The sequence below is a fragment of the Salmo salar genome, chromosome ssa10 (assembly GCF_905237065.1).
Source record: "Salmo salar chromosome ssa10, Ssal_v3.1, whole genome shotgun sequence".
Classification (NCBI taxonomy): Eukaryota; Metazoa; Chordata; class Actinopteri; order Salmoniformes; family Salmonidae; genus Salmo; species Salmo salar.
This window is the reverse complement of record NC_059451.1, coordinates 6893804-6965892: the sequence shown is the minus strand read 5'-3', so window position 1 is coordinate 6965892 and position 72089 is coordinate 6893804.

Genomic DNA, 72089 nt, shown 5'->3' with positions numbered 1-72089 from the left:
GCAGGCCAAAGATAGACCAGAAGGGTGTGTGCCTCTTAAGCTCTTCACTCGCTTGCAGTCCAGCGTCCAGAGTGGGAATGCAGCCTGGACACAGAGGAACGCAAGGCCTTGCAGAAAGACTGGAAATCAAATCTCTTGAGCAGCACATACACAATTATTAAGGACACTGGCCACTGGAAAGCTTAGATTATTCTCTTCAATGCATGTTCATAGCAACATTTAAAAAAAGATGTTCCGGCTGGTGAAATAATATATGGGTACACCCAAACAAGGGCACTGCGTTCATCCACCTCTGGCCTGCTCGCCTCCGTACCTCTGAGGAAGCACAGTTCCCGCTCAGCCCAGTCAAAACTGTTCGCTGCTCTGGCACCCCAATGGTGGAACAAGCTCCCTCACGACGCCAGGACAGCAGAGTCAATCACCACCTTCCGGAGACACCTGAAACCCCACCTCTTTAAGGAATACCTAGGATAGGATAAAGTAATCCTTCTAACCCCCCCCTTAAAAGATTTAGATGCACTATTGTAAAGTGGTTGTTCCACTGGATATCATAAGGTGAATGCACCAATTTGTAAGTCGCTCTGGATAAGAGCGTCTGCTAAATGACTTAAATGTAAATGTAATGGGTAAACGTCAGAGGAGGCTGGTGGGAGGAGCTATAGGAGGACGGGCTCATTGTAATGGCTGCAATAAAATAAATGGAACGGTATTAAACATATAGAAACCATGTTTGACTCTGTTCCATTTATACCATTCCAGCCATTACAATGAGACCGCCCCACCAGCCTCCACTGGTCAACGTCAGCCCGGCCTAGCAGTGTACATGCTTAGAAACTCATCATTAAGCTTGAGGCCCTGGGCTCAACCCGCCCTGTGCAATTGGGTCCTGGTCTTCCTGACGGGCTGCCCCCAGGTGGTGAGGGTAGGACATTTGGCTTGTCACCTAAAACACTCACAAACGTTTACAGATGCACAATTGAGAGCATCCTGTCGGGCTGTATCCCCGCCTGGTATGGAAACTGCACCGCCCACAACCACAAGGCTCTCCAGAGGGTGGTGCGGTCTGCACAACGCATCACCGGGGGCAAACTACCTGCCCTCCAGGACACCTACAGCACCCGATGTCACAGGAAGGCCAGAAAGATAACATCCAGAAGGCGACGTCATTACAGGTGCATCAAAGCTGGGACCGAGAGAGTGGAAAACAGCTTCTATCTCAAGACCATCAGACTGTTAAAACAGCCATCACTAACACAGAGAGGCTGCTGCCTACATACGGACTTGAAATCATTGGCCACTTTAATAAATGGATCACTAGTCACTTTAATAATGCCACTTTAATTATGTTTATATATCTTGCGTTACTCATCTCATATGTATATGCTGTATTTTATACCATCTATTGCATCTTGCCTATGCCTCTGTCATTGCTCATCCATATATTTATATGTATATATTCTTATTCCATTCCTTTACTTAGATGTTTGTGTATTAGGTAGTTGTGGAATTGTTAGATTTCATGTTAGATACTGCTGCACTGTCTGAACTCGAAGCACTAGCATTTCGCTACACTCACAATAACATCTGCTAACCATGTGTATGTGACCAATAACATTTGATTTGATGATTTATAAATCACTTCAAAAAGTAGGCTACCTGTGCGTGTTCGTCCACTCCAACATTCCATCATCCAAACTGCTTGTATAGCCAGCCTACTCACGCCATTTGAAGAATGGAAATAGACATCTCTTACAAAACACCAAAAAGTGTGCCCAATGACATTCAGCCATTGATTAGGCCTACATTAATTGATGTCTTGCAGACAAATTGATGTCTTTTGTAGCCTGGAAAGTCCATAATTCATGAGTTAATGCTTAGTCTTCACATATCGTGACATAAAACACTACCTTTCTTCCCTTACATTTATCACAGTGTTATGTCATTATTAAGCTTTTAACAATTTACTTGAACTTTGAAATAAACATACTTAAACCCTGTACGAATCATGGATCTTGGAGATCCGGGAAAATGCACTATGTAACAGTGTAACTATGCCTGCGTAATAGAGGTCGACCGGTTAATCGGAATGGCCGATTTAATTAGGGGCGATTTCAAGTTTCCATAACAATCGGTAATCTGCATTTTTGGACACCGATTATGTCCGATTGCATTGCACTCCATGAGGAGACTGCGTGGCAGGCTGACTACCTGTTATGCGAGTGTAGCAAGGAGCCATGGTAAGGTGCTAGCTAGCTAGCTAGCATTAAACTTATCATATAAAAACAATGAATCTTAACATAATCGCTAGTTAACTACACATGGTTGATATTACTAGTTTATCTAGCTTGTCCTGCGTTGCATATAATCGATGCGGTGCCTGTTAATTTGTCCTTGAATCATAGCCTACTTCGCCAAACGGGTGATTTAACAAGCTGTCGTTGCACCAATGTACCTAACCATAAACATCAATGCCTTTCTTAAAATCAATACACAAGTATATATTTTTAAACCTGCATATTTAGTTAATATTGCCTGCTAACATTAATTTCTTTTAACTCGGGATATTGTGTCACTTTTCTTGCGTTCTGTGCAAGCAGAGTCAGGGTATATGCAGCAGTTTGGGCCGCCTGGCTCGTTGCGAACTATGTGAAGACCATTTCTTCCTAACAAAGACCGTAATTAATTTGCCAGAATTTTACATAATTATGACATAATGTTGAAGGTTGTGTAATGTAACAGCAATATTTAGACTCATGGATGCCACCCGTTAGATAAAATACGTAATGGTTCCGTATTTCACTGAAAGAATAAACGTTTTGTTTCCGGATTTGACCATATTAATGACCTAAGGCTCGTATTTCTGTGTGTTATTATAATTAAGTCTATGATTTGATAGAGCAGTCTGACTGAGCGGTGGTAGGCAGCAGCAGGCTCATAAGCATTCATTCAAACAGCACTTTCGTGCATTTGCCAGCAGCTCTTCGCTGTGCTTCAAGCATTGCGCTGTTTATGACTTCAAGCCTATCAACTCCCGAGATTAGGCTGGCAATACTAAAGTACCTATTAGAACATCCAATAGTCAAAGGTATATGAAATACAAGTGGTATAGAGAGAAATAGTCCTATAATAACTACAACCTAAAACTTCTTACCTGGTAATATTGAAGACTCATAGTTAAAAGGAACCACCAGCTTTCATATGTTCTCATGTTCTGAGCAAGGAACTTAAACATCAGCTTTTTTACATGGCACATATTGCACTTTTACTTTCTTCTCCAACACTGTTTTTTCATTATTTAAACCAAATTCAACATGTTTCATTATTTATTTGATACTAAATTGATTTTATTGATGTATTATATTAAGTTAAAATTTGTTCATTCAGTATTGTTGTAAGTGTGTGTGTGTGTGTATATGTATATATATATATATATATGTATATATATGTATATATGTGTGTGTATATATGTGTATATATATGTATATATATATATGTGTATATATATGTATATGTATATATGTGTATATATGTGTATATATATATGTGTATATATATGTATATGTATATATGTGTATATATGTGTATATATATGTATATATATATATGTGTATATATATGTATATGTATATATGTGTATATATATGTATATGTATATATGTGTATATATATGTATATGTATATATGTGTATATATATGTATATGTATATATGTGTATATATATGTATATATGTGTATATATGTGTATATATATATGTATGTATATGTATATATGTGTATATATGTGTATATATGTGTATATATATGTATGTATATATATATGTATATATATGTATATATATGTATATATGTATATATATGTATATATATATATATATATATATATATATATATATATATGTATATGTATATGTATATGTATATATATATATATATATATATATATATATATATATATATATATTTGGTCCTCCAATAATCGGTATAGGCGCTGAAAAATCAGAATCGGTCGACCTCTACTGCGTAACATTTCATTATGTTTCAGCGTGAAAAGTTCTCAAGGGCACACAAATCCAAAATAATGTAGGCCTATGCCATTGCAAAATCGAATGCTTCTAACTGAATTTTAACCTCATCTGAGAGTCACGTTATAGGCCTACTGTCCTTAACGTATACTTGTTGGATGGATTGGCTGTGCATTAGTGTCTAATGGTAGGCTAGCTGTCTAGTGTCCCGTGTGGCTCAGTTGGTAGAGCATGGTGTTTGCAACGCCAGGGTTGTGGGCCAGTACGGGTGGAAAAATAATTTACAATTTTTTTAATGAAATGTATGCATTCACTACTGTAAGTCGCTCTGGATAAGAGCGTCTGCTAAATGACTAAAATGTAATGTAAATGTAATGATTTGATTTGAACCTATGAGACTGGCTAACTAGGCTACATGCCAGCTGAAGATGAAAGTTAGATTCACTCAACATTACCTAGTCAAACATTTCTTAAAGTACAGTTCTCTATGCCAATCAATACCAGTTGTAACATTAACTTACATATGTATCCATCTTTGCATGCATGCCGGATAATGTTCTGCTTGTGGCCTCAGATAGGACACCTCAGAATTCTTGAGCAGGCCTATCTTCTGGAGGTATTTGATAACCTTCTTTGTTTTTCTGTTGGTTTTTTTGCCGACAATATATTACTTAGCACACAAGCCACGATCAATTCAAAATCTTTGGGTCTGGTAAAAACAGTATTGGATTTGGATGCGCACTTTAAAGGTTTAAATTTGTATCCAACTGGAAATTGAAGAAATTCTGTGAAATACCCACGTACAGGAAATTGTAGTAACGTTAATGTTACTCAGCAACAACAACAAAAAGACGTTCACTTCTTCTCATGTTGTTGAACGTCATCGAGGACAAAAGCGCAGTGACAGTCAACATTGACCAAGGACAACCAATGTAAATAAATAGTAAGATATTAATGTAGTTAACATTTTGAATTGAATTTGTCTTGATAATCAGTGGATTTCCTGTGACATCACAGTGCAAATGAGTCGCCTTTTGTGGGACCATCTCGTTCTCGGTCCCAGCCTGTCATTAGCAACATAGCTAGCTAACGTTAGCTAAGGACTAAGTGACACACCTGTAATTTAGCTGGTTTACACGAACAGTAGCTAGCTAGTTGTATTTTGCGAATGATTGTTTATTCACTTGGTTTGTAATCTATCTAACAATGTAACAGATGCAAAAGGAATGTTAATCGTTGCCATAGCAGGATTAGACAGTTTGCTGACAGTGGTTGTTTGTCTAGCCAGTTTACATCGGTAATCGAACTGTCAGCTAACTTTTTGATGGCTAGCTAACTACAGTAGGTAGCTAGCTAATAACATTATAATAGCATTAGGTAGGAGCCTGGCCATAGTTTGGCCATGTATGGCCATTTGCCATGTTCTGCCTTGCTATAGCTTGGCCGTGTGTAGCCGAATAGAAGCCCACTCAAATAGTCCACATCTAATTTAGCTAGCAAAGGATAGCTTAGCAAAATCCTTTAGACAAGCTGGCTGCTTTAGCTTGCTAGCTACTTGTATGCCATCGCTCTTGCCAGCTCATTAGAAGTTGTTGCCAACATTGTAGTTACTTAATAAAACCTCTTACATCTAGACGTTCCGCTAGCGGAACACCTGCTCCAATATCCAATGATAGGCGTGGCGCGAAATACAAACTCCTCGAAAATCCGAAAACGTCCATTTTTCAAACATATGACTATTTTACACCATTTTAAAGACAAGACTCCTTTATCTAACCACACTGTCTGATTTCAAAAAAGCTTTACAGCGAAAACAAAACATTAGATTATGTCAGCAGAGTACCCAGACAGAAATAATCAGACACCCATTTTTCAAGCTAGCATATAATGTCACAAAAACCCAGAAGACAGCTAAATGCAGCACTAACCTTTGATGATCTTCATCAGATGACACACCTAGGACATTATGTTATACAATACATGCATGTTTTGTTCAATCAAGTTATTATATTTATATCAAAAACCAGCTTTTCACATTAGCATGTGACGTTCAGAACTAGCATTCCCACCGAAGACTTCCGGTGAATTTACTAAATTACTCACGATAAACGTTCACAAAAAACATAACAATTATTTTAAGAATTATAGATACAGAACTCCTTTATGCAATCGCGGTGTCCGATTTTAAAATAGCTTTTCGGTGAAAGCACATTTTGCAATATTCTGAGTAGATAGCCCGGCCATCATGGCTAGCTATTTTGACACCCACCAAGTTTGGTACTCACCAAACTCAGATTTACTATAAGAAAAATTGGATTACCTTTGCTGTTCTTCGTCAGAATGCACTCCCAGGACTTCTACTTCAATAACAAATGTTGGTTTGGTTCCAAATAATCCATAATTATATCCAAATAGCGGCGTTTTGTTGTGCGCGGAACGAGAGAGAAAGTCAAAATATTCCATTACCGTACTTAGAAGCATGTCAAACGCTGTTTAAAATCAATCTTTATGGTATTTTTAACGTAAAATTGCGATAATATTCCAACCGGACAATAGCGTATTCATTCAAGAAGAAAAAGAAGGAGGGGCGCCTTGCGGGACCGAGCATATCCAATCCCTTTGTTGCCAGGCAGTCCACTCAGAAGCTGAGCTCCTATAATCTGCCCAGTGACAGGAGAAGGCTCAAACCACTTTCTGAAGGCTTTAGACAGCCAATGGAAGCCTTAGGAAGTGCAACGTCCCCCACAGACACTGTAGCTTCGATAGAGAATCAAAAGAAGAACTACAATTCTCAGACTTTCCACTTCCTGCTTAGATTTTTCTCAGGTTTTTGCCTGCCATATGAGTTCTGTTATACTCACAGACACCATTCAAACAGTTTTAGAAACTTCAGAGTGTTTTCTATCCAAATCTAATAATATGCATATTCTAGTTTCTGGGCCAGAGTAGTAACCTGTTTAAATTGGGAACGTTTTTCATCCGGCCGTGAAAATACTGCCCCCTAGCCCAGACAGGTTAAAGGGAGTGCTTCTAACCGCAGCTTGTTACCTGTAAAAAAGACACATGTCCACAGAAGCAATCAATTAGATTCCAAACTCTCCACCATGGCCAAGACCAAAGAGCTCTCCAATGATGTCAGGGACAAGATTGTAGACCTACACAAGGCTGGGATGGTCTACAAGACCATCGCCAAGCAGCTTGGTGAGAAGGTGACAACATTTGGTGCGATTATTCACAAATGGAAGAAACACAAAAGAACTGTCAATATCCCTCGGCCTGGGGCTCCCTGCAAGATCTCACCTCGTGGGGTTGCGACGATCATGAGAACGGTGAGGAATCAGCCCAGTACTACACGGGAGGATCTTGTCAATGATCTCAAGGCAGCTGGGACCATTGTCACCAAGAAAACAATTGGTAACACACTACACTGTGAAGGACTGAAATCCTGCAGCGCCCGCAAGGTCCCCCTGCTCAAGAATACATATACATGCCCGTCTGAAGTTTGCCAATGAACATCTGAATGATTCAGAGGACAACTGGTGAAAGTGTTGTGGTTAGATGAGACCAAAATGGAGCACTTTGGCATCAACTCAAAATCCCTCCTGAGATGTGTGTAAACCTGGTGGCCAACTACAAGAAACGTCGGACCTCTGTGATTGCCAACAAGGGTTTTGCCACCAAGTACTAAGTCATGTTTTGTCACAAAAGGCGCTCGCGCATCACCCTTCGGATACTGACCTGAACGCACGAACAAAACAGAGCTATTTCAATATAACTATGGATTATTTTGAACCAAAACAACATTTGTTGTTGAAGTAGAAGTCCTGGGAGTGCATTCTGACGAAGAACAGCAAAGGTAATCCAATATTTCTTATAGTAAATCTGAGTTTGGTGAGGGCCAAACTTGGTGGGTGTCTAATTAGCTAGCCGTGATGGCCGGGCTATCTACTCAGAATATTGCAAAATGTGCTTTCGCCGAAAAGCTATTTTAAAATCTGACACCGCGATTGCATAAAGGAGTTCTGTATCTATAATTCTTAAAATAATTGTTGTGTATTTTGTGAACGTTAATCGTGAGTAATTTAGTAAATTCACCGGAAGTTTGCGGTGGGTATGCTAGTTCTGAACATCACATGATTATGTAAAAAGCTGTTTTTTTATATACATATGAACTTGATTGAACAAAACATGCATGTATTGTATAACATAGTGTCCTAGGAGTGCCATCTGATGAAGATCATCAAAGTTTAGTGCTGCATTTAGCTGTGGTTTTGGTTTTTGTGACATATATGCTTGCTTTGAAAATGGCTGTGTGAATATTTTTGGCAGGGTACTCTCCTGACATAATCTAATGTTTTGCTTTCGCTGTAAAGCCTTTTTGAAATCGGACAATGTGGTTAGATTAATGAGTGTCTTGTCTTTAAAATGATGTAAAATAGTAATATGTTTGAGAAATTGAGGTTATAGCATTTTTGAGGTATTTGTATTTCGCGCCACGCGATTCCACTGGCTGTTGAATAGAGTGGGACGCAAACATCCCACCTTGCCCAGGGAGGTTAAAGAATATGATGTCAGATCAGTTGTTGTCTGGGACAATACAATTTATGATAGGACGACATAAATTGTATCTTGGAAAGTCTAGTTATCAGATTCACATGGAATTGTTGTGCAATTTAAATGTTTAAATATGAAACTATTTGTGAAAATATTAAATATAATTTTAGCCTGCTAAATGTGGAAGGACCACCAGAGGGCAGGCTGGGCTCACGGATGGTAGCACAACAAGGCATGTGCGACAAGGTAACCAGAGGCAATTAAGCACAGCTGACGGTACTAATTAGAGGTCGACCGATTAATCGGAATGGCCGATTAATTAGGGCCAGTTTAAAGTTTTCATAACAATCGGTAATCGGTATTTTTGGCCACCGATTTACCGATTAAAAAACTAATAATTTGACACCTTTATTTAACTAGGCAAGTCAGATTAAGAACACATTCTTATTTTCAATGACGGCCTAGGAACGGGGATTAACTGCCTTGTTCAGGGGGGATTCGGGGATTCGTTTTTGCAACCTTCTGGTTACTAGTCCAACGCTCTAACCACCTGCCTTGCACTCCCCGAGGAGCCTGTATGGCAGGCTGACAATCTGTTTTGCGAGGGCAGCAAGAAGCCAAGGTAAGTTGCTACCTAGCATTAAACTTATCTTATAAAAAACGATCAATCTTAACATAATCACTTGTTAACTACACATGGTTGATGATATTACTAGTTTATCTAACGTGTCCTGCGTTGCATATAATCGATGCGTTGCCTGTTAATTTCTCATCGAATCACAGCCTACTTTGACAAACGGGTGATGATTTAACAAGCGCATTTGCGAAAAAAGCCCTGTCGTTGCACCAATGTACCTAACCATAAACATCAATGCCTTTCTTTAAAATCAATACACAAGTATATACACTGCTCAAAAAAATAAAGGGAACACTTAAACAACACAATGTAACTCCAAGTCAATCACACTTCTGTGAAATCAAACTGTCCACTTAGGAAGCAACACTGATTGACAATACATTTCACATGCTGTTGTGCAAATGGAATAGACAACAGGTGGAAATTATAGGCAATTAGCAAGACACCCCCAATAAAGGAGTGGTTCTGCAGGTGGGGACCACAGACCACTTCTCAGTTCCTATGCTTCCTGGCTGATGTTTTGGTCACTTTTGAATGCTGGCGGTGCTTTCACTCTAGTGGTAGCATGAAACAGAGTCTACAACCCACACAAGTGGCTCAGGTAGTGCAGCTCATCCAGGATGGCACATCAATGCGAGCTGTGGCAAGAAGGTATGCTGTGTCTGTCAGCGTAGTGTCCAGAGCATGGAGGCGCTACCAGGAGACAGGCAAGTACATCAGGAGACGTGGAGGAGGCTGTAGGAGGGCAACAACCCAGCAGCAGGACCGCTACCTCCGCCTTTGTGCAAGGAGGAGCAGGAGGAGCACTGCCAAGCCCTGCAAAATGACCTCCAGCAGGCCACAAATGTGCATGTGTCTGCTCAAACGGTCAGAAACAGACTCCATGAGGGTGGTATGAGGGCCCGACGTCCACAGGTGGGGGTTGTGCTTACAGCCCAACACCGTGCAGGACGTTTGGCATTTGCCAGAGAACACCAAGATTGGCAAATTCGCCACTGGCGCCCTGTGCACTTCACTGATGAAAGCAGGTTCACACTGGGCACGTGACAGACATGACAGAGTCTGGAGATGCCGTGGAGAACGTTCTGCTGCCTGCAACATCCTCCAGCATGACCGGTTTGGCGGTGGGTCAGTTATGGTGTGGGGTGGCATTTCTTTGGGGGGCCGCACAGCCCTCCATGTGCTCGCCAGAGGTAGCCTGACTGCCATTAGGTACCGAGATGAGATCCTCAGACCCCTTGTGAGACCATATGCTGGTGCGGTTGGCCCTGGGTTCCTCCTAATGCAAGACAATGCTAGAACTCATGTGGCTGGAGTGTGTCAGCAGTTCCTGCAAGAGGAAGGCATTGATGCTATGGACTGTCCCGCCCGTTCCCCAGACCTGAATCCAATTGAGCACATCGGGGACATCATGTCTCACTCCATCCACCAACACCACGTTGCACCACAGACTGTCCAGGAGTTGGCGGATGCTTTATTCCAGGTCTGGGAGGAGATCCCTCAGGAGACCATCCGCCACCTCATCAGGAGCATGCCCAGGCGTTGTAGGGAGGTCATATAGGCACGTGGAGGCCACACACACTACTGAGCCTCATTTTGACTTGTTTTAATTACATTACATCAAAGTTGGATCAGGCTGTAGTGTGGTTTTCCACTTTAATTTTGAGTGTGACTCCAAATCCAGACCTCCATGGATTGATAAATTGGATTTCCATTGATTATTTTTGTGTGATTTTGTTGTCAGAACATTCAACTATGTAAAGAAAAAAGTATTTAATAAGATTATTTCTTTCATTCAGATCTAGGATGTGTTGTTTAAGTGTTCCCTTTATTTTTTTGAGCAGTATATTTTTTAAACCTGCATATTTAGTTAACATTGCCTGCTAACATGAAATTGTGTCACTGCTCTTGCGTTCATTGCCTGGCTCGTTGCAAACTAATTTGCCAGAATTTTACATAATTATGACATACCATTGAAGGTTGTGCAATGTAACAGGAATATGTAGACTTAGGGATGCCACCCGTTAGATAAAATACAGAACAGTTCCTTATTTCACTGAAAAAAATAAATGTTTTGTTTTCGAGATGATAGTTTCCGGATTCGACCATATTAATGACCTAAGGCTCGTATTTCTGTGTGTTTATTTTATTATAGTTAAGTCTATGATTTGATAGAGCAGTCTGACTGAGCGGTGGTAGGCACCAGCAGGCTCGTAAGCATTCATTCAAACAGCACTTTCGTGCGTTTTGCCAGCACCTCTTCGCAATGCATTGCGCAGTTTATGACTTCAAGCCTGTCAACTCCCAAGATTAGGCTGGTGTAACTGATGTGAAATGGCTAGCTAGTTAGCGGGTGTGCGCTAACAGCGTTTCAAACGTCACTCGCTCTGAGACTTGGAGTAGTTGTTCCCCTTGCTCTACATTGGTAACGCTGCTTCAAGGGTGGCTGTTGTCGATGTGTTCCTGGTTCGAGCCCAGGTAGGAGCGAGGAGAGGGACAGAAGCTATACTGTTTCACTGGCAATACTAAAGTGCCTATAAGAACATCCAATAGTCAAAGGTATGTGAAATACAAATCGTAGAGAGAGAAATAGTCCTATAATTCCTATAATAACTACAACCTAAAATTTCTTACCTGGGAATATTGAAGACTCATGTTAAAAGGAACCACCAGCTTTCATATGTTCCCATGTTCTGAGTAAGGCACTTAAACATTAGCTTTCTTACATGGCACATATTGCACTTTTACTTTCTTCTCCAACACTTTGTTTTTGCATTATTTATACCAAATTGAACATGTTTCATTATTTATTTGAGGCTAAATTGATTTTATTTATGTATTATATTAAGTTAAAATAAGTGTTCATTAAGTATTGTTGTAATTGTCATTATTACAAATAAATAATGAATAAAAAAAACAACGGCTGATTAATCGGTATCGGCTTTTTTGGTCCTCCAATAATCGGTATCGGTATCGACGTTGAAAAAAATCATAATCTGTCAACCTCAAGTACTAATGACATATTCTCTTTCCCCTATAAGAGAGAGGAGGGAACCAGCAGGGAGGAAGAAGATAAACTATTTCTGTAGAATGGCTACCAAGAGAGGGGAGCTATCCAAGAAGATCCATTAAGACGGTGACAAATCTGTGCTTGTTGTTATAGTTTAAAGATAATCGTCTTGTGTTCCTGTGTCATCTAAAGAAGAAGATGTATGTTGTTCCTTGGGAGATTCTCATTGATTGTGTTGGAGTGTTTGTATTGTGAGAAATCGCTCAATAGAGAACTGTGTTCAATCAAGAAAACCTACTCCTGACTCGTTCATTCCACCTTTCCGCTTTAGAGTGACACCAAATGACTTGTTCCGCTCACATAAATAAGAGAATTGTTTTATAGTAAAACATAGGCCTAGTCAGTGGCCACACCCAAGTGAACAGACATTGGTTGAGAACTATGAAACACGTCCTTCTCTCCCCCAGTACAAAAGCCCGTTGACGGAAGTCAACCTCAGTTCCCGATGACGCGAGGACTGGTATCCGTACGTTTAAAAGGGCTAATTTCAACATGGAGGTGACGATCACCACGCTGGAATGGTGCATTTCGACCAATTTTAAATGTATTTTATTTCACCTTTATTTAACCAGGTAGGCCAGTTGAGAACAAGTAATCACAACTGTGACCTGACCAAGATAAAGTAAAGCAGTGCGACAAAAACAACAACTCAGTTACACATAAACAAACATAGAGTCAATAACACAATAGAAAAATCTATGAACGGTGTGTGCAAATGTAGAAGAATAGGGAGGTAAGACAATAAATAGACCATAGAGGCGAAATATTTATAATTTAGCATTTACACTGGAGTGATAGATGAGCAGATGATGATGTGCAAGTAGAGATACTGGGGTGCAAAAGAGCAAGAGGATAAAGAACAATATAGGATGAGGTAGTTGGGTGTGCTATTTACAGATGGGCTGTGTACAGGTGCAGTGATCGGAAAGCTGCTCTGACAGCTGATGCTTAAAGTTAGAGGGGGAGATATTAGACTCCAGCTTCAGTGATTTTTGCAATTCGTTCCAGTCATTGGCAGCAGAGAACTGGAAGGAAAGGCGGCCAAAGTAAGTGTTGGCTTTGGGGATGACCAGTGAAATATACTTGCTGGAGGGCGTGCTAGTGGTGGTGTTGCTATGGTGACCAGTGAGCTGAGATAAGGCGGGGCTTTACCTAGCAAAGACTTATAGATGACCTGGAGCCAGTGGGTTTGTGACGAAAATCTAGCGAGGGCCAGTCAACGAGAGCATACAGGTCACAGTGGTGGGTAGTATATGGGGCTTTGGTGAGAAAACGGATGGCACTGTGATAGATTACATCTAATTTGCTGAGTAGTGGTGGAGGCTATTTTGTAAATGACATCACTGAAGTCAAGGATCTGTAGGATAGTCAGTTTTACGAGGGTATGTTTAGCAGCATGAGTGAAGGAGGCTTTGTTGCGAAATAGGAAGCCAATTCTAGATTTAATTTTGGATTGGAGATGCTTAATGTGAGTCTGGAAGGTATTTGTAGTTTCTAGTCCACATTTCTAGTCCACATATTCTAGGTCAGAACCATCCAGAGTAGTGATGCTAGTCGGGTGGGAAGGTGCGGGCAGCAATCGGTTGAAGAGCATGCACTTAGTTTTACTAGCATTTAAAAGCAGTTGATGGCCACGGAATGAGTGTTGTATGGCGTTGAAGCTCGTTTGGAGGTTTGTTAGCACGGTATCCAAAGAAGGGCCAGATGTATACAGAATGGTGTCGTCTGCGTTGAGGTGGATCGGAGAATCACCAGCAGCAAGAGCGACATCATTGAAAAATACAGAGAAAAGAGTCAGCCCGAGAATTGAACCCTGTGGCACCCCTATAGAGACCTGCCAGAGGTCCGGACAACAGGCCCTCCGATCTTCTCTATCTGAGAAGTAGTTGGTGAACTAGGCGAGGCAGTCATTTGAGAAACCAAGGCTGTTGAGTCTGCCGATAAGAATCCGGTGATTGACAGAGTCGAAAGCCTTGGCCAGGTCGATGAAGACGTCTTTGAATTGCTGTCAGCTATTTCAATAAAAGCATAGTATAGTCTGCATACATGTCAATACATACCGTACCTACTGTTTATGTCAACACTGTTAATTTACTAAAATCAGTTTGAAGTGCAGCTAGCTCACTCCCGCACAAGCCAGCCGGCAAAGAGGTGTTAGATGGTAAACTTTAAGCTAGCATTTACATTTACATTTCCGTCATTTAGCAGACGCTCTTATCCAGAGCGACTTACAAATTGGTGAATTCACCTTATGATATCCAGTGGAACAACCACTTTACAATACATCTATATCTTTTTTTTTTTTGGGGGGGTTGAAGTATAACTTCATCCTATCCCAGGTATTCCTTAAAGAGGTGGGGTTTCAGGTGTCTCCGGAAGGTGGTGATTGACTCCGCTGTCCTGGCGTCGTGAGGGAGCTTGTTCCACCATTGGGGTGCTAGAGCAGCGAACAGTTTTGACTGGGCTGAGCGGGAACTGTGCTTCCACAGAGGTAGGGAGGCCAGCAGGCCAGAGGTGGATGAATGCAGTGCCCTTCTTTGGGTGTAGGGACTGATCAGAGCCTGAAGGTACGTAGGTGCCGTTCCCCTCACAGCTCCGTAGGCAAGCACCATGGTCTTGTAGCAGATGCGAGCTTCACCTGGAAGCCAGTGGAGTGTGCGGAGGAGCGGGGTGACGTGCGAGAACTTGGGAAGGTTGAACACCAGACGAGCTGCGGCGTTCTGGATGAGTTGTAGGGGTTTAATGGCACAGGCAGGGAGTCCCGCCAGCAGTGAGTTGCAGTAATCCAGGCGGGAGATGACAAGTGCCTGGATTAGGACCTGCGCCGCTTCCTGTTTAAGGCAGGGTCGTACTCTGCGAATGTTGTAGAGCATGAATCTACAGGATCGGGTCACCGCCTTGATGTTAGCTGAGAACGACAGGGTGTTGTCCAGGATCATGCCAAGGCTCTTAGCACTCTGGGAGGAGGACACAATGGAGTTGTCAACCGTGATGGCGAGATCATGGAACGGGCAGTCCTTCCCCGTGAGGAAGAGCAGCTCCGTCTTGCCGAGGTTCAGCTTGAGGTGGTGATCCGTCATCCACACTGATATGTCTGCCAGACATGCAGAGATGCGATTCGCCACCTGGTTATCCGAAGGGGGAAAGGAGAAGATTAATTGTGTGTTGTCTGCGTAGCAATGATAGGAAAGACCATGTGAGGATATGACAGAGCCAAGTGACTTGGTGTATAGCGAGAATAGGAGAGGGCCTAGAACTGAGCCCTGGGGGACACCAGTGGTGAGAGCACGTGGTACAGAGACGGATTCTCGCCACGCCACGTGGTAGGAGCGACCTGTCAGGTAGGACGCAATCCAAGAGTGAGCCGCGCCGGAGATGCCCAACTCGGAGAGGGTGGAGTGGAGGATCTGATGGTTCACAGTATCAAAGGCAGCAGATAGGTCTAGAAGGATGAGAGCAGAGGAGAGAGAGTTAGCTTTAGCTGTGCGGAGAGCCTCCGTGACACAGAGAAGAGCAGTCTCAGTTGAATGGCCAGTCTTGAAACCTGACTGATTTGGATCAAGAAGGTCATTCTGAGAGAGATAGCAAGAGAGCTGGCCAAGGACGGCACGCTCAAGAGATTTGGAGATAAAAGAAAGAAGGGATACTGGTCTGTAGTTGTTGACATCGGAGGGATCGAGTGTAGGTTTTTTGAGAAGGGGTGCAACTCTCGCTCTCTTGAAGACGGAAGGGACGTAGCCAGCGGTCAAGGATGAGTTGATGAGCGAGGTGAGGTAAGGGAGAAGGTCTCCGGAAATGGTCTGGAGAAGAGAGGAGGGGATAGGGTCAAGCGGGCAGGTTGTTGGGCGGCCGGCCGTCACAAGACGCAAGATTTCATCTGAAGAGAGAGGGGAGAAAGAGGTCAAAGCATAGGGTAGGGCAATGTGAGCAGGACCAGCGGTGTCGTATGACTTAACAAACGAGGATCGAATGTCGTCAACCTTCTTTTGAAAATGGTTGACGAAGTCATCCGCAGAGAGGGAGGAGGGGGGGGGGGGGGAGGAGGATTCAGGAGGGAGGAGAAGGTGGCAAAGAGCTTCCGAGGGTTAGAGGCAGATCCTTGGAATTTAGACTGGTAGAAAGTGGCTTTAGCAGCAGAAACAGAGGAAGAAAATGTAGAGAGGAGGGAGTGAAAATATGCCAGGTCCGCAGGGAGGCTAGTTAGCATGAGTTAGCCTTGTTCTTTTATTGCTTGGATTACCCTCCAGTCATAAAATAGTGCATTATGGGTAGAGTTCTGAAACAAGGTCCAGATGCAGTAGAAATATGAGGGAAAATCTCAATTTTACCTTTAAAACACTAAAATACATTTTTACTTTTAGGAAATTTCAACTGCTTAGGGGTTCTGTAAGCGATCTGCATTGTTACTTTGGTTGATATTTTAGCGTGGAACCTTGTCTTTAAGGGCAAGTTTTAGTTGTTATGCACATGGGCAGATGTCACTAATGCTAAAACACACCGGACGGTTGGCTGACTGCTCCACACCCCGCATAGGGTACAGCAGACCAGAGTTAACCACAAAATCATTATATAAACACTGTGTTCACACAGCCCCAACGTTGAGTTATCACATTATTTAAACAGCTTGTTATGCGCCTGCTCACGAGTGGAGCCAGCTGGCAATTTACATTACTTCTACCACTCCGTTTTCCAACACCTTAATTGAGGTGACTACACACCTAAAAGCCCCCTGGCAAAAGCAACATGGCATATTTGATATAGCTTAAAGTATAAAATGAACAAATTACCTGAGTAGTAATAGTAACTACATAGTATTAGTTACTAGATAGTGATACTTTTATTAACAACATTGTAGTTTTATTGGAATCGACACTATGTAATTACATGGTAATATTGTTTAGAGCCATATGTTATTACACAGGTGTAACAAGGTATGGAGAGGGAGGACTCAGGGGGCGGCGTCCTGTAATAATTTGTGTCACTAAACTGTATTTACATTGCAATTACTATTTACATACATTCTTGTTACTAAGAGCATTGCTATGTAGTTACTATATAACATCAACTTAACGATAAGCGTTATCATGTTTTCTAATTAAACATCCTCAAGCATTCTGTACATGCTGAAGTTGGTTTGGTTTTCTAGCTTAAGCTTTATTTGACTTATAGCAGAACGAAATATATAAATATGTATGTTTAGAATAAATGGTATTGTGTTCAGATTTCAGCAAGCACATTAATCAATTGCTTTATGTTTTACATATTGACAGACAAAACCCTGGACGACATAGCAGAAAGGTACAAGAAGTTCCTACAAAAAGGTGGGAATCTTGTCTGCTGCTTTCCACAGCATGGGTGTGGATTGCAACACTGTGGCAATGAGTGCCCCTCTGGCAGAGATCAGGTTAGTTGCGCCGGAGTTCCTTCGTTCACAGCCAGCGTTTGACAGCTCTAAAGAGACGCTCAACCAATATGCAAGAAGAATCACCAAAAATGCAACAGCAGAGGTGAGCAACGTTATAAAAGAGAAGAAGCGTAATGAACTGCTCCCTATCACTAATAAGCTCAAATAAACACTCAATATACACACTCATTTGCACACACACACACACACTGGGTCGAGATAATGTAAGAGAAAGTAAGAGTATGATTCACTGCAAAAAATGGAAAAAATGTTTGTTTTCTAAGATGAGGCACAAGGAACTGCTCCATATGCTTTATAAAAACCATTTTGCATACATTTACGTTTAACTGTTAGGATACAGCATGTTCTGGCTGTAAATTCTAAATGAAAATATACAAAATATTGTTTTCATATGGTTTCTGAGATTAGGTGAACTGCAAAAGGAACCGGTCCTTGCTCCATTTCATAATGTTGATGTGGAACCGCTAACCTCCCTGGGCAAGGTCAACAGCCAGTGGAATCGCGTGGCGCGAAATACAAATACCTTATAAATGCTATAACTTCAATTACCCAAACATATGACTATTTTACACCATTTTAAAGACAAGACTCTCGTTAATCTAACCACATTGTCCGATTTCAAAAAGGCTTTACAGCGAAAGCAAAACATTAGATTATGTCAGGAGAGTACGCTGCCAAAAATATTCACACAGCCATTTTCAAAGCAAGCATATATGTCACAAAAACCAAAACCACAGCTAAATGCAGCACTAACCTTTGATGATCTTCATCAGATGACACTCCTAGGACATTATGTTATACAATACATGCATGTTTTGTTCAATCAAGTTCATATTTATATCAAAAAACAGCTTTTTACATTAGCATGTGATGTTCAGAACTAGCATACCCACCGCAAACTTCCGGTGAATTTACTAAATTACTCACGATTAATGTTCACAAAATACATAATTATTTTAAGAATTATAGATACAGAACTCCTTTATGCAATTGCGGTGTCAGATTTTTAAATAGCTTTTCGGCGAAAGCACATTTGCAATATTCTGAGTAGATAGCCCGGCCATCACGGCTAGCTAATTTGACACCGACCAAGTTTGGCCCTCACCAAACTCAGATTTACTATAAGAAAAATTGGATTACCTTTGCTGTTCTTCGTCAGAATGCAATCCCAGGACTTCTACTTCAACAACAAATGTTGTTTTGGTTCGAAATAATCCATATTTATATTGAAATAGCTCCGTTTTGTTTGTGCGTTCAGGTCAGTATCCGAAGGGTGACGCGCAAGCGCATTTCGTGACAAAAAATGTCAAAATATTCCATTACCGTACTTCGAAGCATGTCAAACGCTGTTTAAAATCTATTTTTATGCTATTTTTCTCGTAAAATAGCGATAATATTCCAACCGGGCAACGTTGTATTCATTCAAAGACTGAAAGAAAAACATGGAGTCGTCTCGTGGATGCGCATCTCCAGTGTCATTGTTCTCTGCCTGACCACTCACAAACACTCCTGTTGTTTTTCGCCCAGAGACTGCAGAGACATCATTCCACTTTCTGGCGCCTTCTGAGAGCCAATGGAAGCCTTAGAAAATTTCACGTTACAGCAGAGATGCTGTATTTTTGATAGAGATGCCACAGAAGGAGAACAAATTGTCAGACAGGGCACTTCCTGTATGGAATCTTCTCAGGTTTTGGCCTGCCATATGAGTTCTGTTATACTCACAGACACCATTCAAACAGTTTTAGAAACTTTAGAGTGTTTTCTATCCAAATCTACTAATTATATGCATATTCTCGTTTCTGGGCAAGAGTAGTAACAGTTTAAATCGGGTAAGTTCTTTATCCGGCCGTGCAAATACTGCCCCCTAGCCCCAACAGGTTTTAAGAATACGTGTAGTGACACTTTTGATTTGGTGTGTGTAATAAAGTACACGTTATGTTTACATCTTTTACAAGAGCCCTCCTGTCCTCTTTATTTGACTAACCTCTGCTTCTCCGTCATCACCATGGGCAGGCTGCTTTCTCTTCTTAGAAAAAAACGTACAAACTCATCTGAACTATAGAATATGAAGATTTTGTGTTAATAGAGTTCGTATTGTCATTTACGCAGAATGCAAGCTAGCTTTGCTTTACTCTGCTAGCAAGCTGCTACAATGAGTTTGCTGTCAGAGTACATAAAGCTAGCTTGCTTTGTACAGCATATATAGTGAATTCAGAAAGTATTCAGACTCACTTTTTCCACATTTTGTTACGTTGCAGCCTTATTCTAAAATGGATTATATAGTTATTTTCCCTCATCAATCTACAACACCCCATAATGATAAAGCAAAAAAAAGGTTTTAAAACATTATTGCGGATTTCAAAAAATATAAAAAAACTGAAAAAAAACATTTACATCAGTATTCAGACACTTCACTCTGTATTTTGTTGAAGCACCTTTGGCAGTGATTACAGCCTCAAGTCTTCTTAGGTATGACGCTAGAAGCTTGGCACACCCATATTTGGGGAGTTTCTCCCATTCTTCTCAGGAGATCCTCTCAAGCTCTGTCAGGTTGGATGGGGAGCGTTGCTGCACAGCTATTTTCAGGCCTCCAGAGATGTTCGATCGGGTTCATGTCCAGGCTCTGGCTTGCAGTGTGCTTAGGGTTGTTGTCCTGCTGGTAGGTGAACCGTCACCCCAGTCTGAGGTTCTGAGCGCTCTGGAGCAAGCTTTCATCAAGGATCTCTCTGTACTTTGCTCTGTTCATCTTTCCCTCGATCCTGACTAGTCTCCCAGTCCCTGCTACTGAAAAACAATGCCACAGTGTCACGACAGTGACGGATGATGGCGCCCCTTCTCGGCCAGGCGGAGCTCGGCGGTCGTCGTCGCCGGCCTACTAGCTACCATCGATCCCTTTTTGTTTCACTTTCTGTTGGTTAGGTCTAGGTAGGCACGCACCTGTTTTGGGTTAGTCATTAGTAGGGGGGGGTTATTTAGTTTAGCGTAGGATGTATGTGCTTGTGCGTGATTGTGTTTCTTGTCCGGGTTTTGTGCGATAGGAACGTGTACTGGTTTTTCCCTCTGTCTGTGGTTTGTTTTCATTGTGTACACCACCGCAGAATAATTTAAGGGCTGCGCCCCTATATTTTTGGCGACCACATCCAGTTGTCTTGAATAAAGAAGTGTGGTCAAGAACTCTCTGTCTCCTGCGCCTGACTCTACCTCTCCTGTTGTTTTTTCGAGCCAGCCCGTGACAGAAATCACGCACCCAAAACTTGATGGAGTCAGCAGGAGCTTCAGCGCCAGCCCTGTCCATGGAGGAAACCGTTGACTAACACTCCACCCTGCTCCACCGTCTGGGGAACGCCATGGATCAGGTGTTGGCGCGCATGGAGAGCTGGGACCGACGCGCTCTCGGTCCCCTGAACGCGGCAGGTCAACAGCCTGCGCCCCCACCAGCACCCACAGCACCCAGTACCAGTGGGGTGAAACTCGCTCCCCCCAGGGAGTACGATGGGACGGCCGCTGGGTGTAAGGGCTTCTTACTCCAGTTGGAGTTATACCTGGCGACCGTTCGTCCCTCTCCCTCGGGGGAGGAGAGCGTCAGCGTCCTCGTCTCCTGTCTCACGGGTAAGGCCCTGGAATGGGCAAACACCGTGTGGGACAGTCCGGACTCAGCCAGGGACAACTACCCAGAGTTCACCCGCCGCTTTCGGGCAGTATTTGATCATCCCCCCAGAGGGGAGAGCGGCGGGTGAGCGGCTGTTTCACCTGAGGCAGGAGACGAGGAGCGCGCAGGATTTTGCCCTCGAGTTCCGGACCCTGGCCGCGGGAGCAGGGTGGAATGAGAGGGCCCTTATAGATCACTACCGTTGTAGTTTGAGAGAGGACGTCCGCCGGGAATTCGCCTGTCGGGACACGACCAACACACTGGACCAACTGGTGGATCTGTCCATCCGACTGGACAATCTGCTGGCCGGCCGCGGACGTCCGACCCGGGCCCTGCTCATTCCACCCTCCAGCCCTCCTGCTCCCACGCCTATGGAGATGGGGGGGGGGGGCAGCAGCCAGGAAGACTGGAGGGGGAGTTCGCTCCTGCACCTCATGTGGTCGCAGAGGGCACACTGTGGACCGGTGCTGGGGAGACTCCCATAGGAGTCCAGAAGGCAGGCAGAGCGCTCCTTTGACACCTCAGGTGAGTCAGCACCAGCCTCACCCAGAGCCCCCTGTCCGTCACATGTATGTGTCAGTGTCTTTTCCTTGTTTCTCTCCCCTCACTCCCGGTTTAAGGCGCTAGTCGATTCAGGCGCGGCGGGGAGTTTTATGGACCGTGGGGTCGCGGCTAAGTTAGGGATTCCCCTGGTCCAGTTGGACCAACCCTTCCCCGTGCACGCCCTAGACAGTCGACCACTAGGGTCAGGGAGGTCACTGTACCACTGGTCATGGTAATGCGGGGGGGTCATGAGGAGCGGATTAGTCTTTTCCTCATTGATTCCCCAGCGTTTCCAGTGGTTCTAGGGATTCCCTGGCTAGCCACTCACAACCCTAAGATTTCGTGGCGACAGAGGGCTCTTAAGGGGTGGTCAAATGAGTGCTCGGGCAGGTGCATAGGAGTTTCCATCGGTGCGACTACGGTGGAGAGTCCAGACCAAGTCTCCACCGTGCACATTCCCTCAGAGTATGCCGATTTGGCTATCGCCTTCAGTAAAACGAAGGCGACCCAATTACCACCTCATCGACGAGGAGACTGTGCGATAAACCTCCAGGTGGGCGCTGCACTTCCTCGTAGTCACGTTTATCCCCTGTCTCAGGAGGAAACAGCGGCTATGGAAACATACGTCACTGAGTCTTTGAGGCAGGGATACATTCGGCCATCTAACTCACCTGTCTCCTCGAGCTTCTTTTTCGTGAAGAAGAAGGAGGGAGGTCTGCGCCCGTGCATTGACTATAGAGGTCTAAATGCCATCACAGTGGGTTTCAGTTACCCACTACCTCTCATCGCCTCGGCGATGGAGTCATTTCACGGGGCGCGCTTCTTCACGAAATTGGATCTCAGGAGTGCATATAATCTGGTGCGTATCCGAGGAGGGTGCGAGTGGAAAACTGCATTTAGTACCACATCTGGCCATTATGAGTACCTCGTCATGCCGTATGGGTTAAAGAATGCTCCCGCAGTCTTCCAATCCTTTGTGGACGAGATTCTCCGGGACCTGCTCGGTCAGGGTGTAGTGGTGTACATCGATATTTGTAATTGGTATCGATATCGTAATTGGCCGACTCCCACCACGGTGAAGGAGGTGCAGCGGTTTTGGGATTTGCCAATTACTACCGGAGGTTTATCCGGGGCTTTGGGCAGGTGGCGGCTCCCATTACCTCACAGATGAAGGGGGGCCCGGTGGGGTTGCGGTGGTCCGCGGAGGCGGACAGGGCCTTTAGTCGTCTGAAGGTTTTGTTCACCGACGCTCCGGTGCTGGCGCACCCGGACCCCTCTTTGCCCTTCATAGTGGAGGTGGACGCGTCCGAGGCTGGGGTAGGAGCCGTGCTGTCCCAGCGCTCGGGCGCCCCCCCCAAGCTCCGCCCCTGCGCCTTCTTCTCTAGGAAGTTAAGTCCGGCGGAGCGTAACTATGATGTGGGGGACAGGGAGCTGTTGGCTGTGGTCAGAGCCCTGAAGGTGTGGAGACATTGGCTTGAGGGGGCGCATCACCCTTTTCTCATCTGGACTGACCACCGCAATCTGGAGTACATCCGGGCGGCGAGGAGACTGAACCCGCGTCAAGCCAGGTGGGCGATGTTCTTTACGAGATTTCGGTTTAACATCTCATATATCCCAGGTTCCCGGAACACTAAGGCCGACACACTGTCTCGTCTCCATGACGTTAAGGAACGGTCCACCGATCCCACGCCCATACTTCCAGCCTCCTGCCTGGTGGCACCGGTGGTCTGGGAGGTCGACGCGGACATCGAGCGGGCGTTACGGACGGAGCCTACTCCTCTGCAGTGTCCAGTGGGTCGTAAGTACGTTCCGCTCGGTGTTCGCGATCGTCTGATTCGGTGGGCTCACACGCTTCCCTCCTCGGATCACCCAGGGGTTGAGCGGACAGTGTGTGGTCTTAGTGGGAGATACTGTTGTCCCACCTTGGTGAGGGACGTGAGGCACTATGTCTCCTCCTGTTCGGTGTGCGCTCAGAGTAAGGCTCCCAGGCACCTGCCTAGAGGGAAATTACAACCCCTCCCGGTTCCACAACGACCATGGTCCCACCTGGCGGTGGATTTCCTGACCGATCTCCCGCCGTCTCAGGGCAACACTACGATCCTGCTCGTTGTGGACCGGTTTTCTAAGTCCTGCCGTCTGCTTCCGTTACCCGGTCTTCCTACGGCCCTGCAGACCGCGGAAGCCTTATTCACCCACGTCTTCCGGCACTACGGGGTGCCCGAGGATATCGTCTCAGATCGAGGCCCCCAGTTCACGTCACGAGTGTGGCGGGCGTTTATGGAGCGACTGGGGGTTTCGGTCAGTTTGACCTCGGGGTTTCACCCCGAAAGTAATGGGCAGGTAGAAAGGGTAAACCAGGAGGTGGGCAGGTTTCTGCGGTCCTACTGCCAGGACCGGCCAGGGGAGTGGGCAAGGTTCGTGCCATGGGCCGAAATGGCTCAGAACTCTTTGCGCCACTCCTCCACCAATATGTCACCATTCCAATGTGTGTTGGGTTATCAGCCGGTCCTGGGGCCATGGCATCAGAGCCAGACGGAGGCCCCTGCGGTGGAGGAATGGGTTCAGCGCTCAAGGGAGACCTGGGACGCTGTGCAGGAATCCCTGGAACGAGCCAGGGAGCGACAAAAGCGAGCGCTGACCGGCACCGCAGCGAGGCCCCCGTGTTCACCCCAGGGGAGAGAGTCTGGCTCTCGACCCGGAACCTGCCCCTCCGCCTGCCCTGCCGGAAGCTGGGTCCGCGGTTTGTGGGGCCATTTAAAGTCGTGAGGAGAATAAACGAGGTGTGTTACAGATTACAACTTCCTTCTTATTATCGTATTAACCCCTCGTTTCATGTGTCTCTCCTCAGGCCGGTGGTAGCTGGTCCGCTGCAGGAAAATGAGGTACGGGAGGTCCCTCCACCCCCCTGGACATCGGGGGGCCCCCGGCGTACACAGTCCGGTCTATCTTGGACTCCAGACGCCGGGCGACGGGCCTGCAGTACCTCGTGGACTGGGAGGGGTACGGCCCGGAGGAGAGGTGCTGGGTACCGGTGGAGGACATACTGGACTCAGCGCTCATCCGGGAGTTCCACAGCCTCCATCCGGATCGCCCTGCGCCTCGCCCTCCGGGGGCGTCCTCGAGGCCGGCGTCGGCGCGCTGCGGGAGCCGTGCGTCAGGGGGGGAGTACTGTCACGACAGTGACGGATGGTGGCGCCCCTCCTCGGCCAGGCGGAGCTCGGCGGTCGTCGTCGCCGGCCTACTAGCTACCATCGATCCCTTTTTGTTTCACTTTCTGTTGGTTAGGTCTAGGTAGGCACGCACCTGTTTTGGGTTAGTCATTAGTAGGGGGGGGGGGGGTTATTTAGTTTAGCGTAGGATGTATGTGTTTGTGCGTGATTGTGTTTCTTGTCCGGGTTTTGTGCGATAGGAACGTGTACTGGTTTTTCCCTCTGCCTGTGGTTTGTTTTCATTGTGTACACCACCGCAGAATAATTTAAGGGCTGCGCCCCTATATTTTTGGCGACCACATCCAGTTGTCTTGAATAAAGAAGTGTGGTCAAGAACTCTCTGTCTCCTGCGCCTGACTCTACCTCTCCTGTTGTTTTTTCGAGCCAGCCCGTGACACACAGCATGATGCTACCACCACCATGTTTCACCGTAGGGATGGTGCCAGGTTTCTTCCAGGTGTGACGCTTGGCATTCAGGCCAAAAAGTTCAATCTTGGTTTCATCAGACCAGAGAATCTTTTTTCTCATGGTCTGACAGTCCTTTAGGTGACTTTTGGCAAACTCCAAGCAGGCTGTCATGTACCACTATACCATAAAGGCCTGATTAGTGGAGTGCTGCAGAGATGGTTGTCCTTCTGGATCTCTGTCAGAGTGACCATCAGGTTCTTGGTCCCTTCCCTGACCAAGGCCCTTCTCAGTTTGGCCAGGGGGCCAGCTTTAGGAAGTCTTGATGGTTCCAAACTTCTTCCATTTAAGAATGATGGAGGCCACTGTGTTCTTGGGAATATTCAATGCTGCAGACATTTTTTGATACCCTTTCCCAGATCTGTGCCTCGACACAATCCTGTCTCGGAGCTCTACGGACAATTCCTTCGACCTCCTGGCTTGGTTTTTGCTCTGACATGCACTGTCAACTGTGGTACCTTATATAGACAGGTGTGTGCCTTTCCAAATCATGTCCAATCAATTGAATTTACCAGAAGTGGACTCCAATCAAGTTGTAGAACATCTCAAGGATGATCAATGGAAACAGGATGCACCTGAGCTCAATTTCGAGTCTCATAGCAAAGGGTCTGAATACTTATGTAAATAACGTATTTCGGTTATGTTTTTTATAAATGTGCAAACATTCTAAAAACCTGTTTTCACTTTGTCATTATGGGGTTTTGTGTGTTGATCGATGAGGAAATGTTTTTATTTAATCCATTTTAGAATAAGGCTGTAGCGTAACAAAATGTGGAAAAAGTCAAGGGGCCTGAATACTTTCCGAGTGCACTGTATATATTAAGCAAGCCAGCGTAGCTAATAATCTCACTAATTAAGATAATCGTGACAGCAAAAGATGAAAGAAGTGCTTGTGTTTGCTTGCTTCAAGTTTATAACTTGTTGCTAGCAAGCTCTACCTAACTTTTTGACTTCTCTTGCTCTCCTTCATTTGAGCTGATCACCTCTCACCCAACCACTGTATCTGTTCCGCACCATGCTAACTGTGGAAGATGGGATACTGCGCTTGCGCGCTACACTCATGAGTGGTTGACCCTTACCCCAGATGTGCAGTAGAGAGAGCAGTCTGTACACGTTTCACAAAAGATAATCACATAATTAAATAAAATCTGAATGGTGGAGCGCCGCTCATGAATACATATAGTTGAAACACTGTAAAAAAACATCTACATGCCAACCACTAACTAAAGGATTCCCAAGTACTGTACTGGGTGGCTGCCATTGTCGTAACATAGTAACTACATCGTGATTTCATGAGTAATTCATGATGTGTTTCACTTTACATTAAGTTGCTAGTTCCTGGGTAGAAACATTGTAGTTACGATATTTTTCTTTATAACAACATTGTAATAACTGACATTTTGATATAACCTGTGAAATATGTAATTGGGAAAAGAGATACCTAGTCAGTTGTACAACTGAATGCATTCAACTGAAATGTGTCTTCCACATTTAACCCAACCCCTCTGATCGGAGAGGTGCGGGGGGCTTCCTTAATCGACATCCACGTCTTCGGCACCGGGGGAACAGTGGGTTAACTTCCTTGCTCAGTGGCAGAATGACAGATGTTTAACCTGTTGGGGCTAGGGGGCAGTATTTTCACGGCTGGATAAAAAAACGTACCCGATTTAATCTGGTTACTAATCCTACCCAGTAACTAGAATATGCATATACTTATTATATATGGATAGAAAACACCCTAAAGTTTCTAAAACTGTTTGAATGGTGTCTGTGAGTATAACAGAACTCATTTGGCAGGCAAAACCCTGAGACAGATTCTGACAGGAAGTGGATACCTGATGTGTTGAATTACCTTTAAACCTATGCCATTGAAACACACAGGGGCTGATTAATGTTTTGGCACTTACAATTGCTTCCAATAGATGTCACCAGCCTTTACAAAGTGTTTTGAGTCTTCTACTGTGAGATCTGACCGAACAAGAGCCTTGGAACGGTGATGGCCGATTAGACTCTGGCGCGCGAGGTCATGTTGGGTACCCTCGTTCCAATACGTTTTAAAAGAGAATGCATTCGTCCACCTTGAATATTATTCATGTTCTGGTTAAAAAAGGCACTAATGATTTATGCTATACAACGTTTGACATGTTTGAACGAACGTAAATATATTTTTTCCCCTCGTTCATGAAGTGAAGTCCGGCGGGCTTAGATCATGTGCTAACAACACGGAGATTTTTGGACATAAATGATGAGCTTTTTTGAACAAAACTACATTCGTTATGGACCTGGGAATCCTGGAAGTGACATCTGATGAAGAGAATCAAAGGTAATGGATTATTTACATAGTATTTTCGATTTTAGATCGAAAATACGGAGATGTTTATCTTTCAAAGGGTGTAAGATCGTTGTATGTTTGAAAAATTTGAATTTTGACATTTATTTGGTTTCAAATTTGCCGCTCTTGAAATGCACCTGCTGTTGATAGGGTGCACCACGGGTGGCACGCTAGCGTCCCACATAGCCCCAAGAGGTTAACTTATCAGCTCGGGGATTCGATCTAGCAACCTTTTGGTTACTGGCCAACGCTCTAACCACTAGGCTACCCTACAATTTAAAAAAAATAATCTGGCACTAATTGCATTACGCTTACAGGTGCTGTAACATCATTCATTCTTCATTGAAGTGTATTTTCCAAATTATTGTAATAAAAATGTTTCACTTTACTTGAAGTTGCTTGCTCATGAGTACCTACAGTTGAAGTTGGAAGTTTACATACACTTAGGTTGGAGTCATTAAAAATCGTTTTTCAACCACTCCACACATTTCTTGTTAACAAACTAAAGTTTTGGCAAGTTAGTTAGGACATCTACTTTGTGCTTAACAAGCCATTTCTCCAACAATTATTTCACTTATAATTCACTGTATCACAATTCCAGTGTGTCAGAAGTTTACATACACTAAGTTGACTGTGCCTTTAAACAGCTTGGGAAATTCCAGAAAATGATGTCATGGCTTTAGAAGCTTCTGATAGGCTAATTGACGCCATTTGAGTCAGTTGGAGGTGTGCCTGTGGATGTATTTCAAGGCCTACCTTCAAATTCAGTGACTCTTTGCTTGATATCATGAGAAAATCAAAAGAAATCAGCCAAGACCTCAGAAAAAAAATTGGTTCATCCTTGGTAGCAATTTCCAAATGCCTGAAGTTACCACGTTCATCTGTACAAACAATAGTACACAAGTATAAACACCATGGGACCACGCGGTCGTCATACCGCTCAGGATGGAGACGCATTCTGTCTCCTAGAGATGAACGTACTTTGGTGTGAAAAGTGCAAATCAATCCCAGAACAACAGCAAAGGACCTTGTGAAGATGCTGGAGGAAACAGGCACAAATGTATATATCCACAGTAAAATGAGTCCTATATCGACATAACCTGAACGACTTTTGAGCAAGGAAGAAGCCACTGCTCCAAAACCGCCATAAAAAAGCGGTTTGCAACTGCACATGGGGACAAAGATTAAAGTTACATGTATATCCATTGTAAGTACATTGCTTTTACGTTTAATTCAGTACATCTTTTAAAACAAATAATATGTAAATAAGACAACTGAAGCTGTAGTTAATGATATAGTGTGCATTGTTACAACAGCTGACGGAGTCCTAGCCTCGCTTGTTTTGGTGGTAGTGACTTATGTAGTTACATGTAACAAGGTTACATGTTAGGATGCATTGTTAACATGGTGCTGCACAGGAGACTGCATAAATGGAATTACAGAATATATAGTTAGTTAGATTTGGAACAAGACATCTTGTAATTACAAACATAAATCATGAGTAATTACACATGTGGAACAACTTCCGACAAGCAGATTTGTAAATAGATGTCCTTGTTCCACTTGTGTACTAACCTATACCGCTACACCCTCATTACAGTGTACTTAAATAGTATTTACATAGTTATTACATGTAGCTAGTATTTTATAAATACATGTATTACCATTTAGTTACATTTTAATTAATCTACACTTAAGGTAAAGTGTTATCAATTTGTGTGTATTGTTGTGAAGTCCCGGCTGGTAGTTTAATCTTCCCAATAACTCCTCCATTTTATCACGACCCCAGTGATAAAACCCCAGATCACGACCCAAGTGATTTGTGTGAAGAGGGGGAGAAAGAGAGGCCGGATGGCGGGCTGCCTTCTGAGGAGTAGGAGGCGATCGAATAAACCCCCACTCCCCTCAATTCTGCTCGCAAACATGCAATCTTTGGACAATAAAATGGACGAGTTATTGGGAAGATTAAACTACCAACGGGACATTAAAAATGATAACATCTTATGCTTCATGGAGTCGTGGCTGAACGACGACAATATCAACATACAGCTGGCTGGTTATACGAAGTATCGGCAGGATAGAACATCGGCGTCTGGTAAAACAAGGGGCGGTGGTCTATGTATTTTGTAAACAACAGCTGGTGCACGATATCTAAGGAAGTCTGCTCACCTGAGATAGAGTATGATAAGCTGCGGACCACAATACCTACGGAGAGAGTTTTCATCTATATTCTTTGTAGCTGTTTACAAACCACCACAGTCAGAGACTGGCACCAAGACAGCGTTGAATGAGCTGTATTCCGCCATAAGCAAACAAGAAAACACTCACCCAGAGGTGGCGCTCCTAGGACTTTAATGCAGGGAAACTTAAATCAGTTTTCTTTCTTTCTATCAACATGTTAAATGTGCAACCAGAGGGAAAAGAGCTCTGGACCAACTATACTCCACACACAGAGATGCATACAAAGCTCTCCCTCGCCCTCCATTTGACAAATCTGACCATAATTCTATCATCCTGATTCCTGCTTACAAGCAAAAATTAAAGCAGGAATCACCAGTGACTAGATCAATAAAAAAGTGGTCAGATGAAGCAGATGCTAAGCTACAGGACTGTTTTGCTAGCACAGACTGGAATATGTTCTGGGATTTCTCCAATGGCATTGAGGAGTACACCACATCTGTCATTGGCTTCATCAATAAGTGCATCGATGACTTCATCCCCACAGTGACCGTACGTACATACCCCAACCAGAAACCATGAATTACAGGCAGCATCCGCACTGAGCTAAAGGCTAGAGTTGCCGCTTTGAAGGAGCGGGACTCTAACCCGGAAGCTTATAATAAATCCTGCTATGCCCTGCGACGAACCATCAAACAGGCAAAGCGTCAATACAGGACTAAGATCGATTCGTACTACACCGGCTCTGACGCTCGTCGGATGTGGCAGGGTCTGCAAACCATTACAGACTACAAAGGAAAGCACAGCCAAGAGCTGCCCAGTGACACTTGCCTACCGGACGAGCTAAACTACTTCTATGCTCGCTTCGAGGCAAATAACACTAAAACATGCATGAGAGCACCAGCTGTACCGGAAGACTGTGTGATCACGCTCTCCGCAGCCGATGTGAGTAACATTCACAAGGCCGCAGGGCCAGGCGGATTACCAGGACGTGTACTGCGAGCATGCACTGACCAACTAGCAGGTGTCTTCACTGACATTTTCAACCTTTCCCTGTCCGAGTCTATAATACCAACATGTTTTAAGCAGACCATCATAGTGCCTGTGCCCAAGAACACTCAGGTAACCTGCTTAAATGACTACCGACTCGTAGCACTCACGTCTGTAGCCATTAAGTGCTTTGAAAGGCTGGTCATGGCTCACATCAACACCATCATCCCAGAAACCCTAGACCCACTCCAATTTGCATACCGCCCCAACAGATCCACAGATGATGCAGTCTCTATTGCACTCCAGACTGCCCTTTCACACCTGGACAAAAGGAACACCTATGTGAGAATGCTATTCATTGACTACAGCTCAGCGTTCAACACCATAGTGCCCTCAATGCTCATCAATAAGCTAAGGTACTGCCAATGGCAGTTTGTGACAGCAATACTACATCCATATTAGGACATCTTTGTCATCTTAAATTGAGAGAGCACTTTTATGACAGCTAACAAATAAAAATGAAGTAAAACTGGTAGTGCTTGGTAACTTTTATTTTTATTTTGTCTTAGCAGGGAGTCCCATTGAGATTTAGATCTATTAAACTAGGGAGCCCTGCATGTACATACACAATTTATAATTACAACATAATACACATTTAGAAGATGATTACAAAACATACTCAATAGGAAAAATCACATTCCTCAGCAAATAGGTTCCCATTCAACAATGTAAACTGTGGTAGATTTGGTTCAAGAGTAAAGCTTGCAAGGTCCCCTGGTTTTGGTGTCGAAGTGGGCAACTCTGTGGTTACACCAAAAACCTCAGTCAGGTACCTGGCATGCTGACTGCAGGAATATCCACCAGAACTGTTGCAAGGGAATTGAATGTTCATTTCTCAACCATAAGCTGCCTCCAATGTCGTTTTAGAGAATTTGGCTGTACGTCCAACCGGCCTCTCAACCGCAGAACACGTGTAACCACGCCAGCCCAGGACCTCCACATCTGGCTTCTTCACCTGCGGGAGCCAACCGGACAGCTAATGAAACTATGGATTTGCACAACCAAAGCCTGCATACTCACCAGACATGTCACCCATTGAGCATGTTTATCTGGATCGACATGTACCAGTTCCCGTCAATATCTAGCAACTATGCACAGCCATTGAAGAGGAGTGGGATAACATTCCATAGGCCACATTTAACAGCCTGATCAACTTCATGCAAAGGAGATGTGTCGCGCTGCATGAAGCAAATGGTGGTCACACCAGACACTGACTGGTTTTCTGATCCACGCCCCTAAGGTATCTGTGACCAACAGATGGATATCTGTATTCCCAGTCATGTGAAATCCATAGATTAGGGCCTAATGAATTTTTTATTAAAATATATTATGAGCACGCAACACGCTGCGCCTTGGTCTCCTCTATACGACGCTTGTGACAGAATGTTTGCTGTGTCAAATCAAGAACCTTTATAAAGGGTTTGTTTCCTGCGAAAAATGTACAAAGGCACATAATTAAGACCAGACACAGGCAAAAATAAGATTTAATAAGATTTCTCCAACTGAATAAGGTATTGTAGCACGGATGAGCCCAGTTTCTAGTACAGTTAACCAGCTTCATCTGGAGTGGTGCTTATGTGTTCAGACAAGTTGGGCCATGCGCTCCCTTAGGAGACTGAGCACTCTGGATGACAACCAAAGGCTAACATTTAGCAACTACCCCTCACAACTTCATAAGCCTTCAAAGTGCATATGCTTTGCGTCACAAGTACATTTTACATTTTATGTCTTGGTGCTTCATACACTAGTGTGCCACTAGTTTAAATTTGAATTGCCCTATTGACATGTATGTTCGAAAGTTTAAGTTAGTCTAGTGAGTTATGGTTTGCCATGTTTTCAAAATTTGCTCATTTTAAAATGAGCCTTAAAAATGAGCCTAACCTTGCCCCCCTTCCCCCACCAAAAGGACCACAATGGAAATAAGCTTTTAAGCTTTATTCTGTTATCCTTGATTATTTTCTTAAATTGCATGTGGAGGAGTCACCGACGGGAGCGCCCTTATGTATGTATTTAAAAAATGGTCTAATAAATTCAATCAATCAATCACTTCATTACTTGCTTACACAGAATGCAGTAATCACCACATCATTCCATTCCTTTTGTATTAATTAAACTAATACTGTCAGGCTATTGAAACTCAAAACGTAACATTATATCTCTCATAACTATGGATCTATAAGCTTGTTATAGCTTTTGGTCAGTTATGTTTTTCTGCATTGACTGGGTTAGATGTGTGGAGTTGGAATAACACTTTATCCATACTATATATCCAGCTTGTTAACTAAGTAATGTTTGATTACCAAAAGGGATTTTGACATTAGAGAATAGCACTGCCCACATAACTCAGATGTTTGAGTGCAAAAATGCACACACAGAAGACACACTGTACGTGATGTCCAGATTTTTCTTACAGATTTGATGCATTCTAAGTTCTGTGAAGGGGAAATTCTGTTAGAATGCATCAAATCTGTAAGAAAAATCTGGACATCGCTTATGTCTTGTGTGTGTGTGTGTGTGTGTGTGTGTGTGTGTGTGTGTGTGTGTGTGTGTGTGTGTGTGTGTGTGTGTGTGTGTGTGTGTGTGTGTGTGTGTGTGTGTGTGTGTGTGTGTGTGTGTGTGTTTGCAGTGCTGTCAAATACAACTAAGAAAGGTGCAATAAAGATGTCTCTCTCAATCAGCTGTTTACTATTAAATGGACTTTGATATATTGTATGGATACAATGCTGGAAAAAGCCTTGTCGTGTTTTTTTTGACATCACCATTAAGGAGAGATGTGTTCCAGAATAATTCTGGGCATGAAAGCGTGGCCATATAAGCTAGGTGGAAAATCAATGGGATTCAAATTTTCTCTGTTCACTTCAAAGGACAGCATTGTCAGAAGGAATTGCAGAGAAAGGCAAATCACCTTTACAGTTGAATAACAACATCATCTTAAAAGTGAAACCAAGTTGAAAGGAGCTTTATAGAGGTATATCTGTAACACAAATTGTGATAATGGTACAGTAGCTTGCAAATGTATTCACCACCCTTGGCAATTTTTCCTATTTTGTTGCCTTACAACCAGGAATTAAGATGGATTTGTGGGGGGTTTGTATCGTTTGATTTAAACAACATACCAACCACTTTGAAAATGCAAAATATTTTTTATTGTGAAACAAACAAGAAATAAGACAAAAAAACAGAAAACTTGAGTGTGCATAACTATTCACCCCCCCAAAGTCAATACTTTATAGAGCCACCATTTGCAGCAATTACAGCTGAAAGTCTCTTGGGGTATGTCTCTATAAGCGTGGCAGATCTAGCCACTGGGATTTTTGCCCATTCCTCAAGGCAAAACTGCTCTAGCTCCTTCAAGTTGGATGGGTTCCGCTGGTATACAACAATATTTAAGTGATACCACAGATTCTCAATTGCATTAAGGTCTGGGCTTTGACTAGGCCATTCCAAGACATGTAAATGTTTCCCCTTATACCACTCGTGTTGATTTAGCAGTATGCTTAGGGTCACTGTACTGCTGGACGGTGAACCTCCGTCCCAGTCTCAAATCTGTTGAAGACTGAAACAGGTTTCCCTCAAGAATTTCCCTGTATTTAGCGCCAGCCATCATTCCTTCAATTCTGACCAGTTTCCCAGTCCCTGCTGATGAAAAACATCCACACAGCATGATGCTGCCACCACCACCATAATTCACTGTGGGGATGATATTCTCGGGGTGATGAGAGGTGTTGTGTTTGCGCCAGACATAGCGTTTTCCTTGATGTCCAAAAAGCTCAGTTTTAGTCCTATGGAGTCCTTGAAGTGGTCATATGGACAGATACTCCAATCTCCGCTGTGGAGCTTTGCAGCTCCTTCAGGGTTATATTTGGTCTCTTTGTTGCCTCTTTGATTAATGCCCTCCTTGCCTGGTCCGTGAGTTTTGGTGGGTGGCCCTCTCTTGGCAGGTTTGTTGTAGTGCCATATTATTTCAATTTTTAATAATGGATTTAATGGTGCTCTGTGGGATGTTCAAAGTTCCTGTTATTTTTTTATAACCCAACCCTGATCTCTACTACTCCACAACTTAGTCCCTGACCTGTTTGGAGAGCTCCTTGGTCTTCATGGTGCCCCTTGCTTAGTGGTGTTGCAGACTCTGGGGTCTTTCAGAACAGGTGTGTATATATACTGAGATCATGTGACAGATCATGTGACACTTAGGTTGTGGACTTTATTTAACTAATTATGGGGCTTCTGAAGGTAATTGGTTGCACCAGATCTTATTTAGGGGCTTCATAGCAAAGGGGGTGAATACATATGCACGCACCACTTTTCCATTATTATTTTTTTTAGAATTCTTTGAAACAAGTTATTTTTTTCATTTCACTTCACCAATTTGGACTATTTTGTGTTTGTCCATTACATGAAATCCAAATAAACATCGATTTAAATTACAGGTTGTAATGCAACAAAATAGGAAAAGCGCCAAGGGGGTGAATAGTTTTGCAAGGCACTGTATATTTCGAAAGAGTAATACATTATGTTATGAAAATTGAAAAAAAATTTGGGGAGGGTAATACTTCCAACTTTATCATAGACTATTATAATATACAGTGCCTTCAGAAAGTATTCACACCCCATGACCTTTTCCAAATTTTGGAAATAAATTAAATTGAGAGTTTGTGTCACTGGTCTACACACAATACCACATAATGTCAAAGTGGAAATATGTCTTTAGAAATGTTTACAAATTAATAAAAATTTAAAACCTGAAATGTCTTGAGTCAATAAGTATTCAACCCCTTTGTTATGGCAAGCCCAAATAAGTTATTTTGAATCACTACCTCATCTCTGTACCCTGTACATACAATTATATGTAAGGTCCCTCAGTTGATCAGTGAGTTTCAAACACAGATTCAACCACAAAGACCGGGGAGGTTGTCCAGTGCCTCGCAGAGAACGTCACCTATAGGTAAAAAAAGCAGATATTGAATATCCATTTGAGCATGGTAAAGTTATTCATTATATGTTGGATGGTATATCAATACACCCATTCCCTACAAAGATACAGGTGTCCTTCCTAACTCAGGTGCCAGAGAGGAAGGAATCTGCTAAGGGATTTCACCATGAGACCAATGATGACTTTAAAACAGTTACAGAGTATAGTGGCTGTGATAGGAGAAAACTGAAGATGGATCAACAACATTGTAGTTGCTCCACAATACTAACCTAATTGACAGAGTGAAAATAAGAAAGCTTGTACAGAATAAGAATATTCCAAAACATGCATCCTGTTTGCAATAAGGTACTAAAATAACGCTGCAAAAAATGTGGGAAAGTGTTATGTTTGGGGCAAATACAATACAACACATTACTGAGTGCTACTCTCCATATTTTCAAGCAGAGTGGTGGCTGCGTCATGTTATTTATTTCACCTTTATTTTAATGGGGAAGACATATTGAAACCTAGGTCTCTTTTTCAAATGTGCCCTGTTAAATACAACATAAGTATACACGTTAAAATACAAAAACACAGTCATGGGAAGCAGAAATAAAACATCACAAATCACCCAGAAAAACTGTTAAATTCCTCCACAAATAAGTCCCCAATACTGCAAATTGCCCGAACGGCACCAGAACATCAAAATTAAATGTTTTTAGAATGTTGTTACAGCAATATGTTGCATTAAAACTAAAAGCAGATTTACCTAGCTCGGGGGAGACCATAGAAACTTCAACCAATCCTGAGTTAACCAATCCTGTGAGTGAACAGGTTAGGCAACTCAGGTGTCTATGCTTCAAAAGCAAAGTTAGATAAGGCAGAAGTTAATGAAGTAGGGCCTTGTAAACAAAAAGGGAGTAATGTAGAGATCTACGGGTCTTTTGGCGAAGTCCAGCCAAACTTTTTGATACAGGATGCAATGTAACTGTCACCTGTAACAAAATGAAGGGCACTATGGTAGATGGCATCCAAAGGTTTAAGAGTAGTAGCAGCTACACTTTGATAAATATTACCATAATCAAGAACAGATAAAAAGGTTAACTGAATAATCTGCTTCCTACTGCTTAAAGAAAGGCACTATCTGTTTCTGTAGATAAAACCAACTTTAAATCTTCGCTTTTTAACCAACTCATCTATATGTTTTTTCAACGTCAAATCCATATTAATCCAAATGCCTCCAAATCCTACATGTATATGTGGGAACACGCGCAATTGGAGAACCATCTAATGAGTGAACATGTAGTTCATCTGAAACATTCAAAATGTATTTATTGTTATTATAATTTATTTTTTTTACCACTTTTTCATCCCAATTGGTAGTTACAGTCTTGTCCCGTCGCTGTAACTCCCGTACGGACTCGAGAGAGAGAGGCAAAGGCCGAGAGCCATGCGTCTTCTGAAACACGACCCCGCCATGTCGCACTGCTTCTTGATACACTGCCTGCTTAACCAGGAAGCCAGCCGCACCAATGTGTCAGAGGAAACACCGTACAACTGGCGATCGTGTCAGCATGCATGTGCCTGGCACGCCACGGGAGTTGCTACAGCACGATGGGACAAGGACATCCCGGCCAGCCAAACCCTCTCTAATTGGCACAATTGACGCTATGCCAATTGTGCGTCGCCTCATGTGTCTCCCTGTCATGGTCGGCTGTGACACAGCCCGGGATCGAACCCGGATCTGTAGTGATGCCTCAAGCACCGCAGTGCCTTAGACTGCTGTGCGACTTGGTAGGCCCCCATCTGAAACATTCTTACAAAAGTTTAAAACAACATGTTTTGCCTGTATTAAGCACAAGTTTTAAATCAGCAAGGGATTCCTGCATAGCTCTCAAATCTGACTGTAGTTCTGACACAACCAGATCAACAGTCAGGGCAATAGCATACATAATAGTATCATCCACATATACTGAGCAAAAATAAACGTCCCTTTTTCAGGACCCTGTCTTTCAAAGATAATTCTTAAAAATCCAAATAAGTTCACAGATCTTCATTATAAAGGGTTTAACTTCTCTAAGGTCTGTGGGACGCTACCGTCCCACCTGGCCAACATCCAGTGAAATTGTTCAGTTTATGTCTCAGATGTTGAATCTTGTTATGTTCATACAAATATTTACACATGTTAAGTTTACTGAAAATTATAACAGTTGACAGTGAGAGGACATTGCCCAGGCCTAAAACCTGATTGGTTGACATTCAAAATACATTTCTCAGATAAAAAAGAGCAAAGTTGTGAGGCCAGTGTCCAAATTCATTTCTTGTGGCAGAGAGGACAGTTTGACAGTTTTCCAGTTTGACATTTTTCCAGAATTTAGCCAGGCTCCCATTACAATTCGAAAGAGCAGTTACATAATAATCCAATTTAACCTTTCTGAATTGTCTTACACAATGATTCCTCAGTTGCATAAAAGCTTGCCAGTCCGGGCTTAAGCCTGTGTTCCTGGCCTAGACCCAAGCATAATCTCTTTTATGAATGACTTCTGATAATTCTTGAGTGTACCAGGCATTCGATCTACCTTTAACCCTTAATTCTTTGAAGGGAGCATGATTATCCACAATAGTATTGAAGACATCTGCAAAAAGGCTTAAAGCTAAAAAATTTAAAATTCCTCTTTGCGATGACACTGGCTTAGATTTTTGTATTCTCACATCTCTAATACAAACAGCTGGGCAATGGTCACTAATTTCTTGGGCACACACCAGTAGAAACATATTTCTCTGGTGTATTTGTTAGAATAAGATCAATCAGAGTTGACTTTGAAGGATCTTTAGGGTTAGGCCATGTAGGCTTAGTCGTCAGCTGGGTTAGGTTTAGATCGTTACACATGTATTTTAGATTGTCTAAAGCCTACATTTCTCGATCATGATTTAGGTCACCCAGGATAATAACTTCTGATTCAGTAAAAGAAGACCACAACAAACTCCTCGAGTGCACAAAGTTACTACGGTAGACCCCTATAAAAGTTATGGATACATTTTTCCCCAGACAAAGGCTTAAAAATTGACGAGAGAAATGGATTTCAGTAAAGAGACAGATCAATATTTTTTATAATAATGGTCACTACCACCTCTACCCTGTCTGTCAGCTCTGAACACATTATAACCCTCAATATTAATATCAGCCCAGAATGTCCCCAAAGATCCAAGTTTCAGTAAATACCAGAATGTCCGGATTCGTCTGTATAGCCCAGATCTTATGTGTATGCTTGTCACGACTTCCGCCGAAGTCGGGTCCTCTCCTTGTTCGGGCGGCGCTCGGCGGTCGGCGTCGCCGGTCTTCTAGCCATCATCGATACACTTTTCATTTTCCATTGGTTTTGTCTTGTTTTCCTCACACCTGGTTTCAATCCCCTCAATTACTTGTTGTATATTTAACCCTCTGTTCCCCCCATGTCTTTGTGTGGGATTGTTTATTGTAAGTGCACGTGTTGACTGGTGCGCGACGTTTTTTTTGTACCCATGTCTTGTTATTTTTATGCCGTTGGTTTTGCTATTAAACTGCTCCGGCTATTACCAAGTTCTGCTCTCCTGCGTCTGACTTCCCTGCCACCGGTTACGCACTCCTTACAATGCTTGTAATTTAAGGACTGGGGAGTTATTCAGGATAAAAATGGAATGGAATGGAGCTAGACACATGCCAATCCTAGAGGAAATCCTGGTTCAGTCTGCTTTCCACCAGACACTGGGAGATGAATTCACCTTTCAGCAGGACAATAACCTAAAACAAAAGGCCAAATCTACACTGGAGTTGCTTACCAAGAAGACAGTGAATGTTCCTGAGTAGCCAAGTTACAGTTTTGACTTAAATCTACTTGAGAATCTATGGCAAGACCTGCAAATGGTTGTCTTGCAATGATCAACAACCAATTTGACAGAGCTTGAAGAATTTAGAAAATAATTATGGGCAAATGTTGAACAATCCAGGTGTGGAAAGCTCTTAGACACTTACCCAGAAAGACTCACAGCTGTAATCGCTGCCAAAAGTTATTCTACAAGTGTGAAAACTAATGTAAATGAGACATTTATGTAATTCATTTTCAATAAAATTGCAAAAATGTCACATTGTAATCATGGTGTATTGTGTCTTGATGGGTGAAAAAACAAAAATGTTATCCATTTAGATTTCAGGCTGTAACACAACAAAATGTGGAATAAGTGAAGGGGTATGAATACTTTCTGATGGGCACTGTTAACATTGTTGCAATGCAATTGAACGTACAAATCACAACATGACAGCAGGGCCATGTAAAAGCCACTCAAAATCCACAAAACAGTTTTGGGGGAAGGACCCTCGTGTTCATCGTTTTTCTCCTTAATCCCAATTCGATCTCTGTCCATTAATGAATCCTCCTCAGCCCTGTTTAATAGTAGATCAGACAAGCGATGCATTACCCTTTTTTTCTCAAACCCTATTCAGGAACAAGGGAGAAAAGTAATTAAGCCGCAACAAATAAATAGCATACACAGTTGTCATAATTATTTTCGCCACATAGCCTGCCACCAAGCTCTCAGTGCTTAATCAAATAAATGGTTTAAACCAACAAAAAAACAAGACATGAAAGGCTATTCAAATTTGCATCCATGTATGGTTTCTGTAGAAATTGCTTTCACCTCTTCTGCTGACCCGTTACATAGGTCATTACTGGTATTCTACTGTGGAAATATTTTACCCTCTTGTCCCCTCTACCCCAGATGTCAATAAAGAGGTTTACCAGAGTTGTTAATCAACTTTAACGAGTAACTTTAAAAAGGGTTTGAATTTGTATAAGTCTACGTTTTTGATTGGTTTAGGTCGGAGAAACAAAAGATGCATAAGCCGAATCAAACTTGGGATAAATCGAGATTATAGCTGGCGTCTCTGGCAGCTAGGAAAATTTGATTTAATTGTTTTCCTATCTATAATTATTTACCATGTCTGCCTCGGTACAGAAAGGCAGAAATACACAGATAATTTACTTTTGTTTTGAATTCTTTGTGTTTATTCCACCAATGAACAGATCCTTTGACTACATTGCTAAGATTGTGGGTGGAGTTTTCTTCACATTGACATTTACATAAAAAATTAAGTTGGTGGGTCTTGGGGTTTTATCACTCACATCTTATTCAAAAATACTGTTTACCTTTACTTCTGTGGAGTGGTAGGACTTAAATGGTCAAACTAGTGACAAGTACACATGTTTCAGTTGTTTCTCGATAGAACAGTATAAATTGACAAAGCAAAATAAAATAAGCGTTTTGAAAGGTAACATATCACTCATTGGAAAAATCAATCATGCACTTAGTCCGGAAAGTTATATGAGAGTGGAGTTTGGTTTGAAAGCATAACATTTTGGACACAATAATTGTGTAAATAACAACACAACTGCTCATATACAGTACCAGTCAAACGTTTGGACACACCTACACATTCAAGGGTTTTCTTAATAAAAAAAAATACTATTTTCTACATTGTAGAATAATAGTGAAGACATAAAAACCATGAAATAACACACATGGAATCATGTAGTAACAAAAAAGTTTTAATCGGGATCGGTGTCCCTTCCACAGGACGGTTGAGCTAACGTAGGCTAATGCGATTAGCATGAGGTTGTAAGTAACAAGAACATTTCCCAGGACATATCTGATATTGGCAGAAAGCTCAAATTCTTATTAATCTAACTGCACTGTCCAATTTACAGTAGCTATTACAGTGAAAGAATACCATGCTATTGTTTGAGGAGAGTGCACAGTTTTGAACATGAAAAGTTAATAATAAACAAATTAGTCACATTTGGGCAGTCTTGATACAACATTTTGAACAGAAATTCAATGGTTCATTGGATCAGTCTGAAACTTTGCACATACCTTGCTGCCATCTAGTAAATTGCAGCTGGCCAGGAATAATACAGTATGGCCTTTCTGTTGGATTTCAAAGATGATGGTACAAAAAAATACAAAAGAACGGTTGTTTTTTTCTTTGTATTATCTTTTACCAGATCTATTGTGTTATATTCTCCTACATTGCTTTTAAATTTCCACAAACGTCAAAGTGTTTCCTTTCAAATGGTACCTAGAATATGCATATCTTTGCTTCAGGGCGTGAGTTACAGGCAGTTAGATTTGGGTATGTCATTTTATGTGAAAATTGAAAAAAGGGGGGATCCTTAAGATTAAACAAATCAAAATATATTTTATATTTTAGTTTCTTGAAAGTAGCCACCCTTTGCCTCGATGACAGCTTAGCATTCTCTCAACCTGCTTCACCTGGAATGATTTTCCAACAGTCTTGAAGGAGTTCCCACATATGCTGAGCACTTGTTGACTGCTTTTCCTTCACACTGTGGTCCAACTCATCCCAAACCATCTCAAATGGGTTGAGGTCAGGTGATTGTGGTGGCCAGGTCATCTGACGAGGCACTACATCATTCTACTTCTTGGTCAAATAGCCCTTACTCGGCCTGGAGGTGTGTTGGGTCATTGTCCTGTTGAAAAACAAATTATAGTCTCACTAAGCGCAAACCCGATGGGATGGCGTATCGCTGCAGAATGCTGTGGTAGTCATGCTGGTTAAGTGTGCCTTGAATTCTAAATAAATCACTGCAATTTCTGAGGCTGGTAATTCTAATGAACTTATCCTCTGCAGTAGAGGTAACTCTGGGTCTTCCTTTCCTGTGCAGTCCTCATGAGAGCCAGTTTCATCATAGTGCTTGATGGTTTTTGTGACTGCACTTGAAGAAACGTTCAAAGTTCTTGACATTTTCCGGATTGACTGACCTTCATGTCTTAAAGTAATGATGTACTGTCATTTCTCTTTGCTTATTTGAGCTGTTCTTGTCATAATATGGACTTGGTATTTTACCAAATAGGGCTATCTTCTGTATATACACCCCCCCACACACCTTGTCACAACACAACTGATTGGCTCAAATGCATTAAGATGGAAAGAAATTCCACAACTTAACTTTTAACAAGTCACACCTGTAAATTCAAATGCATTCCAGGTGACTACCTCATGAAGCTGGTTGAGAGAATGCCAAGAGTGTGCAAAGCTATCATCAAGGCAAATCGTGGCTACTTTGAAGAATCTCAAATATAAAATATTTTGATTTGTTTAAGACTTTTGGTTACTACATGATTCCATATGTATTATTTCACAATTTTGATGTCTCAACTATTATTCTACAATGTAGAAAATATTAAAAATAAAGAAAACCCCTGGAACTTTTGACTGGTACTGTATGTCTGTTGTGGCTGTACCCTTAATAAACTATTCCACAAGAGATCAGTAGTATGTTGCCTGTATGTGTGCGTGAGAAAAAACATGGAACATTTTTATTTCACCTTTATTTAACCAGGTAGGTCAGTTCTCATTTACAAGTTCTCATTTACAACTGCGACCTGGCCAAGATAGAGCAAAGCAGTGTGACAAAAACAACAACACAGAGTGTAAATAGACATCAGTCTATAAACTGTTAAATATTTTTCAAATAACAAAAGAACAAAAGAAGAGTCTTGGATTTGTCTTTGCATACATTTTGTCAAAAATAACATAATGGAAATAACAGTTGTACACACTGATGTGCATTATAATGCTTCACTACTTGTGTTGCCATGAATCCTTATAACACCATGCTCAATACATTGTTCAGCTTCATATAGGTTTTTGAAATAATATAAAATAAACCAGCATCCTTTAAAAAGGCCCAGCATCCGAAACATTGAACATTGATGGATATTGATATATTTTGCTTGTACACTGTCCTCCTTCCCTGAGCATCTGTAACTCTCGTCGTTGTAAGAATGGTCGGACCAAGATGCAGCGTGGGGTAGATTCCGCAAACAACAGGTGGGAAAAGGCTGCCTAAATATGATCCCCAATCAGAGACAATGATAGACAGCTGCCTCTGATTGGGAACCATACCAGGCCAACATAGAAATACAAAAAACTAGAGTACCCACCGTAGTCACACCCTAACTTAACCTCTATGGGCTAGGTGGGACGCTTGCGTCCCACCTACTCAACAGCCAGTTGAATCCTGTGGCGCGTTATTCAAATACCTTAGATATGATATTATTTCAATTTTAAAAAAATATGACTATTTTACACCATTTTAAAGACAAGACTCTCGTTAATCTAACCACACTGTCCGATTTCAAAAAGGCTTTACAACGAAAGCAAAACATTAGATTATGTCAGCCGAGTACCCAGCCAGAAATAATCAGACACCCATTTTTCAAGCTAGCATATAATGTCACATAAACCCAAACCACAGCTAAATGTAGCACTAACCTTTGATGATCTTCATCAGATGACAACCCTAGGACATTATGTTATACAATACATGCATGTTTTGTTCAATCAAGTTCATATTTATATCAAAAACCAGCTTTTTACATTAGCATGTGACTAGCATGTGACTAGCATTCCCACCGAACACTGCCGGTGAATTGACTAAATTACTCACGATAAACGTTCACAAAAAGCATAACAATTATTTTAAGAATTATAGATACAGAACTCCTCTATGCACTCGATATGTCCGATTTTAAAATAGCTTTTCGGTGAAAGCACATTTTGCAATATTCTCAGTAGATAGCCCGGCATCACAGGGCTAGCTATTTAGACACCCAGCAAGTTTAGCACTCATCAAAGTCAGATTTACTATAAGAAAAATGTTATTACCTTTGTTGTCTTCGTCAGAATGCACTCCCAGGACTTCTACTTCAATAACAAATGTTGGTTTGGTCCAAAATAATCCATAGTTATATCCAAACAGCGGCGTTTTGTTCATGCGTTCTAGACACTATCCTAAAGGGTAAATAAGGGTGGCGAGCATGGCGCAATTCGTGACAAAAGAATTCTAAATATTCCATTACCGTACTTTGAAGCATGTCAACCGCTGTTTAAAATCAATTTTTATGCCATTTTTCTCATAAAAAAGCGATAATATTCCGACCGGGAATCTGCGTTTAGATAAACAGACAAAGGAAAAGAAAGCATTCGGTCGAAGCGGGCACGTGCCTAAGCCCATAGTACTCTGAGTGGCCACTTGCCAAAAGCGATAAAGTGTTTCAGCTAGAGCCTGCCTCGATATCGTTCAACTTTTTCCCGGGCTCTGAGACCCTATGGAAGACGTAGGAAGTGTCACGTTATTGCACAGATCCTGAGTCTTCAATAAAAAGAGCCAAGATGAAACACTACTTCTCAGACAGGCCATTTCCTGCTTGAAATCTTCTCAGGTTTTGGCCTGCCATAGGAGTTCTGTTATACTCACAGACACCATTCAAACAGTTTTAGAAACTTTAGGGTGTTTTCTATCCAAAGCCAATTATATGCATATTCTCGTTACTGGGCAGGAGTAGTAACCAGATTAAATCGGGTACGTTTTTTATCCAGCCGTGTCAATACTGCCCCCTAGCCCTAACAGGTTAACCAAAATAGAGAATAAAAAGGCTTTCAAAGGTCAGGGCGTGACAGCGTCGGTCATCGGTACGTTTTGAGTAACCACCACATCTTTTACAAATGTACTATAACATACCTTACTATAACAGTTTATAAATAAAAAATGAACAGTTCCCACTAAACATTACAAAGTAACTCTCATATATCTAATGTTTGAATGGCTTCATCTGAACAAGCTTTTGTCCCCAGAGCCCATATAATTGAGTTGTCACTTACTGCCATCACAGTTTACGTTTTAAGTTTACTTTACTGGGGCAGTTGATGAGTAAATCAGTCTCATGGGACTGGCACCTCTGATAATGTAAAGGAGTGCTAATTTAGACCTGACTCATCATATGCCCGTCTGTATTTGACCAGGAAGTAGTCCAATCCTGGAGAAATGTGAACAGGGCACCGGGTCAGCGTCTTGTCACAATTACCATAACTTCCTTTGTGCATAATGGCCCAATGTCTCCAGCTCTCCAGCTCTACCTACCTCAGTTTGGGCAAAGGGCATAAGTGCAAGGGGATCGGAAGTGCCCAGTTGGCAATCCTATTATCAGTCTATCACCACCATTGCACCATATGGGAAGCCAGCCAGACATGCCTCTTGTAGGGGAACAGTTCCTGTGGCCCTGGCAGAGTTTAGGTAGGTCCTACCCGCAGTCTAGCCCCTTTGGCTCCTAGACATGATCTGTCTGGCTGATAGAGGATTGAGGTGGAGGCTACAGACATTCAGTAGGCTAAGCTGGAGCATGGTCATTGAATTACATTTTAAAAATGTTATTTGTCACATGCACCGAATACAAGAGGTGTAGACCTTACCATGAAATGCTTATTTACAAGCCCTTACCCAACAATGCAGTTTTAAGAAAAATAAGAGTTAAGAAAAGATTTACTAAATAAACTAAAGTAAAAAAATAAAATAACAATACGAGGCTATATACAGGGGGTACCGGTACCGAGTCAATGTGCAGGGGTACAGGTTAGTCGAGGTAAATGAGGTAATATGTACAAGTAGGTAGGGGTAAAGCGACTATGCATACATAATAAACAGTGAGTAGCTGCAGCGTAAAAAAGGGGGGGGGGGGTAAATGCAAATAGGGTAGCCATTTGATTAGTAGTTCAGCAGTCATGGCTTGGGGGTAGAAGCTGTTTGGGGGGTAGAAGCTGGCCTCCAGGACACCTACAGCACCCAATGTCACAGGAAGGCCAAAAAGATCATCTAGGACTGATAACCACCTGAGCCACTTCCTGTTCACCCCACTATCATCCAGAAGGTGAGGTCAGTACAGGTGCATCAAAGCTGGGACCGAGAGACTGAAAAACAGCTTCTACCTCAAGGCCATCAGACCGTTAAATAGCCATCACTAGCATATTAGAGGCTGCTGCCTATATACATAGACTTGAAATCACTGGCCACTTTAATAAATGGAACACTAGTCACTTTAATAATGTTTATACATTTTGCATTACTCATCGTATATGTATATACTGTATTCTATTCTGTTCTACTGTATCTTAGTCTATGCTGCTTTGACATTGCTCATCCATACATTTATATATTCTTAATTGCATTTTTTAAATGTGTGTGTATTGTTGTGAAATTGTTAGATATTTCTTGTTAGATATTCCTGCGCTGTTGGAGCTAGAAACACAAACATTTCGCTACACCCGCAATAATATTTGCTAAACACGTGTATGTGACCAATAAAATTTTATTTTATTTTATTTGAAGAAGCCTTCTGGACCTAGATTTGGCACTCCGGTACCGCTTGCCATGAGGTAGCAGAGAGAACAGTCTATGACTAGGGTGGCTGGAGTTTTTGGCAATTTTTAGGGCCTTCCTCTGACACAGCCTGGTATAGAGGTCCTGGATGTCAGGAAGCTTGGCCCAGTAATATTTACATTTACATTTTAGTCATTTAGCAAACACTCTTATCCAGAGCGACTTACAGTAGTGAATGCATACATTTCATACATTTTTTTTTTTTTTCATACTGGGCCTTACTCACTACCCTCTGTAGAGCTTGCAGTTGGAGGCCGAGCAGTTGCCATGCTCTGGGCCCCATATTAACAGAGGCTACCATTACCCAATAAACCATAGACGATGCAGCCTTGAAAGAATATTGACATTGAAGCTATTGGAAATGAAATATCGAAAGCCATCTACTTTGATTATGTACAATATGTATTTTATGTGGTATTTACAATTGTGTAAATTTATGTTTTTAGTTTTGTTTTCCATGAACATTTAGAATTCTTGTGAATCAAACAGCACCTACTAATCATTTCAGGGATGAAAATACACTGCTCAAAAAATAAAGGGAACACTTAAACAACACAATGTAACTCCAAGTCAATCACACTTCTGTGAAATCAAACTGTACACTTAGGAAGCAACACTGATTGACAATAAATTTCACATGCTGTTGTGCAAATGGAATAGACAACAGGTGGAAATTATAGGCAATTAGCAAGACACCCCCAATAAAGGAGTGGTTCTGCAGGTGGGGACCACAGACCACTTCTCAGTTCCTATGCTTCCTGGCTGATGTTTTGGTCACTTTTGAATGCTGGCGGTACTTTCACTCTAGTGATAGCATGAGACGGAGTCTACAACCCACACAAGTGGCTCAGGTAGTGCAGCTCATCCAGGATGGCACATCAATGCGAGCTGTGGCAAGAAGGTTTGCTGTGTCTGCCAGCGTAGTGGCCAGAGCCTGGAGGCGCTATCAGGAGACAGGCCAGTACATCAGGAGACGTGGAGGAGGCCGTAGGAGGGCAACAACCCAGCAGCAGGACCGCTACCTCCGCTTTTGTGCAAGGAGGAGCAGGAGAAGCACTGCCAGAGCCCTGCAAAATGACCTCCAGCAGGCCACAAATGTGCATGTGTCTGCTCAAACGGTCAGAAACAGACTCCATGAGGGTGGTATGAGGGCCTGACGTCCACAGGTGGGGGTTGTGTTTACAGCCCAACACCATGCAGGACGTTTGGCATTTGCCAGAGAACACCAAGATTGGCAAATTCGCCACTGGCGCCCTGTGCTCTTCACAGATGAAAGCAGGTTCACACTGAGCACGTGACAGACATGACAGAGTCTGGAGACGCCGTGGAGAACGTTCTGCTGCCTGCAACATCCTCCAGCATGACCGGTTTGGCGGTGGGTCAGTCATGGTGTGGGGTGGCATTTCTTTGGGGGGCCGCACAACCCTCCATGTGCTCGCCAAAGGTAGCCTGACTGCCATTAGGTACCGAGATGAGATCCTCAGACCCCTTGTGAGACCATATGCTGGTGCGGTTGGCCCTGGGTTCCTCCTAATGCAAGACAATGCTAGACCTCATGTGGCTGGAGTGTGTCAGCAGTTTCTGCAAGAGGAAGGCATTGATGCTATGGACTGGCCCGCCCGTTCCCCACACCTGAATCCAATTGAGCACATCTGGGACATCATGTCTCGCTCCATCCACCAACGCCACGTTGCACCACAGACTGTCCAGGAGTTGGCGGATGCTTTAGTCCAGGTCTGGGAGGAGATCCCTCAGGAGACCTTCCGCCACCTCATCAGGAGCATACCCAGGCGTTGTAGGGAGGTCATACAGGCACGTGGAGGCCACACACACTACTGAGCCTCATTTTGACTTGTTTTAAGGACATTACATCAAAGTTGGATCAGCCTGTAGTGTGGTTTTCCACTTTAATTTTGAGTGTGAGTCCAAATCCAGACCTCCATGGGTTGAAAAATTGGATTTCCATTGATTATTTTTGTGTTATTTTGTTGTCAGCACATTCAACTATGCAAAGAAAAAAGTATTTAATAAGATTATTTCATTCATTCAGATCTAGGATGTGTTATTTTAGTGTTCCCTTAATTTTTTTGAGCAGTGTATTTGAGAGGTCAAGTTAAATAGTGAGAATTGAGAAGCGAATATTTTCATTTTCAAAACCCATTAAAAATATAATCCCAGTGGAACCAAAGTCTGCATTCTGCTTGGCTACAATTATGATAAATTTGATTATGTTCGTTAAGTCTGCATTCTGGGCTCCCGAGTGGCTCCCGAGTGGCGCAGCGGTCTAAGGTACTGCATCTCAGTGCTAGAGGCGTCACTACAGACCCTGGTTTGATTCCAGGCTGTATCACAATCGGCTGTGATTGGGAGTCCCATAGGGCGGCGCACAATTGGCCCATCGTCGTCCGGGTAAGGGTTTGGCTGGGGTAGGCCATCATTGTATATAAGAATTTGTCCTTCATTGACTTGGCTAGTTAAATAAATACAAATTCTGCTTGGCTATTACTATGATAATTTAAGAACCTGTGCCGCGACATTTTTAAACCAATATATTGTCTATATGAATGCAGCTGCCACTGTATTGAAGCCATTGGACACAGTTTATCATAGTGTGCTAACCTTTCAGTTCAGTACACATCATTGTATTCTGTATCAGAAAGTAGACCTTCTTTGAAATCTAGTAGATCAATGTATTACACTTTTTTTTAATAAAGCCCTCCTGCATAAACTTCCGCGATACCTTACTTCAGTGTTAACTTATAGACATTCGAAATACCAGACCCGATATCAGGGAGGGCTAACTCTGGAAATCCCTTCCATCTCCACTGAGTTACTCAGGGAGAAAAAGGTGTAGATTCACGTGCAGAGCGTGGCAGATGTTTATTATGCCTTTGCAGAAGGCAGGAATCGTGGTCACAGGCAGGCAATGCTCAAACACAGGTAGGTAGTCAAAAACAAACAATACCTCACAACCATACAAACAGAAAGAACTGAACTAAACAGGGAGCTGATGAGACCAGGTGAGAAACGAAGAAAAGTGAAATCAATGAACAAAAATGAAAGACAGCGCTACATTCCAGAACACAAAGAAACAGGGTTACGTTCAAGAACACAAAGAGACAGAACACAGGGTTGACTAAGAAAAGAAAAGCAGAACCTTACAAGCGGAGGTGGATAACAATAGCGGCCACCTCAGTGAATCGTGCTAAAACATCAACGTCATATCTGAATGTTCGCCATGGTAAACAAACACCGTATAGCCTCAAAACATGGCTAAAACTATAATTTGTATATAGTCTGGTCTGTCCTTATATCCATTGCTCCGTCAATGAATTTGAGAGTGGTTACATTTCTCCAGCCCCATCCCTCAGCTGTTTACCAGAAACATGGTGGGGTCTTCCTTTGTTATTGTTCAAACTGCAGATTGCCTCTTTATTGAAGCACTGCATGGGAAGGCCTATGTGATAGTTCCTTACTTCCTTCATCACTAGGGCTAGATCAAGTGTGGTTTTGCACTGCATTTGGGTATTTTATACAAATAGTAAGAACATCCTGTACACTGTTAAGATTCAAGATATGTTGTTTATTGTGATGTTATCATTTGTTATAATTTGTTCAATAAGTATTTGGGTGCTTTGGCATATTTCATACATTTACTTTAGGACATATACCTTGCATTTTATTGAATGGATAAAGTTTATATTAAAGTCCCCACAGTTTATAGCAAAGGTTAAAACGTGGACGATAGTCCAATTTTCTCGCCATTGCACCGTACGTAATAGAAAATCAAATCATTATCAGTAGCACATTGAACTATTAAAGACAAATGTACAGTACATGTTACAGCTGACTCTCTGTTTTCCTCCATATTTTATGTGTTCCATTCGGAGGTGTTCACTCTGGTTCCATAACTTTCATAAATCCTTAACTTACCCCTTTATCCGTTTGGCTGCTGTCTGGTGAAGATTGACCCATGGCCATGATCAGGGGATGGATAGAGCTCAAAACTGTAAGCCCCATTTGACATTGAAAAAGGAAAAACTATCATTTCAAATCATGTCAGAAAAAGGTTGTTTCAAAGAAAAAGGTGACCTTAACTATTTGTATTTGTATTTATTATGGATCCCCAAGGCAGCAGCTACTCTTCTGGGGTCCAGCAAAAATGAACACAGTAATATACATTAAAATATATATTTTTTTACATTAAAATAGATTTTACAGCAGATTTCACAATACATTAAGTGTGTGTTCTCCGGCCACTACTCTACTACAACACACAATCGAGGTGTATGTGTGTGTATAGTGTGTATGTTATCTGTGTTTGTATGTGTGTGTTTGTACCTGTGTGTGTGACTCATAACATGCACTTCAATGGTTGCACATCTACAAATAAAAGGAGGCAAAATTGTCTGTTATTATTTGAGCAGGCAATGGTAATGCATGGCATACAGTGCACAGAGCATGGTTTACATTTGCTGTACACTCCACTGCAAAAGGAGACAAGTCAGGCCTTAATGTAACCAGCAAAAGCTGGATAAAAAATCCATACAAACTCAATTATGAATCAATTTGAGTTTGTGTCAGACAGTCTGGTGCCAACAGAGTGGATTTTTTATTAACTTATGGTCTAGAAAGAATGAAACACTTTTCATTTGTGTATTTCAGTGTGTTGCCTTATGATTCAGAGGGAGGGTGTTCACACTTTGTCTTGCAGGCACTCATCTCACAGACAACCTAGGATGCAACGTGTTAAGCTGAAGTATGTGTATTTATGATGAAGGCTGTTATTCCTGTTATTTCCTTATTTTGTTGTGCAAGAAATACATTCGAAGTAAGATAAATTAAAAGCGACATTTAGAAAAAGACCTGGATTTAGCTGCATCAGGCACAATAGGCAGAGATTATTGGTAAAATGGAAACAAAGCCGGCTGACACTGCGGCTCTCATAACATGGACACCTGTTACGTGCCTCCTAAGAGAGGTAGGTGCAAGAGTCAGGAGCAGGAGAGCAAGGATTTCCAGAAGCACAAACGCTTATTAGAACGTCCCAAACACGACAACAACAGGTGGGGAAACACACCCAACGAAGTCGCCACACACAGGGAAATAAATGTAACACACGGAGGAGAAACCTCTACTCCTAAATAAACTACAACGGTACAACATGACCGTGAGAAGAAAAAAAAAAACCTGTGGCGCAAACACGCACCCCTAACGTAGCAACAACAGCAAATAATCCCGCACAAAGAATAGCAGGCAGCGGGGCTTAATAAACCCACCGAAATGAACTAATAGGACACAGGTGTAAAACAAAACAGACAGACAGAAACGAAAAGGAAAAATGGATCGGTGACAGCTAGTAGGCCGGCAACGACGACCGCCGAGCACCGCCCGAACAGGGAGAGGAGCCACCTTCGGTGGAAGTCGTGACAACACCGTACTATTTGCAGCAAACAAAGAAATGATTGAACGCAGTGATCAATCTTTGCCAATGAAATGTTACCCTCACCTCTTCTGTTGGCTATTCTTAGATATCAAACTAGTTCATAGACTTGCATATTCATGATATTTATGACAACTCCCTGCTATTCTAGGTTAAGACCTATGTTAATTCTGAGATTTACACCTAAGCTTGAGTTCACTTGAAAGTCTTACATATCGTAGATAGCTTTAGAGGCTGTTATCTTGGAGAGCTAGTAGAAGAAGAAGAAACTGAACTTTGACAGATAAGTTTTGTTTTGTTTTAATTACTGTTACCAGTTTTCAAAGTTTTGTGATGCTTTCGTTCAATTAAAAAGTTATTATATGCAAATTATTCACCCCCTCTGTGCTTTGTACCTTGAGTTCGTACATCTGCATTCTGCAGCTTACCAGAAAATCCTAAACCTCTCAGTTTTATTTTAGACATACTGTAGATTACTTATAAATTGGCAATAAAAATGACAATATTTTTAAATGTTCCTCTAGTTAACTGAAGACCTATTATTTAACTGGGTCAGGATACACAATAGTCATCAATTCTGTCTTGAGCAAGAAATTATGACCATGGAGAGCTCATCTGGAGAAATTAAACAATAACCCTGATAGTCATTTACTAGTTCCCTGCCAAGAGAGGCTTCATTAATTGGAAATGGTGTGGAATACTTGGCTAAGTCTCTTTCCAACATGTTGACTGAGAGCGGGAGAGTGGGAGCCTTGCAGTGATTCTGAAGGTTTGTTTGATAAAGAAACAGAGGCTAGGAAAACGAATGTTGGGCGAACACAGTGTGACACTGTCAGGTGTTCTTATAAAACACTGTTAAGAAACCGACATAGGTTGCTAGCTAGCTGTCAGGAAACCCGCTGCCTCTTTCTTTTTCCACCCCTCATGTTTTGAGCTCCCTCTTGTTTCCTGTTTGCCTTCTCTTTTTTTGTCTTTAAAAATTACATCCGCAGTGTTGCATTTTGTAGATGATTATGCACTGAAATTGAGGTTTCTCCAGTACTCCAGGCCCAGAGGAGTTTCATCACATCCTCTGTAATAGACAAGAACAAAAGGAGAGTAGACGAGAGGAAGAGGGAAGAATTCCACTGAGTTACAACAAAGTACATGGTAAATTCTGCCAGGCCCTCACCCCGCAACATCCCTCAAATTGTTTGACGTGATGCCACCAAAATAGCTCGATCCGGCTACAGGTGCTCCTCCAGGGGAGAGGTAGAGCATATTGATCATAGTCTGCTTAAAGCTATCATTAATTCACACACCTTGGCTTAATAGGACGTTTTCCTTCATTTTCTTTTTCCCTTTTCATTAGGGCTGCCGCTCTTCTGTTCTTCACAACAGTGTGACATGACAGGCCTTTGGGTTGCTGCTGACCCACCCTGCCAGTTCCACCATTAAAAGATTTATCTCTCAAATGAGACCTGCAGTAAACATGGTAATCTGTTTGGCAGCACTCACGGCAGAGGATGAATAAAACATTTGACAACACTAAGCTCCGAATCTTACTATCTCTTACTGGGAGAAAGCACCCCCACAAACCCAACCCACCCTGCTTCTCCCTCCAGGCCCCCTCTTTGTTAATCCCGCTGTTCATATTCTTCCAGCTCCTTAAGGAGCTGCAGGGGTGTGGCCAGACTTTTGTCTTGGCTGACAGAGAGTTCATTATGTGATTGGGCGAGAGGCTAATGCAATAATGCTCATCACGTGCTTCCGGGCAGCGGGGGCTTTGAGTTCACTTCATTTTCAGCCGCCCCATCCTCTCGCAAAAACCCCCCCACCTCTCCAAAGTGACAGGTCCCCTTCTGAAGTATTTATCCTCTTGTCTCACAAAACCCCTTTTTAATTGAAATTATCTGACATCTGATAGAGAGACAGGAGCTTTGGAATTGGAGTTGAGCTGAAGGTTTTTTAACTTTCTCTCTCTAACCCTCTCTTTCTTTACAGCAGGTTATCCCTCTATTATGTGATTTATTATTTTCTGTGAGTGATAGAGGAAACAGCTCCCAATCTTTCTTCCTCTCCCTCTCTCCCCCAATTTCTCTCTCCTTCTCTCTCCCTCTCTTTCTCTCTCTCCTTGTCTCAAGCAGTAAATATAGCCTGGGTCTGTTGTTACCCAGCTGAGCTTCCCTCTATTCCGTGCTATATGGTATTGTGCCTGGGCCTTACTGTACACATGGAACACAATAAGCAGTTTTGTTTGTCATTCACCGCCTTATGTGCGGATATGACATGTCTCCCACTGTGAGCTGTCAGAAGGTACCAGATAACCAGGCTAACGCTGCTTTTCTGTTTGACCAGCCAGCGTCCCAGGTGCAACAGGCTTGGTTATGTTTCCACTTGTCACTGCAAGTTTATGTATTCCTATTAGTTGGTTGAATTGACATATGAATAAGGTGTTATGCCATTAGTTATGCTTGGAGATAGGGGGAGATCTCCAACATCAATTCTTCCCAGTCTGATAATTCTATGCAGACGGTCATGGTCTGAAATACTGTATTCTATTTAATACTCTATTCATATTTACTATGTATATCAGTTCATTATGAAAAAATTTCAAAGATTTTACATATATGGAAATCAGTCAATTTAAATAAATAAATTAGGGCCTAATCTATGGATTTCACATGACTGGGATATGCATCTGATGGTCACAAATACCTTTAAAAAAAAGTAGGGGTGTGGATCAGAAAACCAGTCAGTATCTGGTTGGACCACCATTTGCCTCATTCAGCGTGACACATCTCCTTCTCAGAGAGTTGATCAGGCTGTTGATTGTGGCCCGTGGAATGTCCCACTCCTCTTCAATGGCTTTGCGAAGTTCCTGGATATCGGCAGAAACTGGAACACGCTGTCGTTAACATTAATCCAGAGCATCCCAAACGTGCTCAATGGTTGACATGACTGATGAGTATGCAGGCCATGGAAATGTTCAGTTTCCAGGAATTGTGTACAGATCCTTGCGACATGGAGCTGTGCATTATCATGCTGAAACATGAGGTGATGGTGGCGGATGAATGGCACGACAACGGGCCTCAAGATCTCGTCTCTGTGCATTAAAATTGGCATCGATAAAATGCTATTATGTTTGTTGTCCGTAGCTTATGCCTGCCCATACCATAACCCCACCACCACCATGGGGCACTCTATTCACAACGTTGACATCAGCAAACCACTCGCCCACATGACGCCATACACTCTTGTCTGCCATCTGCCATCTACAGATTAAACCATGATTCATCCATGAAGAGCACACTTCTCCAGTGTGCCAGTGGCCATCTAAGGTGAGTATTTGCCCACTGAAGTTGGTTATGACGCTGAACTGCAGTCAGGTCAAGATCCTGGTGAGGACAACGAGCATGCAGATGAGCTTCCCTGAGACGGTTTCTGACAGCTTGTGCAGAAATTATTTGGTTGTGCAAACCCACAGTTTCATCACCTGTCCGGGTGGTTTGTATCAGACAATCCCGAAGGTGAAAAAGGTATTGAGGTCCTGGGCTGGTGTGGTGTTACACGTGGTCTGTGGTTGTGAGGCTGGTTGGACGTACTGCCAAATTCTCTAAAACTACGTTGGAGGCAGCTTATGGTAGAGAAATGGACACTCAATTCTCTGGCAACAACTTGGTGGACATTCCTGCAGTCAGCATGGCAATTGCACGGTCCCTCAAAACTTGAGACATCTGTGGCATTGTGTTGTGTGACAAAACTGCACATTTTAGAGTGGCCTTTTATTGTCCCCAGCACAAGTTGCACCTGTGTAATCATCATGCAATTTAATCAGCTTCTTGATATGCCACACCTGTCAGGTGGATGGATTATCTTGGCAAAGGAGAAATGCTCACTAACAGGGATGTAAACAAAGTTGTGAACAAAATATGTGAGAAATTAGCTTTTTGTGCGTATGGAACATTTCTGGAATATTTTATTTCAGCTCATGAAACATGGGACCAACCAACACTTTACATGCTGTGTTTAATTTTTTATTCAGTGTATATGTGTGTGTGTGTGTACGGTACCTTTTAGATATTGGGGGTTTCCTGGGATGTGCTTTTGTATATTATTTCTCTAAGAGCGAGGTAGCTAGCATGCTATAATTGTAATGGTCACATTATCTGACTGCTAATTCAGTTATTTCCATACTAACATATGAATCATGAATCTACAGCCATCAATATAATGTTGTCCTGCACATCTAATGTGCTTCTTTGTTTCTATCATCAGGTACTTACATGTATTGTGTTTTGTGTACCATTTTTTTGTCATTGTGATGTTTAATTACCCAGTCTGATATTGACATGCAAGTGAATAAACACCAATCAACTGGGACCGCTGGCTGCAGTTGAAAAAAAAGAGAGAGTTACGAAGTAACACACCTGCTTGTGTATTTTCTAATCAAATACAGTTGCAGGTAGGCTATTCGTCCCCCCTTCAGGCGCTCTCTTTCCCAGACTACTGCTAATTCATCATTGGGCTCTTTCAGTGCATGCCAGGCTCTTTCAGTGCATGCCATGCTGATGCAGACACAACCGTAATTAGGTCAACCGAATCTGTTATTTAATTCTGTTGCAGTCACAACTTGAGGAATGTTTTCCCTTCCTCTGTGCACTGTTGTATTTTCCTTTCTGCAAAAATGACATGTTGTCATGACTATTGCACTATAAGCCATTTCACACAGTTGTTTGCATGAATGTTGTACTGCATTTAAGATGCAGGACTCGTTTTCATCAAGTATGTAAAAGGAATCCAGTAAAAGAAATCCCTTGCTCTTTAGCTGAAAGTGTCTTTAAAATTATTGTTTTAGATTGAGAACCTTGGAGAAGGTAACCATCTGTGTTACTACAACAGTGAAGTGATGTTATCAAACCAAAGAGTTCCACTGTGCAGTGGTTTACAGTACATGTTCTGCCTCTCATTCGGGTTTTGTATGCACTTCGTGAAGGCCATATCATGTTTGGCACCTAGTTAATCGTATTTTTCTTCTATGGTACTTTCTTCTGTGGTTGTCACGTCCTGACCAGTAAAGGGGTTATTAGTTATTGTAGTTTGGTCAGGACGTGGCAGGGGGTGTTTGTTTTATGTGGTTCGGGGTTTGTTGGGCTATGGTATTATGTAACAGGGGTGTTTGTTTAGAGTGTTCCGGGGTTTTTGGTCTATGTTCTAGGTTAGTGTTTTTCTATGTTCAGTCTAGTTTTCTACTTCTATGTTTAGGGTTTGTTGATTGATCTTCAATTGGAGGCAGCTGTTCCTCGTTGCCTCTGATTGAAGGTCCTATGTATAGGGCTGTTTTTGTAATGGGATTTGTGGGTAGTTGTTTCCTGTTTTGTGTCTGTGCACATGACAGGACAGTTTAGTGGCTGCTGCTGCTGCTGCTGCGGCTGCGGCTGCGGCTGCGGCTGCGGATGCGGCTGCGGCTGCTGCTGCTGCTGCGGCTGCTGCGGCTGCTGCGGCTGCTGCATACGTGATTTGTTTGTTTTTCCTTCTTTTGAGTTAATAAAGAAGATGAGTATACACGTTCCCGCTGCACCTTGGTCAAATCCTTATGACATCCGTTACAGTGGTGCTGTAAACAAGAAGCAGAAAGTGTTTCATTTGATTAAGCTCATTTCTCAGAACAGTGGCCTTTTCACAATTAGATTTACTCAAATCAAATTCTATTTGTTACATGTTCCGTGAAATGCTTACTTACAGGCACCTTAACCAACAATGCATTTCAAGAAATAGAGTTAATAAAACATTTACTAAATGATTATTATTTTTTTAAATTGAATCAATCAAAAAGTAACAGAAGAAATGTACATAACAATACCGGTACCGAGTCAATGTGCGGAGGTACAGGTTAGTAGATGTAATTTTAAAGTGACTATGCATAGATAATAAACAGCGAGTAGCAGCAGTGTAAAAACAGGGGGGGTCAATGTAAATAGTCCGGGAGGCCATTTGATTAGTTGTTTAGCAGTCTTATGGCTTGGGGGTAGAAGCTGTTAAGGAGAATATTGGTCCTAGACTTGGCGCTCTAGTAACGCATACCGTGTGGTAGCAGAGAGAACAGTCTATGACTTGCGTGACTGGAGTATTTGACAATTTTTGGGGCTTTCCTCTGACACCGCCTAGTATATAGGTATTGGATGTCAGGAATCTTGGCCCCAGTGATGTACTGGGCCGTACGCACTACCCTCTATAGCGCCATATGGTCAGATGCTCTCGATGGTGCAGCTGTAGAACTTGTTGAGGTTCTGGGGACCCATGCCAAATCTTTTCAGTCTCCTGAGGGGGAAAAGGTTTTGTCGCGCCCTCTTCATGACTGCCTTGGTGTGTTTGGACCATGATAGTTTGTTGGTGATGTGGACACCAAGGAACTTGAAACTTTCGACCCGCTCCATTTCAGTCCCGTTGATGTTAATGGGGGCCTGTCCGGCCCTACTTTTCCCATAGTCCACGATCAGTTCATATGTGTTGTTCACATTGAGGGAGAGGTTGTTGCCTACCCTTACCACCTGTGGGCGGTCTGTCAGGAAGTCCCGGATCCAGTTGCAGATGGAGGTGAATAGTCCCAGGGTCCTTATCTTAGTGATGAGCTTTGATGGCACTATGGTGTTGAAGCCCTGAGCTGTAGTCAGTGAACAGCATTCTCACTTAGGTGTTCCTTTTGTCCAGGTGGGAAAGGGCAGTGTGAAATGCAATAGAGGTTGCATCATTTTTGGATCTGTTGGGGCAGTATGTGAATTAGAGTGGGTCTGGGGTTTCTGGCATGATGGTGTTGAAGTGAGCCATGACCAGTCTTTCAAAACACTTCATGGCTACCGACGTTAGTGCTACGGGCGGTAATAATTTAGGCAGGTTACCTTCGCTTTCTTGGTCACAAGGACTATGGTGGTCTATTTGAAACATGTAGGTATTACAGACTCGGCCAGGGAGAGGTTAAAATTGTCAGTGAAGACATTTGCCAGTTGGTCCGCGCATGCTCTGAGTACATGTCCTGGTAATCCGTCTGGCCCCAGAGCTTTGTGAATGTTGACCTGTTTAACCTGTTATGGCTAGGGGCAGTATTTTCACAGCTGGATAAAAAACGTACCCAATTTAATCTGATTATTACTCCTGCCCAGAAACAAGAATATGCATATAATTATTAGCTTTGGATAGAAAACACTCCAAAGTTTCTAAAACTGTTTGAATGGTGTCTGTGAGCATAACAGAACTCATTTGGCAGGCCAAAACCTGAGAAGATTCCATGCAGGAAGTGCCCTGTCTGACAATTTCTTGCCCTTCTTGATTATCTCTATCCATTACAGAGGATCTCTGCTGTTACGTGACACTTCCTACGGCTCCCATGGGCTCTCAGAAGGCGGCAAAAAGCTGAATCGTGGCTTTGTAGGCTCTGGCTGAAAAAAAGTAGCGCGTTTGGGTAGTGGCTGGTCACAGTACTGTGAGACTCATGCTCGTGCCCGCGTCGACCCCATGCTTTGTTTTCTTTCGTCTGTTTACCTAAACACAGATTCCCGGTCGGAATATTATTGCTTTTTTACGAGAAAAATGGCATAAAAATTGATTTTAAACAGCGGTTGACATGCTTCGAAGTACGGTAATGGAATATTTATAAATCTTTTGTCACGAATTGCGCCATGCTCGTGACCCTTATTCACACTTCGGATAGTGTCTTGAACGCACGAACAAAAAGCCGCTGTTTGAACATAACTATGGATTATTTTGAACCAAACCAACATTTGTTATTGAAGTAGCAGTCCTGGGAGTGCATTCTGATGAAGAACACCAAAGGTAATCAAACTTTTGTAATAGTAAATCGGAGTTTGGTCAGGGCTAAACTTGGTCGGTGTCTAAATGGCTAGCCGTGATGGCTGGGCTATCTACTGAGAATATTGCAAAATGTGCTTTCACCGAAAAGCTACTTTAAAATCGGACATATCGAGTGCATAGAGGAGTTCTGTATCTATAATTCTTAAAATAATTGTTATGTTATTTGTGAACGTTTATCGTGAGTAATTTAGTAAATTCACCGGATGTTTGCGGGGGGTATGCTAGTTCTGAACGTCACATGCTAATGTAAAAAGCTGGTTTTTGATATAAATATGAACTTGATTGAACAAAACATGCATGCATTGTATAACATAATGTCCTAGGGTTGTCATCTGATGAAGATCATCAAAGGTTAGTGCTGCATTTAGCTGTGGTTTTGTTTTTTGTGACATTATATGCTAGCTTGAAAAATGGGTGTCTGATTATTTCTGGCTGGGTACTCTGCTGACATAATCTAATGTTTTGCTTTCGCTGTAAAGCCTTTTTGAAATCGGACAGTGTGGTTAGATTAACGAGATTAACGCGGGCATGAGCCTGAGTCTCACAGTACTGTAACCAGCCACTACCCAAACGCGCTACTTTGTTTCAGCCAGAGCCTGCAAAGCCACGATTCAGCTTTTTACCGCCTTCTGAGACCCTATGGCAGCCGTAGGAAGTGTCAGCTAAGATCCTCACTCTTCAATAAACAGAGACAAGAAGAACAACACCTTGTCAGACAGGCCACTTCCTGCATGAAACCTTCTCAGGTTTTTGCCTGCCAAATGAGTTCTGTTATACTCACAGACACCATTCAAACAGTTTTAGAAACTTTAGGGTGTTTTCTATCCATATGTAATAAGTATATGCATATTCTAGTTACTGGGTAGGAGTGGTAACCAGATTAAATCGGGTACGTTTTTTATCCGGCGGTGTAAATACTGCCCCTAGCCCTAACAGGTTAAAAAACAATGAACAGAGTGCCAAATCATGTTGTTATTACCCTGCATGAATCTGCTGGGAGCTAACCAACCAGGTTCAATGTTAGCTAGCTAACATTAGGCTCTAACTAGCAAAGCAAATGGTTATGGGATACGAATAATAACTTCATACACGTAACGTTAGCTAGGGAGCCAGCCAGCTACCGTTAGCTAGCAAGCTAACAGTACAGTTTAGCTTGAAATGAAACAACTTTAGAAACATGTAATATCTGAAAATGTAGCTAGCTAGACTATCTTTCCCGTATACATCATCATGCATGATTGTCGCGTCTCCCTGTCATGGATTCCATGCCACGTTTGCCCTTAGTTTGAAGATGTAGCTATCATACTCTAATTCCACTGATTTCAAAACTCGTTCCTCCAGAAAGTGGAGAGCAACACTTTTGCAGCTCCACTACACAATACATTTTTTTAAAAGCAGTGTTTTTCTGTGGCTTAACCAACAAAGCTCGTAATTGAATTAACTATTTCATTCGTATTTACAGATGGCATACACGTTTGTTATTAAGGCCCATGAAAGTTCACATGTTCCAGAAGGCATTTCTGCCAAAAAAAAGAATTTTGATCAAAATAAAATTAAGTCCTCGACTGTATTTTGTACCAATGTTTTCATATTTACTTCTTATTCATTGACTTCAATAAACCACTGGAGCTAGGAGGCTATTTCCTGACCCATGTAGTTCTTAAATGGAATTTGGCTGGCTTTCTAATTTGGGTCAGAAACACCTCAAGGAGGACAGTACAATGCATGCACATTAGGCTGGGTCAATACCTTCTCATTATACATACTGTATTTTTGAATGGGTTCCAACTCAGTGGGCCAAATGCAATATGAAGATGAAATCAGCATAAAACAATATAAACAACATCAGCATGTCTTCATTAGTTGAAGGATCCCTGCATACAGAGAACAAGATACATGATATAGGGTTAGTTTACTATAAACAAGGAACATTGTGTACCTTGTACATTCTTAGAAAAAAGGGTTCTAAAATGGTTTTTTGAGGGTTCTATATTGAACATTCATCTGAAGAACCCTTTTTGATTGAAATAAATGTTTTTAGTATTTTTTTTGTGTCTCCACCTTGACCAAAAAAGGGTTATCCAAGCTAAAGAACCAGGTAGAAGCTTTTGGTCTGAGAGTCTAGCAAGGTGTGCTGATGTTTGATATTCAAATGCTTGTCTGGAAATTAAACAAATAAGCTACAGACAGACAATCCCACTCTGTAGAATAGATTGGATGAGCAATTACATGCTGAAATGTACATCACTCACTTTGTCTCCGTGGATAATGACACAAATTAATAGTATTGTGGTTAGATGTAATGAAGAGGCTTTTTATCTCAAGTCAAGGTATGAAAAAATGTATCTGACAATAGTGTTAAAACTGAATAAATAATTTAGGTTATTAGTGTATTTTATTTACATGTATTAATTGGAGTGACTGTACCACATGCTTCGGTATGATAATAGTTACACTGAACGCTGTCAACTGGAAATAATTGCGAAGACATTTCCATTGGTTTGACTTGGGCCCGCGTCACTTTATACACAGAAGATCTCCGTTAAACATAGAATCACATGGTTTATCCATCTCCCTGTGACCTCTGACAACTTCAGAACAAAGTTGACTACAAATATAAAGTTGCCGATGTCTTTGCAATTGATACAAACAAGCAACGTATAAAAATATGCTTCAAATGAAAACCGACATGACTATATTCAAATATCAACAGTATGCCATAGGCCGATTTAAATACATTTCATGATAACTCAATTTAGTTATACTTTGCTACTTGTAAGCTACTGTATGTAATTTGTCTCATTATATTTCATGATGTGTAGCCTGACATACATAATGATGTGCCAAATGCATTTTTATTTGGTAAGCATTAACATCCATCGCTATCAGGAAACCTGGCCCTGTACATTTAAGTCATTTAGCAGACACTCTTATCCAGAGCAACTTACAGTAGTGAATACATTTCACTTCATGCATTTTTTTTTTTTTTGCCCCCCGTGGGAATCAAACCCACAACCCTGGCGTTGCACACACCATGCTGGCGTTGCAAACACCATGCCCTACCAACTGAGCCACAGGGAAGGCTGTACTGTCCATTGCTGTCACTCTCGATGTTGTATTGTGTTAAAAATTAAGGCGATGACTGACAGTTATCTATCAGAGTTGTGAATCAATGCATGATTTGTGCAAAGTAACGCAGGGCTTATTATTATATTTACAATATATCAAAACTTCTTATAGTCAGCTGTGGCATTGACATAAACATTTGAGGCTGTTGGACATAGACCATCCAAGTAGTTGAAGTTAAAAACCTTTATAAAATTGGCATCTTCATGAAAGAAATGTAAAAACAAGGCAAACAAATTGGCTACAGCCAACATGTTGTGGTTTCACAAAACCTTCAGGCCATGCAGTTTGCCCTTTGCCCTTTGCATTTGGACGGCATATATTTTTTTTAGAACGGCGAGTAAACGTAAAAGACTCTAGCCCCCAGCAGGACTGCGACATGGAAAAGTGTTTGAGCTCCCAGAGGCCCGTACTGAAACTATATGGAGGTCCATAAGCCTACGAGTCACCTGATCCTGGACTCTGTCTGAAACTAGAGTGGCTTGCTGACAACCAATCACTAAGGCTCCAGCCGGCCTTTCAGCAGCCCCCCCACAAGACCCTGACACACCACGTAGCCCCACAAATGGGGGCAGCACACTGTATGTCAGCACTGTCATTAGGGCATTTGCTGATTCTCTACACAATCCTCTCAACCCCAATCTATGGGATTTCCTGAAAACCAGTTGAATGATAGGGCAACATTTAGATTTCCGTTTAAATAGACATTCCCAAAAGTAACAATTTTTCATGAGACGACCATAAAGAATAACTGGTAATGTTGCATATTTTTAGGAATGTCTAGAACTCATCTTTCTGGTAAAAATTGTTATAAATTGCTGAGTCATACTCCCTTTTGAGAACACAAGCTCAAGTACATAGTGCAAATATTATGAAAAAAAAGAAGTTTTTCCTATCAACAAAAGTATGGCAATAGGGTTAGAAATTACTGAAATGCTTTCTAAATATAGTAACAGTCAAATTATAAACAATTTACTATAAGATTTCATATTTCTTATAACTGTAAAATAAATATGATCATACTTAGTGACAGTACCATATTGGCAAAATTTCATATAACTGTCGACTGATCATTTTCTCCTAAATGTCCACTGAGCAGTGCAGAGACACCATTCAAATGTGTGCAGCTTCGTTACAACTTTATATTTAAGCACAAAGTGATTTCATCCATCTGTGATCAAGAGAAAGTGCTATTTTTATTTTATTTATATTTTATTTAACCTTTATTTAACTAGGCAAGTCTGTTAAAAACAAATTCTTATTTACAATGACGGCCTACCAAAAGGTAAAAGGCCTCCTGCGGGAATGGGGGCTGGGATTAAAAATAAAAATATAGGACAAAACACACATCACGACAAGAGAGACACCACAACACTACATAAAGTGAGACCTAAGACAATAACATAGCATTGCAGCAGCACATGACAACACAGCAACACAGCATGGTAGCTACACCACATGACAACAACATGGTAGCAACACAACATGGCAACAACACAACATGGTAGCAGCACAAAACATGGTACTGTCATTATTGGGCACAGATAACAGCAGAAAGGCAAGAAGATAGAGACACTACAATACAATACAATACATCAAGCGAAGCAGCCACAACTGTCAGTAAGAGTGTCCATGATTGAGTCTTTGAATGAAGAGATAAAGATACAACTGTCCAGTTTGAGTGTTTGTTGCAGCTCGTTCCAGTTGCTAGCTGCAGCGAACTGAAAAGACGAGCGACCCAAGGATGTGTGTGCTTTGGGGACCTTTAACAGAATGTGACTGGCAGAACGGGTGTTGTGTGTGGAGGATGAGGCCTGCAGTAGGTAGCTCAGATGGGGGGAGTGAGGCCTAAGAGGGTTCTAGAAATAAGCATCAACCAGTGGGTCTTGCGACGGGTATACAGAGATTATCAGTTTAAGGAGGAGTATAGAGTGTAGTGATGGGTCCTATAAGGTGCATTGGTGGCAAATCTGATGGCCGAATGATAAAGAACATCTAGCCGCTCGAGAGCACCCTTACCTTTTTTTTTTTTTGCCCTTTTTCGTGGTATACAATTGTTAGTTACAGTCTTGTCACATCGCTGCAACTCCCGTACGGACTTGGGAGTGGTGAGCATCCTCCTAAACACAACCCAACCAAGCCACACTACACAATGCCCACTTAACCCGGAAGCCAGCCGCACCAATGTGTCGAAGGAAACACCATACACCTGGCGACCGTGTAATGTGCCTGACACAGGAGTCATGAGCGCGATGGGACAAAGACATGCCTGCCAATAAAAACCCTCCCCTAACCCGGACAATGCTGGGCCAATTGTGCGCCACCCCATGGGTTTCCTGGTTGCGGCCGGTTGCGACAGAGCCTGGACTCAAACCCAGAATCTCTAGCGGCACAGCTAAAACTGCAGTGCAGTGCCTTAGACCACCGCGCCACTCGGGGAGGCCGAGAGTGCCCTTACCTGCCGATCTATACATTAAGTGTCTGTAATCTAGCAAGTATTCTAGTATTCTTTAAATTCTTTGAAATTATTTAGTATATTTTCATGTTAAGAGCTCTAAATCCGTCTAGGAACATCACAGTGAGAGCTGGACTCGCTAGACTGTCACTGTTAATTTGCTGTCTCTCAAGTTGGGCTCACTTGCCAGAGAATGTGACACGTCACTCCATATGCAAATGTGGGGTCTGAAACCTGACACTTCAAGTCAGCTCCGCTTAGAGAGTGGAAACAGAGAGCAGACAGATGGGGCTTTTTGGCATTATACGTAAGGCACAGGACCCTACAGCATTCACAGACCATATGGGGGACTTAACATCTAAGTGGATGGGTTAAAAGATTAAAGATTTCCTTACATTTGAGATGGGTAGTTTGCATTTAAAAAAAGCCTTCCAACTCCTGAAAATATGTTACAGGTGTAGAATAATTACTTATTTTTTTTATTTTATTACGTGTATGTTTCCCATGGATGTATAACTGAAGCTGATAATTTATATTTGTATTTCTTAGGATCCCCATTATGCTGCCAAGACAGAAGCCACTCTTCCTGGGATCCAAACACATGAAGGCACTTACATCACACACAAAAAAAAAAAAGATAAAACAGTGCATCATATTTTTTTTATTAACTAGGCAAGTTAATTGTCTTATTTACAATGATGGCCTACCCCAGCCAAACCTGGGCCAATTGTGCAACGCCCTATGGGAATTCCAATCATGGCCAGATGTGATGTAGCCTGGATTCAAACCAGGGACTGTAGTGATGCCTCTTGCACTGAGATGCAGTGCCTTAGACCGCTGCGCCACTCGGGAGCCCATATAATGTTATTACACCACTACATATCTACAATATAAAATGTATAATACCACCAAACAATATTACAATGTACGTGTGAATAGAGTGAGTGCGCTAGCGTATGTGTGTGTGTGTATGTGTGTGTGTGTGTTTCTCTTCACAGTCCCCGCTGTTCATGAGGTGTATTTGTATATGGGTTTTTGTATCTGATTCTACTGCTTGCATCAGTTAACTGATGTGGAATAGAGTTCCATGTAGCCATGGCTCTTTGTAGTACTGGGAGCCTCCCATAGTCTGTTCTTGACTTGGGGATTGTAAAGAGACCTCTGGTGGCATGTCTTGTGGGGTATAGATGGGTGTCCGACCTGTGTGCTAATAGTTTAAACAGAGACCTTAGTGCATTTAGCATGTCAACACTTCTTTTAAAAACAAGAAGTGATGAATTCAATCTCTCCTCCACTTTGTGCCATGAGAGATGTACATGCATATTGTGACGGCCCTGAACTTTTCTGAACCGTCTCAGTGCTTCTCCTTCCAATAGGGCGCTTTCCCTTTAATTTCCAATTAAGTAGTGCTTCTCCTTCCAATAGGGCGCTTCCCCTTTAATTCCCAATTAAATAGCCAGCATCAGCTGCGCAAAGGTGGGGTCGTGATGGAGACGCGAATGAGGATGAATTTAACGATCAGTTCCGAAGAGTAGCTATTCTCTTTGTTTTTTTTAGACTAATACCAAGTTTACCCAGGATCGGATTCACTCTTTGCGTCCGTTGGACTACACGTCTCCTGTTGTTCTTCGTGGCCTTTCTCCGCTGGAGATCTGTTAGCGGATTGGATTGTCTGACTGACCACAACCTTTTTGTATAAGGTATTTAATTTGTTTTGGTGTATACCGTGATTTATGTAGTTAGTTGTAAGTGAGAACGTATTAAGATTTGATGCGCTTTATAGTTGTGATTAAAATTATTATTTTGATTGTATGATTGATACTGGGTTTACGCTACACTTGTATGAACGGACAAACATTGCGTGACTAAGGTCACTTGAGTTCCCTGAACTCCTTTATCGGGCTGGACTCTTTTTAGGCCTGAGGTACAGGACATTTCTGCAGGAACCAGAGCTCATTGTGTGTGTGATTTATGTTGGTAATACAACCCACGCAAAAGACGAGTTGTTCTGTAAGTTATTTCCAATGTTTTAAGGGTTTATGAAAAGGGTTTATGAAAAGTGTATGTCCATCCTGACTTTTACATAAGTCCTTTGTATTGGTGTAGACTTGATGGACCAGATGGGACTCATTCCCTCCTAAACCAATATTTTCTCTGGTAGGCACAACCTACCTGGCACCCTTATAAACAATAACCTCAAGTCAAAACTGTTACAATATTATTGTTAACTCTACATGTACATTTAAGGGCCAGCTGTGCTGCAATTTTCTGAGCCAATTGTAAATTTCTGAGGTCCCTCTTTATGGCACCTGACCATATGACTGAACAGTAGTCCAGGTATGACACAACTAGGGCCTGTAGGACCTGCCTTGTTGATCCAAGATGGAGTAGTAGTTGGATGTCTGTTTTCTTGTCCCGTCCCATGTCTATTGTTTTCTTTGTATATATTTTGTATTTTTAATCTCAATTTCCATCTACGGACTGAACATACTCTCCTGCAACCCGCCTCACCCAATGTGGTAGGGATCTGCTATATTTCACACATTAGAACCAGAACCCCCATCAGAAGCTAGCCAGTTAACTAGCTACTAGATAATAGTCAGTTAGCCACTGATAGCGGTCATCACAGTTAACTCAGACATCAGCCAGCCTCAATACCTGTCAGACTGCGCAGTGCAATATCAACCCAGAGCATATCGGACTGCTTTTTCTTTACCACATCTCCGGATTCCTACCGCAAGCTCTGAACCGTTACACTGGATCATCGCAGCTAGCTAGCTGCTATCCGAGCGGCTATTCCTGGCTAACATCTCTGTCCCGAAGTAAGCACCAGTTAGCGTGGAGCTAGCCTCGAGCTAGGCCCATCTACCGGCTAGCCGAAGAGGTCCTTCGGCCAATTCTTGGCTACGATACCTATTTTGCCAATTGGCCTGGACCCTTCTACTGCCGACACGGAGCCCCGCCGATCAATCACGACTGGTCTGCTGACGTAACCATCCGAGGGGGTTTCAACAGACTCTTCCGTTGCGACGTCCCCCGGAGAATCATCTGCTAGCGCCCGGCCACTAGCTGTCTGACTCAATGTGTCTCCAGCTCGCCTAGCTACTCACTAGACCCTATGATCACTCAGCTACACATGCCTCTCCCTAATGTCGATATGCCTTGGCTATTGCTGTTTTGGTTAGTGATTATTGTCTAATTTCACTGTAGAGCCTCCAGCCCTGCTCAATATGCCTTAGCTAGCCCCTTTGTTCCACGCCCCCACACTTGGCTTAAATGGTGCCTCTAGAGACACAACCTCTCACATTGTCACTCAATGCCTAGGTTTACCTCCACTGTACTCACATCCTTCCATACCCTTGTCTGTACATTGTCTTGACTCGATTCTTCCGCGCCCAGAAATCTGCTCCTTTTACTCTCTGTTCCGAACGCACTCGACGACGACCAGTTCTTAAAGCCTTTAGCCGTACCCTTATCCTATTCCTCCTCTGTTCCTCTGGTGATGTAGAGGTTAATCCAGGCCCTGCAGTGCCTAGCTCCACTCCCATTCCCCAGGTTCTCTCATTTGTTGACTTATGTAACTGTAAAAGCCTTGGTTTCATGCATGTTAACATTATAAGCCTCCTCCCTAAGTTTGTTTTATTTAATGCTTTAGCACACTCCGCCAACCCGGATGTCCTAGCCGTGTCTGAATCCTGGTTTAGGAAGGCCACCAAAAATCCTGACATGTTCATCCCTAACTTTAACTTTTTCCAACAAGATAGAACTGCCAATGGAGCCGGAGTTGCAATCTACTGCAGAGTTCTGTCATACTATCCAGGTCTGTGCCCAAACAATTCGAACTTCTACTTTTAATTATCCACCTTCCCAGAAACAAGTCTCATCGTTGCTGCTTGTTATAGACCCCCTTCAGCCCCCAGCTGTGCCCTGGACACCATATGTGAATTGATTGCCCCACATCTAGCTTTAGAGTTCGTTCTGTTAGGTGACCTAAATTGGGACATGCTTAACCTCTATGGGACCGGCGGGACGAATTCGTCCCACCTACGTAACAGCCAGTTGAATCCTGTGGCGCGATTTTCAAAACCTTTGAAATGCTATTACTTCAATTTCTCAAACATATGACTATTTTACAGCTATTTAAAGACAAGACTCTCGTTAATCTAACCACACTGTCCGATTTCAAAAAGGCTTTACAACGAAAGCAAAACATTAGATTATGTCAGCAGAGTACACAGCCAGAAATAATCAGACACCCATTTTTCAAGCTAGCATATAATGTCACAAAAACCCAGAAGACAGCTAAATGCAGCACTAACCTTTGATGATCTTCATCAGATGACACACCTAGGACATTATGTTATACAAAACATGCATTTTTTGTTCAATCAAGTTCATATTTATATCAAAAACCAGCTTTTTACATTAGCATGTGACGTTCAGAAAAAGCATACCCCCGCAAACTTCCGGGGAATTCACTAACAATTTATTAAATTACTCACGATAAACGTTCACAAAAAGCATAACAATTATTTTAAGAATTATAGATACATTACTCCTCTATGCACTCGATATGTCCGATTTTAAAATAGCTTTTCGGATGACGCACATTTTGCAATATTCTGAGTAGATAGCCCGGCATCACAGGGCTAGCTATTTAGACACCCGGCAAGTTTAGCCTTCCCCAAAATCCCATTTACTATAACAAAAATGGTCTTACCTTTCCTGTTCTTCGTCAGAATGCACTCCCAGGACTGCTACTTCAATAACAAATGTTGGTTTGGTCCAAAATAATCCATCGTTATATCCGAATAGCGGCGTTTTGTTTGTGCGTCCCAGACACTATCCGAAATGGTAAATAACGGTCGTGCACATGGCGCATTTCGTGACAAAAAAAATCTAAATATTCCATTACCGTACTTCGAAGCATGTCAACCGCTGTTTAAAATCAATTTTTATGCCATTATTCTCGTAAAAAAGCGATAATATTCCGACCGGGAATCTGCAATTAGCTAAACAGCCGAAGGAAAATACTGCACGGGGTCGAATCGGGCACGCGCCTAATTCCATTGTCCTCTGATGGGCCACTTGGAAAAGGCGATAATGTGTTTCAGCCTGAGGCTGCCTCGTCATCGTTCAGGTTTTTCCCGGGCTCTGAGAGCCTATTGGAGCCCTAGGAAATGTCACGTTACAGCTAAGATCCTGACTCTTCAATACACAGAAGCAAGAACAACAACACCTTGTCAGACAGGCCACTTCCTGCATGAAACCTTCTCAGGTTTTTGCCTGCCATAGGAGTTCTGTTATACTCACAGACACCATTCAAACAGTTTTAGAAACTTTAGGGTGTTTTCTATCCAAAGCCAATAATTATATGCATATTCTAGTTACTGGGCAGGAGTCGTAACCAGATTAAATCGGGTATGTTTTTTATCCGGATGTGAAAATACTGCCCCCTAGCCCAAAGAAGTTAACACCCGTCCTACAATCTAAGCTAGATGCCCTCAATCTCACACAAATTATCAAGGAACCTACCAGGTACAACCCTAAATCCGTAACCAAGTTGGTCAGGTATCATCCTGACCAACTTGCCCTCTAAATACACCTCTGCTGTCTTCAAACAGGATCTCAGTGATCACTGCCTCATTGCGTGCTTAAACACTTCAGTAAGCAGGCCTTTCTAATCGACCTGGCCCGGGTATCCTGAAAGGATATTGACCTCATCCCGTCAGTAGAGGATCCCTGGTTGCTCTTTAAAAGTGCTTTCCTCACCACCTTAAATAAGCATGCCCCATTCAAGAAATGTTTTACTAAGAACAGATAAAGCCCTTGGTTCACACCAGACTTGACTGCCCTTGACCGGCACAAAAACATCGTCTTGCATTAGTATCGAATAGC